Raw genomic sequence first — 62146 nt, 5'->3', positions numbered from 1 at the left:
TGACCTAGCAATTCTACTCCTGGGTATTAGAAAACAAAGAAAGAAAGAAAATACTAATTCAAAAAGATAAATGCACTGCAATGTTCATAGCAGCACTGTTTACAATAGCCAAGATATGGAAGCAGCCCAAGTGCCCATCACAGATGATTGGATTAAGAAGATGTTAGGTACATATACAACGGAATGTACATTACCATATATCACCATATCTGTAACCATAAAAAAGAATGAAATACTGCCATTTGTAGCAGCATGGATGGACCTGGAGAATATTAAACTTAGTGAAATAAGTCAAAGACAAATACTATGGTATCACTTATATCTGGAATCTAAAAAACAATACAAATGAATGTATATGCAAAACAAAAACACAGAGAAAAACTTGGGGTTACCAAAGGGGAGAGTTGAAGTGACAGGGGAATGGGATTAAAAGATACAAACTTACTATACACGAAACAGAAAAGCAACAAGGCTAGACTGTATAGCATAGGGATTATACCCATTATCTTGAAATAACCTATAACGGAGTATAAACTGCAAAAATGTTCAACCACCTGAAACTAACATAATACTGCAAATCAACTATGCTTCAATAAAAACAAAAGCAAAATAAAATGTAGCTTCTTAAAAGGATAATTTTAATACTTATTTTAAAATTCCAAATATACTAACTTTTAAAAAGTATCATTTATTAATAATTGTTTCTTTTCAAATATCTTGTTTAGTGGAAATAAGATTACCCATTTTTATAACTATATTTCTATTCTCTGGTTCTGACGTCACAAAATATTTAGTACCAATTTTATATAGTTACTGGATAATAAGATTCCATAATTCTGTTGAGAAAAGTGAATGATATACTAAAGGCACAGAAATTAATTGTATTAGTCAATTATTCACATACATTTTAGATCTTCAAAGGAGTATTTTTCAAAACTGTAAGTGATGACTTATATATGACATAGAAATCAGCAATAATAATAGAGTAATAAATAATCTGAAGAATCAGTGGTTTGAATTTTCTTGCTGCCTTTAAATGATTTACTATATTTTTCTACCTTTTATCTCCTGTAAGTTATGTATTTGACCTGATTAAATTTTTTAAAAAAAAAGAATATGGGGCATATTTGTGTATGTATCGTAGGTCTGTTGTGTTTTCATCAGGGTCCTCTTTTAAGCTATCAAAGTCCAAATAACTTGTGTTATGTTTAACAAATACTCTTTCATGGTTTAAAAAATGTTTAATTTTCTACGTGTGTCTAATGTTTAAGGTGGATGTTAACTCTGGGGACAGTGACATCTGTCTTATAAAGTAAGTTATTCGAGACAATTGCAGAACACATTTCACATTGCTTTTCTCCCACAGCGCAGCTGCTATTTGGGAACTCAGAAGTGAAAAGAAATAGATGCAAATGGATGTAATTTAGGTTAACAACTCTGGTTTCTCAGTTTAATTGAATCTACTTCAGTTAATTTCCCGTTTCTCATTGACCTTACAGGGAAATAATCAGGCTTCACACAATATAAACTTGTGTAAAATCCACAGCTTTGGTGAAACAGGTTGTGCAAAGTATTCGTACTGAAAACTGTGTGAAAAACATAGGCATAGATTACGTCAAGAGTTCTGGGGAGGAGTGCTGTTATTTCATGTCACAGACTTCTGTCACATACTAGGTATTTTTCCACCCGAACGCTTCCTGTCTTGTGTTTACTGCAGCTGAATCCACAAGCCTCTCTTTTCTTACGTCACATGAGTGCCGTGCTTCACATTTTCTTCTTTTTAATGGGAAAGACTCTGAGGATGTCTCTTCTTTCTGAGTAAAGATGGCTGTACGTAAAATACATACCTAATGTAGAGAAGGAAGTGGCAGAAGTAAGACTGGCGAACCATTCCTCTGGAAAGAACCATGGGTTTAAAATACAGAGTGCTGCCTGCAGTCCAGGGACAGGGAACTTGCAAGGGAGACTCGAAGAAGGATTATTTAAAGAGTGTCCAGATTTTCTGCAGAAGTGGAAGTAAAGCGAACTCCTCTACCTTACTGTTTTGTTTACTGCAAAGAAGGAACTTTCCCCTTTCTTTATGGTAGCTCTCTCCATTTCCCCTAAAGTTTTACATTGGTCTTCTGGTTTATGTGTTGTTCCTATATATCTGATACTTGTTACCTTCTAAAGGTAATAATTATCTTAGGGATTTGTGAAGCTTAGAGCTGGAGCAATTAAAACTTAACAACAGAAGTCTTTTTCCAAATTTCCTGGACAAATTAATTGAGCAAATTTTCTCAACTGTTAAGTTTTTGTTCCATATGTTTTTCTTGAGTCTTTAGCACTCCCAGTTGCCTGCTAGGAAATGCTAGCACATAAGGCCAACAAACAGGAAACAAAACAGATAGCAATGGGAAAACGAGAAATAGCCAAGCTTACTTAGTTTGACATCTATATTTTCTTCGTGTTCTTTGTGTTTACTTGTGTTTGTGGTGAAAACTTCTGTATTTCATACACAAAGCAGCTACATTTTCTGCTAGTAAAACTGTTCCTGTTCAGACAGTGCAAAGAGTGATATATCTGATCTCGTGATGTCCTGCAAAAAGCATTGTAATTTGTAAATGCTTTACTAACAAGATCTAGTTCATCGTGTCAGCCTTCCTCTTCAAATCTCCCATGTTTACAGCCCTTTCTATTAAGGTAGATGGCAGCACAACTCAGAAAGCACAGGAAGCATGCAAAAACAAAACAAAAAAGCACTTACCTATAAAAAGCATCATGAGATACATTTTCAGCACATATGGGAAATAGATGAGTAGGTCAAAGGGCAGCTTTGTGGAGTATGTGCCAAATGATTCAAAATAAGGCAGTGACTGATAGATGGCAAATGCTGTTTAAAGAAAATAGAATCATGAGGGTTCCCCTCCTACATGGACGTGTATATATGTCTGCACGGTTAAAGAATATCCTGAATTTAAAAATGACAATTTTGTGATAACTGCTGAATCCTTTTGCCAAAGCTACAGTTTGATATAGAAATCTGCTTAATGATCAGATTGGCAAGGTCATTATAGCAGTATGATTCGCTGAATTTTTGTCCATATTTTACTTTATTAGGCCTACATAGGTTACAGTGTTCCTTTTTTATTGAACTATAGTTGATATTATGTAAGTTCCAGGTGTACAACATAGTGATTTGCAATTTCTAAAGGTTATACTCCATTTAGAATTACTATAAAATACTGGCTATATTTACATTCCCTGTGCTGTACAATATATCCTTGAAGCTTATTTATTTTAAACATAGTCATTTGTACCTAAAATGTACCTCAAAATACCTGTCTCCTTAGCTACAAAATACCTGTCTCCTTAGCTACAAATAGTTGAATAATATGGAAAATGCTTCATGTATTTCCCTCTTGGAGCTTTATAACACACATTGGTAGAGATTTAGGAAAGTTCTGCAATAAAGAAACTAGTTTCACTCAATGTTTCCTCCTCCCTGTCCCCAGCAGTACTTAATAAAAAAAAAAAATAAAAATTCTGAGGAATGCTGTGAGAAATGCTGACCCAAATTATTCTGAGGGAGAAAGCTGGTGTCAGATAAAACAACGGATGTTTTATGAAACTGTACCCCATGTGTAGATTTTTGACAACATTTCATGGAATGAAATGTTAATGTAGTGTGGTTATGTAAGATGTTAATGTTAGGGTAAATTGGGTGAAGGGTACATGGAAATGATGCACTATTTTTTATAACTTCTTGTATCTAAAATTATTTTTTTTAGTTTCTTTTTTTAAGAAGACAGGAAAAGTCAGGTGCCCACAGCTGCTGGAGCCAGACAGTGGCAATGGCAGAGTCTGTAATTGACACCAAAGCATGCCATCTAAGATTTCCATGGGCAGCACCTAAGTCTCTGGCATTTTATCAGTACAGTTGATTTGATTATTAATATGAACTTGATTTTTCTCTTAAATTATTCAATGGGAAACTATAGTTATTAAAAGATTTTAGAATTATCAGAAGTTAAGTAGGTTTTCTTAACTACGTGTTTTTATACTTTGGGATACTTGAAATACATAGAAACATATAAAGATAAAATTACAGTCACCTATATTCTACCACTCAGAATTAATCATCATTGACATTTTGTTATATTTGCTGTCAAAATTTTCCTGCATTTGCTTTGTTTTTTAATTGCAAGTTTATGAATCTAATTTTAATAAAAGAATATGCATTTTATGACAACCATAGAGAAACACAGCTCTCCTAAAAAGGAGAAGGATTATAATTATGGAATAAAAAGAAAGGTTTCCTATATATTTATTCACCCTTTATTTTTAGGAAAATGTTAGTCCTATTTCTTCTTTATTCCTTTACATATTCTTTATAGTATTTTTCATAGTATATAACAAATTAATGTATTTAATAAATAAATCTTTCAGTGAGTGAGGGGTTTGGTTCTCAAAGAAATGGGTAATCCATTTTTTATGGTTTTCAAGATTATTCTCTAGATTCTTTTGGCATAGTCTGTTTCAAAATTTAATAATTCTTCCTTTTGAAAACAGATTTTAAAACTATACCTAATCTGATTTACTGTAATATAAGCTCCTTTTCTCTGGTAGATAGAAAACATATGGTTGTATCATATATACCTTCCAATTATTGCCAACATCACCATCACTTTACGTTAAGTTTGTTTCTGTATGTTTTCCCTTAGTTACCTTAACATGTGCTCTCTTAATTTATTTATGCCTTGGTTTTTCCAAAACTTTTATCATGTCTGTTTCAGAGTTCCCTACCAGTCTGCCAAATCCATTAGGGAAGGAAGCATATACTCCCCAAATATCCCCAAGCTCTTTGCAAATTTGATGGTTTTAATTATTTGAGTTTAAGCTTTAGGTTTACAGTTAGGCTAGTAATTAGCCTACTTCATGTTGTATTTAATAATTCATTCAGTACTTATTTAGCATATATACTGGGTGCAAAAGATAAAGAAAGGAAGAAACAAAGACAACCCCATAGACCCATAGTGCTTAGAGGCTAGACAGAGAAATAGACATTATCCAAGAATCACACGAATGTCTAATTATAAGTAAGACAGGTCTTACAAAAGAGATTCATGGTGCTATACTAGGGGGAATTGATACAGACAAGGAAACTGAGGAATGCTTTCCTGAGAAACTGACAATAGATATAAGGTAGAGTTAACTGTCACTGGCCGAGACTGGGTTAATTTCTATGGATTAAAATAATCACTGAATCACTAAATGTTAAACCCCTTTAGGATGAGTAAACAGACTTAGAAAGGTTAAATGATTTACCCAAAATTCATGCAGTGAGTTAATGAATTTAAGGGCCAGTACTCAGATGTCTTCATTCCTCATCCAATATTTTGTCTACTATGCCGAGCTGCTTCCCCTTCTAACTTTGTTTTTTAATGCCTTGCTTCTTTGCATCAAGTATGCCAGGAAAGATAACACTGAGTCAGCTGAAGAGTAGCAAAACTAGTAATTTAATCATCAAAAAGTTTCATGAACCACTATAACTAGATTGCTTTTGTCAGTAAGAAAAACAGCAAGTCAGTCTTTTCTTACCTTCAGCGAGAACACACAAAGGATAAATTGGCATCCACAGAGTTTGACTGAGCCATGTCAAGACAGCATAGGAAATTCCTATGACTGATAACATGCTGTAGGTGTACCTGAAAGGAGGTAAGTTTGCTCATAAACATCACTTGCTGCTGATGTCTGGGGAATAACAGAAGAAAATACCTTGCTGTGTACTTAAATACACAGATAAAACTGGAAAGTATGCAAATTCCTTACTTTATTTCCTATAATGTAAGCAGGAGGAGAGGTAAAAAATGGAGGAAGAGGAACCATGTCGGTTTAGCTTGTCTCACGGGGTGGATCACGGATAATCGTGGAGGTGCAGAAAAAAAATGTAACCCTTATTCCCCAGCAAATTACAGTTGCAAGTTTTCTAGATTAGTGACTTCAGTTTCACTCAGAAGTCAAGCCCATTATCTGTAACAGGTAAGTTTTTTAAGACAGACATACTTGTAAATATCTAGGAAGTGAATTTTAAAAATAAAACGTGCCATTTTGTGTGATTAATACAAGTATTGGCCTTAGGAACTTGTTTTGGGAACAGTAGGTCGTCTTAAATATGCCTTTGTGATGTAACAGCTGAGGTGGTCAACACCTTTTTATTTCCCTGACTAGGCGGTGGTTCTCAAGATTAGGTATACATCAGAACCACTCAGAGGGCTTGCTAAAGCACGAATTGCTACACCCTATCCCCAGAGTGTCAGATTCAGTGGACCTGAGAATTTGCATTACAAACAAGTTCCACGTGATGCTGCTGCCACTGGTCCAGAGGCCACACTTCGAACTACCAGAATAGGCAGTACATACATATGGCAAAACAAAATCCAAAGCCCTGAAAACACGAATGTAGAAAAGTAAGTCTTTCTCTCATTCCAGGACCCTAATTCCACTCCTCAGAGGCAATGGCCAATACAAATTTCTTATGTATTCTTTCTAAAATATTTTTGCATATGCTTTTGTCTGTGTGTATACACTATATATACTATACATCAACAGTGCAAGTACTCACCAAACGTGGCATGTTACCGAACTTTTTGTACTTTACTAATGTTAGTGAAAAATGGTATTTCACTACTTTACTTTGATTTTTTTTTCTTATTACAAGAGTAGGTAAGCATCTTTTCATATGTTTAAAAATCACTTTTGATGAAGTCCAATGTATCTTATTTTGTTGTTGCTTGTGCTTTAGGTATTAAATCTAAAAGTCTTATTGTCAAATCCAAGATCACAAAGATGTACCCCTATGTTTTCTTCTAAGAGTTATATAATTGTAGCTCTTAAATTTAGGTTTTTGATCTATTTTAAACTAATTTTTGTATATGATAAGGGTCCAACTTCATTCTTCTGTATGTGGATATCCAGTTGTCCCAGCACCATTCATTTAAAAGACTATTTTCCCCTACTGAATGGCCTTGGCATCCTGTCAAAAATCAGTTGACATAAATATGAGAGTTTATCTTTGAATTATCAATTCTATTCCATGATATATCATTATGTCCATATCACACGCTTGGTTTTTGTTGCTTTGTAGTAAGTTTTGAAATTGGGTAGTGTGACTCTTCCAACTATGCTCTTCTTCTTTAAGATTGTTTTGGCTACCCTGGGTTCCTTGAGTTCCCATTTGAGTTTCTGGGTCAGCTTCTCAAATTCTGCAAAGAAGTTAGCTAGGATTCTGATAGGGATACACTGAATCTGTAGATCGATTTGAGGAGTACTCCATCTTAATAACATTAAGTCTTCAACCCATAAACATGGGATATCTTTCCATTTAATTATATCTTCTTTAATTTCCCAGAAAATGTTTTACAGTTTTCAGTGTATAAGTTCTGCACATCTTTTGTTAAATTTATGTCTAAGTACTTTATTTTTGTGATGCTGTTGTACACAGAATTGTTTTCTTGATTTTATTTTAGGATAGGCCACTGTAAATGTGTGGAATACAAGCTGTATTGGTACAGCTGACCCTTGAACAACACGAGTTTGAAATGTGCAGGTCCACTTATATGCAGATTTTTTTCAATAGTAAATACTATAGTACTACACTATCTGGCGTTGGTTGAATACAGATGCAGAACAGTAGATACAGAGGAACTATGTGTATGAAGAGTATGAAGGACCAACTATAAGCTATATATAAATTTTCAACTGCATGGAAGGTCAGCGCCTCTAATGCCCATGCTGTTCAAGGGTCAACAGTTTATTACTTTTGTGTTCTACAATACAAACTGAACTAGCTTATTCTAATATTCTTTAGTGAATTCCTTAAGATTTTTTATACACAAGATCATGTCACCTACCAACAAAAGTAACTGTACCCCATCCTTTCCAATGTAGATGCCTTTTACATCATTTTCTTGCCTAACTTCCATGGCTAGAACATCCAGTACAATGTTGAATAGAAGTGGCAAGAGTGGACATTGTTGTTTTGTTCCTGCTCTTTGGAGGAAAGATCAGTCCTTCATCATTAACCATCACATTAACTGTGGAGTTTTCATAGATGCTTTTATCAGGTTGAGGAAGTTGCTTTTAAAAAAGTTATTCTAGGCTAAATTGGGAAGATAATTCTACCCTCATTTTACAGAGGAAAAAAATGAGTTTCAAAAAGGTTAAGTATTTAGGAATTTTACTCCTAAGCTAAGAGATATGAAAATCTATTTGCACACAAAAGCTTGTACATAGGAATCCATAGCACTGTTCTTCATGACCAAAAAGTAGAAACAACCCAAATGTCCACCAACTGATAAATGAATAAATTAAAATTGGTATATCAATATAACAGAATACTATTCAACCATAAAAAGGAATAAAATACTGATACTTGTTCCAGCATGGCTAAACCTTGAAAATATTATGCTAGGTTAAAAAAAAGTCAGTCATAAAAAGCCACATGGTGTATGATTCCATTTCTATGGAATGTCCAGAATAGGCAAATCCATTCAGACAGTATGTTAGTGGTTGCCAGGGGCGGGGAAGAGGAGAGAATGGGGAGTGATGGCTAATGCATGCGAGGCTTCTTTTGAGAGTAATAAAAAATGTTCTCAAATTAGACAGTAGTGATGGTTACACATGTCTTTGAATACACTAAGACCCACAAATTTTATACTTTAAAAGGGTAAATATTAAGGTACACAAATTACCACATTTTTTAAGGTTATGTTATTTGCCCAAGATCATATAGCAGGTAAGTAGTGGCAGTGAAGTTCAACCTGAGGTCTACTTCTATGTCCAAAAGTCTTTCCATGACATCATGATGCCATTCTCAGTGCCAAAGCCACTTTGCTAATAGGTCTGCTGAGCTTATCTGAGGCTGAATCGACACTGAAGGAGTCAGACATACCAGAGAATAAAACATTAGAAGGCCACAGTCCCAAATAAAGCTCCACATCTTGTAAACAGGAAGTCACAGGTTACGAAAGTCCCTGAAGTTTGCCCCAAGTCCACAAAACTTTCAGTTAAAAATGAGAAATAACTAAGTTACATGTACAAATCATTATAGTCATTTTAATTCAACAAAATATTTTATTCTAATTCACTCTAGGGCTCAACTCATTATTTAGAATATCTTAACTCAACTAAATTATTTACAGTACAGTAAATAAAGAATTTATATAACCTCAGCTAAAACGCTAGGGCTTTACCTATCCACATCCTGACCTTTCATGCAGGAGGGGCAGTTCTCATTTGTGAGAGCTGAAGCAAGTTTCAAAGTCTCCCCCAAGTGAGCCACTGAGCAAAGGGGGCTTTTACACCACTGCTGGTAGGGATAAAAAGAGATAAGCCTAGGCTCATCTGGTTGCAAAGTTTTAGAATTAGGAGGAAACATAAAACAATCTAGAGCAACAGTTCTTAACCTGAGGCCCAAAGATTCCCAGTGAGTCCGTGAGTCCCATGAAAGAACTCCAGTTATTTGAACCCACGAGAATTGTATACAAAAATGTTTATGGAGATGCGTTTTTTTCCCCAGAGAGATGAGGCCCTATATTTAAAATATTCTTGAATTCACAGAAACCAACTTTGTAAATTCTGACCATGATATAACAAAAGTCTTGCTTTGCTTATTAAAGTAACGTGTACCAAAGCAACTGCAAGGAATGCCTTTCATTAGCAAACAGCTGTGAGGTTTATTCCAAATTGGTGTTTTGCCAAGACTTCTGCTGGGAACCTGAATGCACTGATTTGCTCTTGTAATACCACAGTAGGTTTTCATTATCTTTGATATGCCCATTATGAAAAGCACTAAAAATACATTTTCATATCAAGATGAAATAATTTGAAAAAGGGGTTATGTTTTTCTCTCTCATTCAGAGTAACCAAATGTAAGCAGCTATTACTGGTTTCACTGTAGAAGCAATTCGGCTTTGTTTTAGGAGATTATTTTGCCTCCTTACCTTACCATATCCAATAGATTCCAAAAAATGAATAGAACGCACACCACATATTTCTCTTGGACTTCCTCTTGACTGGTGATCACCACAAAGAGGATGATTATTCTTTCAGTGAGCTAACAAAGAAATAGCAAAGTCAAGAATTAGGATCCTCTGTTAAGCATGGAGGTAATTTTCTAATTTTAAAAACCAGAGTTCCTCTCAAAAGTATGCTTTAATTATATATATACTAAACAGTCAACATGATCTCTGAGGGAGTAGGGTTACGGGTGAATTTCACTTCCTTTTTGTTTTTCTGTATTCTCCAAATTATACACAATGAATAAAAGGATAACATTTTATCTCAATCAGAACATGTCCCTTCTTGTGACATATGCACACGTTTTTACTCATTTTGACAAGCCTTTATGGAGTGTCCACTATGTATTAGACACTAAGATTATATATATAATGAAAGCATGGTCCTTGCTACAGAGGGTAGCAGTAGTAGGAAAATGTGAGGCAGTAACTCTAACACAGAGTGAATAATGCTGTCATTTAAAGGGTTATGTATGGAAGCACAGATGAGGGAGATACTTGTCTGGGGAAAAGATGCAGAGAGATTTATGGAGACAGGCAACATTTCAGATGGATCTTGAAAAATGGACAGAGGTTTGTCAGGAAGACTGGCTAGGTGAATGGGCATCCTAAGTCAAAGGAGCAGCCCGAGCAAAGAGGCAAAGGTGTGAAAATGCAGGGTGTGCTGGGGAGTCCCGAGAGCCCCTGGGGGCTTGAGTCAGGGTGCACAGAAGGAAATCACAGAAGATAAAAGTGATAATGTGTTGGGGGCTGGGCTGCTAAGTTTTAAATGACAGGGCAAGAAATTTCCATTTCATCCAACAGGAAAGCCATCATAGTTTTTTGGGGGGTTTGTGGGGAGGAGGATGGGGGAATAGGGGAGGAAGGGAAGACAAATAACATAATCCTAAACCCTCATAAGCTAGTGGAAAGAATCAACAGATTCATTTTTTTCCAAGTTAATAAGCATTTTCAAATCATTGAGAATGCACACACCTATGGCTTAGCTCCAATTATTGACCTCAAAATATACATTCCTCTTTAAAACCTAAATATAATGTGCTTTCTTACGTTGTATTGATATACTTAGTACATTCTGCATTTTTTCTTTAATAGAACATTTTACTTTCCTCACAAGAGTCAAAGGAAAATATATTTGAGATTGAGGGAGCATATTAGTGATAAAGGAAAGAGGAGGACTGCTTTATATTTTTTAAAGCGGAAGAAAAAGACTGGGATAATCTATGACTTAGAATCACAGGCTGCTAGTCCTAGAAAATCACCGAGTGCTGAGAAATCCAAGATTTGCCAATATTGGGCCACATGATCAGAAATCTGCACACGGAAGCTGTATCAGCGTGTCTATAACCACACTGGTTGGTGAGTCAAGAGGGTCCTTGCTTGGCTAAGGAAATTAGATATGATTCAAACCTTAGTTAGTCAATGGAAGCTACCTCCCTAGCTCTTTTTTCTTTTCTGAATCTTTGTTTACAATGCCCTAGTTTCTTGATTTAATTTAGTTATATTTATATAATGAATTAGACTCAACTGCAGTGATAATTACTGAATGATCCAAGTTTGCTGTCGTGACACCCGGGGGCCTTCAGATATAAGATCTTAGCAGCAAACAAGTACTTAGGCACAGCCTAATCTCACATTTAATCAGTGCCTGCTAATAAGGAAAATGATCTCATTTTTGACAAAAATCTCAAGAGATACACACATGAATGCATAAACACAACACATATTTCTGATTACATGGTTGACTACTGAAAGAGAAAACAAGCTACCTTTTGCTAGATGGATCTCTAGGGGCCCCCCTAGATACTTGCCCAACCCCACCTTTTTACAAATAAGGCAACTGGGAACCAGAGACATTGACTTGCCCAAACTAGTGGCAGACCTGGAAACATATATATCATAAGTCTCCTGGTTTCCAGAGCTGTAGACAATCCCTGATGTCAGACTGCCCCTTAACTGATGAGTCTGGAGGGCAGAATCTGCTAAAAGAGAGAGACTGGAGCTACACACTTAAACTGTAGAAAATCATCACTTGAGGGACTATGGCACGTTAGTGATGGAATCCCAATTGCATATGAGTCAGCAATCAGCATGACCCTCCAAGACACAACCATATACATACATGAGGGTATGTGAAGACCCTCACTTCCATACAATATCAGACTAATTAACAAATTATCTGATGGTTAATTCTAACTTGACCATTCAGTGGCAATACAAAGGGAGAATTTAGGTGGAGATATTCTTAAATTAGTAAAAAGCCAATATTTATTGGTTACTTTGTGCCAGGTTCCAAACATATGCCATCTCATTTAATCTCCATAACGACCCTAAAAAGTAAGTGCTATTGTTATTATCTGCTTTTTACAAAGGACATTGTATTTTACAAAGTTAGTGACTTGCCTACAGATATGGAACCAAAATACAGACAATGTGATTCTAAATCCTTTGTTCTGAAACACTAAGATATTTTTCACCTTTGCTGTTTTATGGGCTACACCTTCACCTAATAACCAGGTTACAGTTTATTCTCTAAAAAAAAAAAGCCTTTCCTCAAAAGTTAAACCTTAAAACAAGAGCCTCCTTGATTTTCTAAATTAACACGAAAACAATTCTGAAGAACAGACTTTTAAAATTTATTACTTCTCTTTACATATAATATTTTGACCAGTTATTTGGAGTTTTACACTTAGGAAAACTTGGCACTTTATCATTTTAAACAAATCCTATGAGAATGTGACAATTACTAATGAATGATCTTGTTTAGTGCAACTCAATGTTTAGTGCAACTCAAACAGGCAGATTTAAAGCATAGCAAAAAAAAACCCCTATAACTTAGGCCAAATTAAACATGGTGGTAATGTGGTCAACACAAAAATATGGTAACTATAAAAAATATTTTGCATTTTTATATTCTATTTGGGAATCCTGAACTCAAGATTAAGCAATGACTAAAACTAAGTTACTACTTTATAAATGGCAGCTAGCAAAATTAGTTTTAAATTACTGAAGGGGTAATATCATACTTCAACCATAGAGAGAATTTCTAGAGTCTTAAAAATAAATTAGTTTTAGCTCCAAAGACTATTATATTACCAAAAGGATATCCCAAACTATTTTAATCCTGTGAAATTTCATTGAGAACTTCAGAAACATACCCTATATGTTCAAAAATCACCAATTACTTTCTTCTGTAAGACAAAGTATTTAAATAATTCTGTATTTTCACTTATTTATTCATCAATCAATACCTATCTATTGAGTTCACTATTCTGAATCCTGGGGGGGATACAGCCCTGTGAACAAGACCAAGTCCCAGCCCTCATGGTATTTTTATCCTAGTTGGTGAGATAGACAGTAAACAAATGTAGCATAATAGTTGGGACTTCAGGACAAATAGCCCAAATCAAAATTTCTGTTCCATCATTTACAATTTACATGACCTTTAACTTTTATTTTAAGTAAATACGCTGGAGATAAAAATAAATTCGGTGTAGGGATTAATATATTTATAGAACTAGAGAGATTAGTACATTTATAGAAATATATTTTTCTACATAGATAATCAAGACTGCTAGTAAATAAAAAAGTTAATCTCAGCATCTTTAAAATTATACTGTGGATATAGCTCTGCAACTATCACACTGAAGAACTCCACTGATCAAATGCAAAAAAAAAGGCAGAAAAATCTAAAATCTTCACTACAGAGTGAATTGTGTATGTAATTCCTTCCCAGGAGGCATCAAAGTTTTGAGACTCTCACAGCACATCACTATCCCCAGTACAGTTTTATTTCTAACAATATAAACCTGTTCTCAACTTAAAACTGGAGAGAAAAAGCTGTATGATTTTATGGCAAAAGAAAGGTAATTTAAATGCAAAGAAGCACCTGCTTCACAGGTAAAAAGAAATTAGGGTGAAACTTGGCTGTTTTCCTAAAAGACTTTATTTTGAGACTCTCTCCTTGGGGATTTCCTTCATATCTGTTCACATAAGAATCTGTTACTGGGAAATCTTTAGAGTGATTTTTGGCAAACATACTCCTGCTTGTCCTTATCAGAAATAGGTGGTGATACTGGTAAAAATTTAAATGGTTCTTGCAATTTGGGCTCACAAATGGAATTTATGTAGGCATAATTGGGAAGTAATAATTCCCAGGGTTTTGATTTACAGATTTTAAAAACTGTAAAGTCAATACATGTGCAGCAGTGTTTACAGCAAAAGTAAGGATGCAGAATTTAGCCATTTTAATTCAGTTATATATAAAGTCTTTGCATTTCAAGCATTTCTCAAAAGGCAAAGGAGTAAACTGGGTAACTCTGAGAGTTTCTTAAAGGCACATCAGCCTAATGTCATGATACAAAGGCTAGTTTTGTAGGTATTTCCCTGCTCCTTGAGTTGAATCATCCTAAAGCCATATTGATAGAAACCTCTTTCCCAGGCTTCCACACAAGCGAAGTCAGAACAAAGCCCTTCAAAATCAGTATTTTAGGGTTGGTAGTATTTCTGCTCCATAAAAGCCAAGTTGTTTCGATTAAATATACTGAAATAAACTAGCTTCTATTTTTTAATCAAGCTAATAAAATATGCAAGCTCATTTGGGAGCAAGGGATTATAGATGCCCAGTTTTCACTTATATTATCACTTTTAATAATAGTTATATGCTGCTTTTGGACCTTTTTTACTTTCTCATTTTATAAATTAAAAATATCAAAAGTTTACTTTACTTATATAATTTTAATTAGCATGTAATTATTTCCCAAAATAGATATCTGTAAACAACTGTTATAGATTTGCCCTTTACCCCTAAAGTGCATTTAAAAAAAATACATAAACTATACATTGCTGTATTAAATTATTATAGTCTTACTGTAAATGGGTTCCCCCCTTTTCCCTTTAGCAATTGTGTGTAATTTTAGAAAATTATAATGGCTTTTCCATAGCTGTCAAAATAAAGATGTGTATAAAACATTTAAAAATGTACAGAAAAAAACAGAGAAAACAAATAAACCCCCTTTACCATATGCACCACGTGATACATGTAATTCTAATTGCTCAACTAGATAACCGTTCCTACTGCTTTTTGGAATTACTTTTTGGAATTACTTATTATTTTTGAAGACTAGTTCCCAAAAAGAGAATTCTGTTGTGACTTAGCAGTTTCACAAAGGTAATGTCAAAACAACATCACAAATGTACAGATATGTTTTTCAACCTACTTGAAAGCAGCTAGACACCATGCATTTTTCAAGATACTGTATACAGTCAGCTATGATTACTGTGTGAGTATTTTAGCCACATTCTCAACTATATCGTTTCTTCACTTAAAAAATGGGGAAACAGGAAAACCAAGAATGATTACACAACCTTAGAGTTTTGTTTGGTTATTTTAAAGCAGGGGCCTCAGAGTCATCTCATAATGAGGGAATTCTTCTAATTGTCTGCAGAACTCTAATAACGGAACAGGGGAGAAAATGAAACTTTAACCTTTGGAGCTGTTTTTGAAGTTTTCTCCAATACCATGTCCACTCTGAAAACCACAGAAAAGACAGTAAATGAACAAAAGAAAGAGAGGACAGATAAAAATCTCAAAGAAATAAAAAGAGAAAGCCAAACAATCACAACAAAAATTAATAATAATCAGCCCAGGATGAGAATGGTAACTGTCTTCCCTACTGTGATCCCTGACTTGTTACTCCTCCCAACAATAAAGCCTTAAAAATCAGATCTCCATCAACAGCAGACTTTGCAACCTCACCTTTGAATAAAAAGTGTCAGTGTATACTCACCATTATTTTTCAATTACCAAACCAGGACATAATTTATTACAGTGATCATGCTTCTGTAAGCCACTACAGTTTCAATTAATAATGATTAAAATCACACTTAAATATTCTGGAATTTCTGGAACTCCAAGAAATCAGATTTCTAAGTTGTATAACAATTTATATTATTGGGCAAACCTCATAATTTTGGAAGCATTAAAAAAATGTGTACATTTTCTAGGCATCTTCAAGGTGCTCTATTTTCTTACAGATTTACCTGTCCTGTTTCTCATTTGCATTCCCCACACTGGCAATAACTAAATTAATACCACTCTTAACTTTGAGACTTCTATTTTACCATGAAATCAGCATTAGCCTAAAAAAGTAAAAGTCCAAAAAATATATACTGAAAGAAAACACAAGCAATTCTCCAAGGAAGACATACAAATGATCAACATCACTAATTATCAGAGAAATGCAAATCCAAACTACAATGAGGTATCACCTCACACCAGTTAGAATGGCCATCATTCAAAAATCCACAAATGACAAATGCTGGGGAGGCTGTGGAGAAAAGGGAACCCTCCTACACTGCTGATGGGAATGCAGTTTGGTGCAGCCACTGTGGAAAACAGTGTGGAGATTCCTCAAAAGACTAGGAATAGACTTACCGTATGACCCAGGAATCCCGCTCCTGGGCATATACCCAGAAGGAACCCTACTCCAAAATGACACCTGCACCCCAACATTCATAGCAGCACTATTTACAATAGCCAAGACATGGAAACAGCCTAAATGTCCATCAACTGATGACTGGATAAAGAAGATATGGTCTATTTATACAATGGAATACTGTTCAGCCATAAAAACCAACAACATAAAGCCATTTGCAGCAACATGGATGCTCCTGGAGAATGTCATTCTAAGTGAAGTAAGCCAGAAAGAGAAAGAAAAATACCATATGAGATCGCTCATATGTGGAATCTAAACAAACAAACAAACAAACCATAAATACAAAACAGAAACAGACTCATAGACTAGAATACAAACTTGTGGTTGCCAAGGAGGTGGGGGTGGGAAGGGATAGACTGGGATTTCAAAATGTAGAATAGATAAACAAGATTATACTGTATAGCACAGGGAAATATATACCAGATCTTATGGTAGCTCACAGAGAAAACAATGTGACAATGAATGTATATGTTCATGTATAACTGAAAAATTGTGCTCTACATTGGAATTTGACACAACATTGTAAAATGATTATAAATCAATAAAAAATGTTTTAAAAAAAAGAAAGAAAGAAAACACAGCTTATATTTTAGATGAGTTTGATCATACACCAAGCAAAACAATTCCATATGATAGAATACAGATTTCATTTAATCTGGGTTGTTAATTCTGGTCTCTAAAATTAGCATAAGGCTATGCTTATGAATCTAAGTTAAGTAATAAACACCAATAAATCCTGTTCCTAAATAATACGCTCCTTCTCAGACAGATATGTACCCCCTTTTTATTTTATAAGGAAATATATTTAAGGCAATTCCATCTAGGTCTTGGCTAGCTAACCGACTATTCTGATATTAGTTTTTACTCTAAGTATCGCCCCAATTTTTATTTTACATTTGCTATGTCAACACTTAAAATACCTTCATCCAAACGAATACTATTTTCTCTATTTTTACTGAGTAAGTAAAATTTATAATCCCCCATAATCTCATAATGCTGAGTTCTTGATAGACTCCTTAGGTTTATACTCCTATTTCCATCTATTAAACCTTCATGGTATTTTAAGCAAACTTTAATAGAAGGATCTATGTCACTCCATTCAACAAAATTTAAGAGGTCTATTTATGTTCTAAGCACTTTGCTAGGTGCTGGCAATATAATCAGATTCTGATATATTATTATTTTTACAAAGCAAACTTGTCATATTTGGCCATTTATCCATTTTTCTAATTTATTTTGCAAATAGTTAAAATGATACTCATACAAATACCTTTTTCTGTAAGTTGTATAAACATATGTGCATATAGTCACCTAACCCTTGTCTCTCCTTATGGAAAATATCACTTTTTTATTTTTCTTGCCTTCATTCAGCAATGATTTCCTATACTGAATCTCTACCAGTGAATTTCCCATCTTCCTTCAAGCTACGTTTAAAAGGAACATGGTCACCTAGGGCTAGAGACATAGTAGAAGGAACAAATGATAGCTAAAACAACAGCAACAGCGACCAGGTATTGTGTTCTCAACTAAATGCTAGGAACATATCCCACCCATTTTCTCAGTTACTCCAGAAGATGCATGTTATTTTCACATCACATGAGAAAATCAAGTTTGGAACAATAACATGACTCGTTTAAATTCATACAAATATTAAGAGGTAGAACTGGAATTTGAATCTAGGTCTGTAGAATCCCCAGGTATATATGATTAGATGCTACACTAGATAAACATGATGATCTCTCCTTTCCGTTTGTATTTAGTAAAAGCAGCAGAATGAACAAGAAAGGGCTGGCGAGTATCCTAATCTCCGGATATGGGTTAAGGGGACTTTTTTTTGATCATCTACTCTCTGCCAGGCCATGTGTGTGTGGTGTCTTTTCCTCTATACAGCCTCTATCAAACCCAGGTGTGAAAGGCTCCAGTCCTATGCCTCTCTGTCCTATACTGCCCAGGGTACAGTGCGAGTGGGAAGTGGATGTGAAATCTCTTCTCAGGAGAGGATCACTGCAGCGATGCACAGCGCAACAAGCATCGTTGCCCAGAATGATTCTAACTGGCTATTCTAACCATGCAGTATTTTAGAATAAGGTAAGTTTTCCACTAAACTCTCTTTGTTAGTGACTTGGGTTGCAAGTTAGCAAAGGTTGGCTTTTGAACTGCCATAAAGTCAAGAGAGGCCATTAATAGAACAAAGTTAAGTATGCAACAGATTCTATAATACAAATAATGTGATTAAAACCTACCTGCAGAAACCTAGGAAGAAGATGGTTTGACTCGATGCCAACATATATGTGCAGCAACTCCAAGAGGGAAATGGACTGGCAAAGTCGCATCACAAGTCCAATTGCATAAAAAGTGTCAACCATTGAATCTGTGTCCAGTGAATTAAAAAAACAGATATAGTAAGTAAAACCTAGATCACAACCCAAATCTATGCAGCACTTTCAAATAAAATTCAGATTATTTACTTCCTTTTTCACTGTACATGGGAGAAATTTCCCAAATAGATTACTAAATTATTACAAACACTGTGCAACCAAAGAAAGCACTTCATATCATTGTACATTTTAATTGCTCCTCTTCCAAACAGAATGTAAAACTTGAAAAATAAGGCTCCATGGCCAAAGCTAAAGCATTTATTCCCCACTTATGAGATTATAAAGCAATTCCCACATCAAAGTAACCAGCTAGAATCTAGACTACACCAGTGAAAACAGGCTGGAGGTAAGTTTATTGTGTTCACACCTTGTCCATTGACAAGAAAATGACAGAGATGAGAAACTATGATTTCAGAGAAGCTTTATGGAAATGACAGTACTGATGCCATGATATCAAACATCTTACATATATCCAGCATTTGTGTCCCATATATACGTGGTTAGTGCTTTCTGGATTTTTTGTGGGTTTTAAACACAAGGACTTGGGCCCATTGCAGAGATTTCTATAAAAGAAATACTGCATTTGGAGACAGCTGAAATGGGAGGGAAACAAATGTTCCTCTAAATAGGATAAAAGTGTTGGTTTAAATTTTAAAGTGAAATCCTGCCATGTTAAGAAACGTCCAGGGAAGTCTTGGTTGTCTCCCCTCCCTAGTTTATTCTTCACAGGATAATAATTTACCAAACCCTAAGTGTTTCTCTTCTTAGCAGTTCTGTGAGGGAGACATTATCATTGTCCCTAACTCACAGACGATTCCCAAGGCACAGGCAGTCCGTGCTCTTACCCACGCCCCTGCACCTGCTACAAGAGCGTTATCCGTCTCACAGCTCTGGGAAGGAGCATGGGAGCAGGTGTCACTAGTTTAGGTGCTTGACTGCTGTTGAGCTACTTAATTCACACAATGATTCAGGAATTGTACTGAATCCCACATAGTTCTTTACAGTCCACCTTCCACACGAACGGGTTGTGCTTCTTTAATAATAAGCAGCTTCTATAATTATAATGGCAGGATAGCAATTAAGAAATAATATACTGCTGCCTAAGGCATTTTTTCCCCCACTGGAAAGGCCAGGCAGCATAAGAAAGAGTTTGTTGTTTGTTGTGAATGACCTATAATATGCCCACAAAGCTACAGATAACTCCCAAGGTATAGATAATGATTTTTTTTCCTAAAAATATGAGAAGTCTTCCCAACGCCTGTGTTTTCCTCTGCTTGAGGACTCCCAACACTCCTAGTTGAAATTCAAGCCTCAGGTTGTATCTTTGGAGGTTCTTAACAAAGGCAGGAATTTATCTGCAGATTTGCAGTAAGAAAAAACAACATAAAACAGTTTATGGTACCTCAGAAGTAGATTAATTCTTTTATAATACAGAAGTCTGAATTGATGAGCCCAGCATGACTTTTCCCAGATATATTCTTCGTAATTGTTTTTAGCTGAAACTAGCAGTTGCTCAAATTGTCAAGTCATGCAACAGCTGTCAACTGTGATGACACTTACCCATGTGGGGAAGGAAAATGAAAAGAATGTTCTTTTGACAGTCATTTAGTGATTCATTTTTTCAAAACTGAAATGCATTTAAAATCTTCACTTTTTAGGAAAGTGGAGGAAGCTTATGACTTAAACCATTAATGCTAACTCCCACAAAGGTGACGAGTCATCTAAAAAGTGTCATTTCCTTAGGGACACATTACCCCTTAAGGGGACCAAATAGAAGCCTGAGGAATATAAAGTTTGTCTTTCATTTGTTAGTAGTTCCCAGTTACCTCAAACCTGGGGAATAAAAAACAAGAGAAGAATTGGTTAATTCCTGGTATCTCTGCACAAACAGAATTCTATACTGGAATTTACAGATTTCCTCAAAATACACCAAATCTGCTAAGGTTTGGTGCAGAACCAAAAAGGAATAGTGAAATGGCACCACCCCAATGCCATGTCTGTGTTTTCAGGGCAAATGCCTACTAGCAGGAAGCCAGACCCCTTTCCCTCACCTTACCTCCCCACTTCTCCAAAAAGGTTTTGGTTTTTGCAGTACAAAAGAAGTACGGTTACTGGAAAATATGGCCCCTAAATTTTAGAGAAGTGAAGGATATTAGGTGAAGTTCATAGAAGTTAAATTGTTAAAACCAGGACTAGGTGAAAGCAAGGATTAAAAGTGAAAAATTCAAAACTGTTAGGGCTTTTTTTTTTTTTTTTTACCTTTTCCAAATGAAAAGAATCTGACCGTCATATTTGTAAATATCCATGAGTGGCCACAGAACTGGATTAAGTAGTAGATGAAAAGATAGGCATTCTTCCTATACCTATAATAAATACAGGAAAATACTTCTTTTAAACACATGAAATACTTTATAACCACCCTTTCAGCAATATACACATCTTTTAACTAACTTACAGGCCAACCAAGAGACCAGCAAGAGACAACTATTCTGTATCAGGTTCTTTTATTTGGTTACCCGTCTGAAAGCACTATCTGCTCAAGCGAGCATCCAGAGTTTGTGTGAAGCCAAATATTCTGTATTTCACAATCCACTTTCATCTTTGATAGAGCTCTAACCTTGCTGCTCCCCAAAGGACTAAAGAAAGCATTGCAAAGTTGGTTTTGAATGTTTTTGAAAAGAAAAGATGGATAGAGAGGGGCTGATGTGGTCACTATGTTCATGTATATTCCTGCTAAATGCAGAACTTGAACAATAACTAGTTTTATAGTTACAAGAGGGGAGAAGTGAGGGTGGCATTCCCAAGTGGTGAGTAATTCAGTCATTGGACACACCTGATTTGTGAATGCATTGTGTGACTGGGGTATCTCACCACTGTCACTGCCTCCTGTTATATTTTCCAGGGGCAGATAGTGTCCTTCACCAGACACGTGTAGAAAGCAGTTAGTTTAGTCTCTCAGGTCGAAAAAGGGAAGTCACGCAGGGTTTTAAAATGGGTGCTGGGGAGATGACTAAGAGAAGACTGACAGATACACGTTTGAGTCAGAGAAGGCATCCTTTGAAGTGTTGCCTCTGGGCTCAGAAAAGTGGTGAGAGAGATCCTGCCAGTGTAGACAAGGTTTTCTCCTAGTGGGAGATGTGAAACCTCAGAGAAATTAGGCAAGTAAGTTGAGAAGCAGATATAGTGTAGCTTGATTATTCTCGGGCACCCCTACAGGTGACTGAAGTAAGACTAAAGGAGTAGGGAAGGGGAATTCCTCCCCTAAACCCGCATCAGAATCATCTGGCCGGTGGGTTAAACATGCACATCCCAAGGTCTACCCCTATTCCACCGAGCCGATTCTTCTGGAATTGGGCTCCGAAATCTACACACGTGATTGGTATTTATGCAGCAGGTATATAACAACATCTCCCTGCAACACTGGGTTTGAGAAAGGGAAGGGAAGGGAAAGGAAGGGGTAGGGGTGGGGGGAGAGGAGGAGAGGAGAACGACTGGCAGAGAGCGCACAATAGAAGGGTAGCCATTTGCCATTTCCTCATCTGTAAAATGGGGGAAGTAACAGTTATTCTTAAAGTTTCCGAGAGAAATGAATTGGCTAATACCTGTCCAGAACTCCAGGGAGTGCCAGGGGCAAGGCTGCGCGGCGCTGGCGGGTGCCCGACTAGGTGCTGAGTCGGGGGGAGCCCCTCCCGGCAGCCCCTCCTCCCGCACCCCCTCGCCCCCGGCCTCGGCCGGGCGCCCTACCTGGGCTGCAGCCAGGCGGGCAGCGACACGGGTCCCATGGGCTGCTGTCGCCAGGCCCTCCAGCGCCGTCCGGGAAGGAACACCCGCCGGGGAGAGCGGGACGGGTGGCCCGGCGGCCGGGCGCGGAAGGGCGGGGCCTCTCCACACTCAGCAATTTAAGAAAGAAAGAAAGAAAGAAAAAAAAAAAAAAGCCTCAGGTCGTGCAGTGGGCACCAAATGAAAATCAAGTTCCTGAAGTTCCTTAGGCGGCGCGAGCGCGGCAGCACGCGTGGCACTCCCGGGCGCGGCAAGTGCACGGGGCTGGGTCGGCCAGGCGCCGACCCCACCACCACTACCTCCCCGCAGGGTCTCCAAGCTCCGCATCCGACTTTCTAATCTCTGGGCTGAGACTGCGTGGCAGCCTCGGGCAAATTAATGGCCCCTTCCTCCTGACCCCTGACCCCCAGAAGCGTGCAGACGCTCCATCCCAAAGCCTCCTGGGATGCGTGGGCCCCCCCCCGGGGGGGGTGCACTTCTCTTATTACCCTCACCTGTGAGAGCTGTTTAGCGAGCGAGCTCGTGAGCAACCTTCCCTAACACCTTTTCAGCGAAGGGACGTGATTCCTGCAGTATGGCATCCTTGCCCTCTCATCGCCCCTGGGTCCTCACTGATGCTCGCATATCCTTTTATTCACGTTGTGTTCAGCTCCCTATCCTTTGCCCAACACTCAGAAAACCTTCTGCTGATCTCTCAGGCCTGTGGCATCGCTGTCTTCTTCATGCTCTGGTGACCCACTTCCTACTGTGCTGATAAGAAAGAGGACATCCTTTATAATTACATTTACATAAAATTCTAGAAAATGGAAGCTAATTTATGAAGACAGAAAGCAGAAAGTTGTGGCTGTTGTTTTTTCTTTCAGTGCTTTAAAAATACCCTTCCACAGCCTTCTGGCTTACGTTGTTTTTGATGATTCTTATCATTGCCCCAAATATATTATGCATCTTTTTTCTATGATTGCTTTTAAGACTTGATCTTCTTATTTTAAGGTCTAAAGTAGTCATTACCGGAGGGGTAGGATGGCCCTTCTAAGGCATGACATTTCTTGGGTCTCAACTAAATAACCGGAGTATTTAGTCTCTCTGTTCTGGTTGTTAGGCACTCCAACATCTTTGTTGGAAAAGCTCTGAATTTGCTTGGCTTACATCTCTCAGTAGCTGTGGTCAGCCAAGCACTGCAGACCTCGGCCTGGCGAAGGACACGAGGGGATGCCTACACAAACATCTGGAGCTCAGTCACTGCGTAGTTCTCTCCTTTCCAATTTCTTACCGCACAGTTCCAACCACTTCAGCAGCCCTGAACTCTGATCTTGGGTTTCCCTGCTCAGCAGGGCTCCTGTTGTTTGGGATTTACTCCCCTGCGCCACACGTTAGGACACGCCCCAAGAGAAAGCTGGTGTGAGTGCCGAGCGCTCCCTACTACATGTTCTCCTCTCCCAAGATCACAGCCGCACATTCTCTCTTGTCCAGTGCCTGAAAATGGTTGACGTGGGGGAGGGTGTAGCTCAAGTGGCAGAGCACATGCTTAGCACGCACGAGGTTCTGGGTTCAATCCCTGGCATCTCCTCCGAAAATAAATAAGTAAACTTAATTACCTTCTGCTGCCAAAAAAAAATTTTTTTTAATTTAAAAAAAAGTTGATTTATATATTTTACCTAGTTTATAATTGTTTGTGGTGTGATACCAATTATTCCACCACGGCGAGAATCAGAATCAGTTGTCCAGGTTAGTTTTCTACGTAACTGACACTTAATCTTCCAACACAGGCATCTACAAAAACAGTAAAGATTTTTGATAGAAATTGTTGTAAAATATAATATGTATTTTTCCTGACTTTTAAAATCAAACTTTAAATACAATTTAACTCTTTACCAAGAAATTAGTCACAGTTACAAATAAAATTTGTCATATCATGCTGTGCACACTGATGCTGTTAAGAGCTCTTGAAGAGACCTTGACACTTACAAATAAATGAATGCACTGCTACTAAAGTTTGTTTAGCACCTCCCTCCACGTGAGTGTCGTTCCCTGTCCATCTTCATTCCCTATTCATTTTCTTTTTCTTCCAGTTGACCTTTGGAAACCTAAGTTATCTCTCTTACTTTAGTTTATACACAGCATGAAATATAAATCTACTCCCCAAATTGCAATTATTTGGCGCACTCCAATGCTTAATACAACTGATTTTTGTTTTTATCTCTTATTTGGAATTGTCTCCTCCATCGTTACAGATTATGAATCTGTTGCATGCAGCCCTTTTGCTTCATCTGTAAAATAAAGTAAATAAACTGACATGGTTATGAGAAATATGACCAAAATAAAACCAAATAATGATATTCATAATTATTATAATCACAAATACAGCTAAATATATCGAGGGCCAACTATTGCTAGTCTCTATTCTAAACATCTTATGTGATTTAAACTCACTGGCTCCTCCAGCAAAGCTATGATGAGTGTCATATTAGTATCTCCATTCTACAGCTGAGGAAACTAGCATACAGATAATTTAAGTAAATTACCTAGGATTAATGCTACCAGCAAGCAGTGAAGTTAAGAGTCGAACACAGGCAGACTCAGGTGATTGAAAACTGCCTTTACATACGTAACTGTTTTTTAAATACTGAATTTAAAACTTTGCTTCTGAATCCTAAGAGGCAGTATTGACTAAACAAACAGAACGTTTGGCTGATCTTCACACTAATTTAAAATCCAGCCTGGGTTCCAGAGATGTTTTCCCCTTCAATTTAACTTGATTACATCTGAAGCTATTGAGACATCCACCCATCCCCATCACACTGATCATGGCAGCTGTCACATTAAAGCAATCGAATCTATCACCCTCAAGTCATGGCGACGAATAAGCCCTCCCTCTCCTTTGACTGTGCCTTTCACTCCAGAGGTTGCCTTATCTCTCTCCTTCCATTCACAGCCAAGCTGGCGTGCTTTTCAGACCCTGTCTTCCTGGGTTTTCTCCTTCACTTGCCACTGTTAACCACTTCCTGCTTCTTTAAACCCTCTGTGGCCCACTGTGGTCCTCTGCCTCTGTCCTCGCTCATTCTCCCTCTTTGGATCTTCTTTCTCATTTTATGCTTTACATTTACTATAATCTATATGACTGTTCAATATGTCTGCCTCTTGATCACAATTTTGAGCTTTCTGAACACAAGCATCAGTGCATCTGCTCCCCCTACTCCTCCACCCCCACCTCAACCTGGCAGGATACCAGGTGAGGGGAAGCTACTCACGAATGGTGTTTAATGTTACTTGAAACAGCTGCCATTAAGAACGTTGGCAGGTAATCCCGTAACGACTCCTTGGGGATGGTAAAGATTCCTATTCCAGGAAAATCATGGATATTACTATCAAGGGGAGTTCTTCTCCACATTTGGGAGATTGTGCATGTTTAAACACCCGGGGGGAAGAAAGCTATGGAGAATAAGTGATTAAACTTATTTAAGAAATGGAGAGAGGAAACTCTCTGGATTGTGGGAAGATCTCTAGGGAACACGGAGGAGAGGGAAGTGACCTCACATTCTCAGCACTGCTCTTCCTGAACTAAGGTTCCCTCTCTCTCAGAGAACAAATACCTTCAAAAATTTCCTTGAATGTCAGAAATATTCTAATAGGAAAATTGTTACTCTTGGAAAAACATACTGTGTTGAAGATCTTTGGTGAATAGGCTCTAACACTTTTGGCTTTGGTGATTTAAGGGCTACTCAAAATGTGATTCTTTTACCTTCCAGATGTGTGTGATCTCACTAAGGCACAAACCTGCCCTGGACCCACCTGCTCGGAGGCTTTCCTTCCTCTAGTTCCATCTTTGTTCCAATCAAGGACGATTGTCTCTGGGTGAAATGCTTGTTTAGATATTTTGTATAGTTTTCAAGGCTTTGTTCTAGCTAATTGTGCTTTATCACAAACTTGCATTTCAAAGTCCTTCTAAAGTGATTATGTACATTGAGATTTTTGTTTTGTGTTGTTTTATTTCTGGCAAAATCAGAATTATGGTACGTGTGAAATTTGTCTTTGTTCTCCTGTCTCCCCATTTAGTTGTGCTCATGTCATTTCTGCTCAGGGAGTTCCTCTTTTCCTCCCCAAGTAGTAAAGCAGAGTGATGGAGCGTGCCAATGCTGAAGCCAGGCCGCCTTGGTTTGGATCAGATTTACCCCCAACAAGCTTAAGCAGATAATTAACTCTCTGGGCCTCATTTCTTTGTTTATTCACCTAAAGCACTTAGGACAAGGCCTGGCACGCTGGCGATATTCAATGAATGTTAGCTGCCCTTGTGATCATCAAGCAGCATCATAACGGCCTGCTTTCCTCTGGCTGCCGTGATCCCTCATGTGTTGTGAACTAATAAGGACTCATGATGCTAACAGTCCCCACTCTTCCTTCTAATGTGAATGAGGACTGACCATGTGTAGGGCACTGTGGTAAGTACTAGGGATATAGAAACAACAAAGAAAAGGAGCTAAGACCCCTGCCTTCAAGATGCTCACACCTAGACATTGCAGAAAGACCAGGAAGGGCAAAAAGACCTCTAGTAGTGTGATCATAGTAATAAAATGTAATACAGTGTGTTGAATTATAAAAACGTCTTCAGAAAATTCTAGAAGGATTGAGTCATTCGTCTGGGAAGGTAGTGAAGAGCCAGGGACCTCCTTAGAGAGTAGCTGGTTTTGTGGAAGACGAGTTGGAGAATGCTGTCCAGGCAGAGAGAACACGCTTGGCAAAGGCATGGCCTTATCCACGTTGGAAAGGCAGGGAGAGATCCACAGGATAAAGTGTGGGTGAACCCTGCTCAGTGCCTGGAGATATGACCAGAAATAATTGCTTGAAGGCAGGAAACCTCTCTGCTGAATGAGTAGTGAAACCAAGATATTGTTTTTAAATTCTCCTTTGAGATACTGCGCTTTGCAATTTATTTAACTAGGACAGATTATAGTGTGAAAACACTGAACACCAACAACTGATGAATGAATAACATTACTAGGAGTGAATCACGGACCGGTGGGTGCGGGTGGAGGAGGCTAATATTTATGGAGAACAACTTATGTGCAGGCGCTATGCTTGATGAGGCACTGCCGTGTGTAAGGCAGGCCAGAACTTTTTGAAGGAGAAAGCCAACTATGATGGGAACAATTAAAATGAATAGAATAAAACAAACCATTTTATAGTGCTAAAGGTGATAACAGTCACTCTATATGTTTGTGTAGTGTTTTCATATACATTATCTTATTACAAACTCAATGTGGGGTAATTACACGATCCTCACTTTACAGGTGAGAAAAGCAAATCTCAGAAAGATTAACTGTACCAAGGATCACACAACTAGTGGAGGCAATGTTCTTGGGTGTGAAGGAGCTACAAGATTAGGGGGACTGTTGCTCTCAACTGGAGATGACAGAGAAATGTCATGCCAAATGAATTGGTATTCGTCTTCTGGAGTTAGAAGGATCTTGAAGCTTCATTTGGGCTGAGTGGTTAGAACACTGTAATCAGCTAGCAATGTCTGCCCCGAGATGGGAGGAAGGTGAGTTGTGTAAATATTATGATACCTTAGGTATGTATCTTATTTGCTCGAGCATGAATGAAGCAGGATTTAAGTCTGGTGTGGATGAAGGGAGAGTAAACAGAAAAGATTTACCACAAATTATAAAGGAGGCTGGAAGAATGTTACAGTGCTTTCTCTAAGTTAATACTGTTTTTATAACCTGGTATTGTAAATATATTTTTGAAACAAAAACACCACTTTTTTTTCTTCTTTCTTCCTTATTTCTCATCCTTCTTTCTTTCTTTTCTTCCTTCCTTTCTCTCTCCCTCTTCTTTCTTTCTGTCTGTCTGTCTGTCTGTCTGTCTTTCTTGGCATAAACAGAATAATTTGTAAGACTGAAAATTCAGGGATAGCAAGTTGCAATCAAATGTCTAACTGTGTTCTTGGGGAAGTCACACAACCAAGTTTCATCTTGATGGAAGAGGAGCCTGAGTGAGTGAGACGGTGCTATCTTTCAGAGTGGTTGTGAGAGGCCACAAATGTAAACAGAAAACCTTGACTTCAAATATAAAATGACATCAGATTCCTAAACTAAGCAGTCCTAACAGCAGGGCAAGTCAGCACCTGCTTCACCATGAATGAAAGAGGAACTTCCATCTCTCTGTATTTTTACTGCCTGCCCTCCACATTAATGTGGTACATGTGCCTGTCTTTGCTCAGCTTTCAGTGGAAAACCACTTCCCCTCTCCGTGGCCTTTAAAATGACAACCACATGTTGTTCCAGTCTTTTCTCTCAGTTTTATTTTCCAGGTCTTAACTCAGAATTGCCCTCTGGGTTTCTGTGATGGTAAGAGAATGTTTTCAATTGAAGCAAGAGTTCCTGCCAAAACGAAAGAACATGAAAACATGATTCTTCATCACATATTTGGTAAATCCCCGGCTCTCCATTTGAAAATCAGAATTTGGGGGTTAAATTACAAGAGCACTTTCAAGTGCTGCTTTAAAAAAAAAAAACCCATCTATCTAAAATCACAGGCAATCTCTGTATGAGCCCGAGTATTAAAACTGTTTAAATACAACTTACTGAGGAAGACTTTTGAATGGAACAATTTCTTTATCCATTAAAGAAGTTACTGAAATAAACACCGTAATAAATCATCGTTTAACTACTATTAGGAAATGATCTGATTACATTAGAGCTTTCTAAGTTGTGGTTGCTGTTACATTATTTCAAAACAAATTCTTTTTACTAGTGATAAGAAAAGATGACTCTCAAGTTCTTACGTGTTAAGAATGCCTTTGAAGGTACCCAGGAAATTCTAATTGTAGAATTGTTTCTTCTTTTTACCATCAATTCCTTCACTCCTGCTTATAATCAGCATGAAAGTCAGCTTGTATTTAACATGATGTAGATGTGTGCTAATGAAAACTTTAGCTTTCTTCTTCGACTCAGTCTTATGTATTTTCTTGTTACCGGGGCTTAATCTGTGTCTGAATAGAGGTGAATATCTGATGTAACCAATGGCAACAATAGCTAACATTTGTCTGGCAATACCTATGTATCAGGAATTGTGCCAGGGACTTAAATATAATATCTCACGCCTTAAATCTTAAGCAATAGATCATTTCACTAGCCCATTTTTAAAGTGAATGAAGCTGAATCTCAGAGAGATTAAAAAATTTGGGCAGGTTCTCTTACATTGACCACTTAAGAGTCGCGCTGTAAGAAGCAGCAACCTCTCCTCCTCCTCTCCACCATCTGCTCGGCAGCCGCAAAACAGCAACCATGCATGAGTGCATCTCCATCCATGTTGGCCAGGCTGGTGTCCAGATTGGCAATGCCAGCTGGGAGCTCTACTGCCTGGAACATGGCATCTAGCCCAATGGCCAGATGCCAAGTGACAAGACCACTGGGGGAGGAGACGACTCCTTCAACACCTTCTTCAGTGAGACAGGCGCTGGCAAGCATGTGCCGAGGGCAGTGTTGGTAGACCTGGAACCCATAGTCATTGATGAAGTTTGCACCGGCACCTACTACCAGCTCTTCCACCCTGAGCAGCTCATCACAGGCAAAGAAGATGCTGCCAATAACTATGCCTGCAGTCACTACACCATTGGCAAGGAGATCATTGACCTCGTCTTGGACTGAATTCGGAAACTGGCTGACCAATGCACAGGTCTTCAGGGCTTCTTGGTTTTCCACAGCTTCAGTGGGGGAACTGGTTCTGTGTTCACCTCCCTACTGATGGAGCGTCTCTCTGTCGATTATGGCAAGAAGTCCAAGCTGCAGTTCTCCATTTACCCCGCCCCCCAGGTTTCCACAGCTGTAGCTGAGCCCTACAACTCCATCCTCACCACCCACACCACCCTGGAGCACTCTGACTATGCCTTCATGGTAGACAATGGGGCCATCTATGACATCTGTCATAGAAACCTCGACATTGAGTGCCCAACCTACACAAACCTGAATAGGTTGATAGGTCAAATTGTATCCTCCATCACTGCTTCCCTGAGGTTTGATGGAGCCCTGAATGTCGATCTGACAGAATTCCAAATCAACCTGGTGCCCTATCCTCACATCCACTTCCCTCTGGCCACATATGCCCCTGTCATCTCTGCTGAGAAAGCCTACCATGAACAGATTTGTGTAGCAGAGATCACCAATGCTTGCTTTGAACCAACCAACCAGATGGTGAAATGTGACCATCACCATGGTAAATACATGGCTTGCTGCCTGCTGTACCATGGTGACGTGGTCCCCAAAGATGTCAGTGCTGCCATTGCCACCATCAAGACCAAGCATACCATCCAGTTTGTGGACTGGTGCCCCACTGGCTTCAAAGTTCATGTTAATTACCAGCCTCCCACCGTAGTACCTGGTGGAGACCTGGCCAAAGTACAGGAGGCTGTGTGCATGCTGAACAACACCACAGCCATTGCTGAGGCCTGGGCTCGCCTGGACCACAAGTTTGACCTGATGTGTCCCAAGCGTGCCTTGGTTCACTGGTATGTGGGTGAGGGCATGGAGGAAGGAGAGTTTTCTGAGGCCCGTGAGGACTTGGCTGCCCTTGAGAAGGATTATGAGGAGGTTAGTGTAGATGCTGTTGAAGGAGAGGAAGAAGGAGAGGAATACTCAAGTTAAAATGTCACAAAGGTGCTGCTTTTACAGGGAAGCTTGTTCTGTTTTAAACATTGAAAAGTTGTAGTCTGATCAGTTAATTTTTATGTAGCAGTGTATACTCTCATAGACAATTACTGACCTATGCTTTAAAACACAACACTTTGTTACAGGCCCAAGCTATCCACTTCTCTGATGGATTTGAATAAAGTATTCTGTCTTAAAAAAAAAAAAAAAAAGAAATTTGTCCAAAGTCACACAATTTACAAGTGTTGACTTCTAAATATAAGGATTCAAATATAGATACATTTTAATCCAAACCTTTTCCTTTAAATCTATTTTTAAGATAGCAGAAAATGTCCTTTACATTTAATTATAATCTTCAAGAGAGGTGGAAACCAGTTAAAATAGAAAATCATCGAGTGATAGAACTGAAATTCATAGGCTCACGCCGCTTCTGTTTGCTTCAGCAGATAGGGAACCTAGTCATGGGCGTGAAGGAGTCACCTCCGTTCCTGCCCGTCAGCAACCCTCTCCTGCCTCTGTGACTACGGTTAGCATCTTGCCTCCTGTCTTCTCCAGTGAGACTGAGCTCCCAGAAGGCAGGCAACATGTCTTGAATCTCTGGCATATGACAAGCTATCCAATTCACACGGGTAGAATGAATAGTGAATTAACGTGCAGGCAGTTAAGGCTTCTCGGTTGTCCCTCATGCAAATGTGTGATAATAAATGTTAATAAATGAAGAACTACTGAATAGTATCATTGAGTCAATTAAAGTTTTGCGTATCTTTGAATCTTGCCGCTGATGTTTATTAACCACTTGACTTAGAGTAAATCACTCAGGTTTTCAGCGCTCGGATCTCTAATCTGCTCTTTGGCAAGCTTATTTTGGGGAATTTAAATGCTATATTGAGAAAGATGCGATCCATGGAGAGGGTATTGGGACTAGATGGTGCGTTCCTAGGTTAGTTATTGTGGCCCAGAGGGAAATCATTGCTTTGGAACACCTGCACACCTTATTACTGCATGATCAGACGTGGGGGAAAGTCTACGAAAATATATTTTCTCCTATTTTGGTCAGTTAACAGTGGGCAATATCACTGGTAGGCCATCCTCTGCTGGAAGCAAAATGTGATTCACACACAACCAGGTAGGTGACCTCTTAGTATCACAGCCAAGTACAGCTGGACAATGCGTTCCACAGGGGCTCTTGTCCAAGGTGATCAATGACAGGAGTTTATTAAGATCAACAAACCAGAACTGTAAATTGTTCTCCCACTCTTTCCCTCTGCTAGTGTTTTCTCTGGGTTATTACCATTTACCACTTTCAGCAAATCAAAAGACAAAAAAGAAGAAATAAATCAGGGGAGTTGTTAGAATTGTTGGTGAAAACGTGTTATTGATGAGTGAGATGAAGTGTCCTTGGGAGTTACCACGGTTTGCTAGTCCATCGTCTTGTTCAGAAGCTTCAAAGGGGTTTTTGGTCCTGTCTCCGTGCCTCTCAAACACTCAGCCTGTGGATTGCCTGTGTTTTTCTATTCTAGTGATGATCAACGAGGGAAGCAAGATAGAAGAGGGGACAGAGAGGCTCATTAGGAACTGGTAACAGCTGCCTGTGACAAGACATCTAAAAGTAGAATGCTGGGTTCCTGTCATCTTTTTCATTGTGGTGTTTATTTGGCTGGGCTACCAGGGTATGGCGAGTGAGGGTCAGCTTAGAAGTCCATTGTGGGACACCAAACCTAAAGAGATTTCCAGTGAGAGGCTGGCTGGGTTCAGGCGACAATGTCTGTGAAACTATATGATGGAAAACAGAAACTATTGCACGTGGAGTCAGCATAAGACAAGAGAAGGGTCCAGCCCATTTTTTGTCTCTCTAAAAATATATTCGAGATAGCCATGTCTTCATGCTAAGTTCTGTCTTCTTAGCTAGTCAACTGTGCTGTTATTTTTACTGACATAGAACAGAATATTTGAGCTACCTGGGATTTTGTGCAAATTTTAAGGAATTCTACTTTGGCATAAAAATGGTGGTGCTTTGTAATAAAGGCTCCCATATTTCAGCAAGAGAAAAATAGATGGCAATTGTCTGTAAAGAGAAAAAACCAGATTCCATTTTTGAGCTCTTACTGTAGGCCAGGCCTTGTGCTCAACAAGTCCAGTACAGGCAGTGGATACAGAATGGAACTGTCCACCACATTCCTTCACACATGTTTCCCCAGGACAACTGACCTTTGGGTGAAATCAAGGGTTTAGGATGAAGCAATTTACAAATGGAACCTTCCTGGTTGATCATCATGGAAAGTATTATAATGTAGCCCAGAGAACTGAGCACTCTTGGCCTAATAAATCCAACGTTATTAGGCCCTAAGAAATAAGAACAAAGTTAAGTAAATAGAAAGAAAATGAATCTCCCTTGCAGACCGCATTTATCATTTCAGGGTTGGGGGTACAGTAGCAAATGAATCCATGGGCTTCAACTGTGTTGGATTTTAGGAGGGTTCAAGTTGCAGCCTGGGGGAAGCAGCTGACATTGAATGTTGTCTCCCTCCCTAATAGATGCTAAGGTCCACAGAGAGGCCAACCGTTCTGAGGCCCATTCACCAAATATATTCTTGTCTTTTAAACTATTTGTAAAGTTTACAGCAAATACAATGGAAGAGATGATTTTAACAGCCTTTGAAGATTGTTATGGGATTTTAGTTGACTGGTTTTCATCTTGGCTTCATAGCAGCATTTCAAGGAAATTTGACGTTGCCTGTGCCCCTGTCTACTGCAGCTGGGGGATGCTGAGGTGGGAAGGAGGGACCCTCTTTCAAGGCAAAAACCTGACAGAAAAGTTGATAAACTTCCTCCCACCCCACACAAAGTAGTACCTAGGGGAGACGACAAAGAGGGGTTTCATCTTTTCTGGGTTCTGTATTGAACTGGGTGCCCACCTAATTTAAATGTTGAAGTCTTAACCCCTCAATACCTGGGAGTGTGAACCTATTTGGAAATAAAGTTGTTGCAGATGTAATTAGTTAAGTTAGAATGAAGTCACTTACGGAATGGGGTGGGCACCCCAATCCGATATGACTGGCATCCTTATTAAAAATAAAAATTCAGATACAGACGTGCTAGTGGGCTGCCGCCCGCAGGCCTACAAGTCTTCTGCTTGCTCAGCTTCTAGACTGAAGAAAGAGCTGGGAGTCTGGGACAGAGATGTCAATATTTTAATGAAGGAGGAGGGTCTTATGTGTTTGAAGGAAAGTTCTGGAGCGACACTCCGCCGTGTGCGGCAGAGGGTGGGCAGGACATGGCAGCAGGGAGGGCAGTTAAAGGGGGAACTGATGTCAGGTGGGCTCACCAGTGACCAGGGAAACTAGCCCAAAGAACGTGCCCCTCGTTGCCCTTTGGATAAGCTATTATGGTGGAGATGTTTTGCTCCAAAGTTAGAACCATCATTAGCTGGGGCCTGGGGCAAGTATGTAGGAAGGTCAGTCAGGTGAGTAGGGTGTCGGGGAAGCAGGCACTGGTCAAGCAGAGGATGTGCAGAGAGCAAGAGAACGGCCATCTTGGTTGGTCTGACCACACACATGTGCACCAGGAGAAGGCCTATAGGGATGAAGGCAGAGATCAGGGTGATGCAGCAGAAGCCAAGGAACACCAAAGATTCCTACAGACCACCAAAGATTTCTACACACTGCCAGAAGTTAGGAAAGAGGCACAGAACAGATTCTCCTTCACAGCCCTCGGAAGGAGCCAACCCTGCCAACACCTTGATTTCAAACTTCTAGTGGCAGAGGATGATGGGCAGGACATGGTGGGGGGGGGGGCGGGGAAGGGAATTTATCAGTTAAAGGAGGAATTGATGTCAGGTGAGCTCATTGGTGACCAGGGAAACTAGCAGAAAGGCATAACCTTCCAGACTGTGAAACAGTACATTTCTGTTTTTCTAAGCTACCCAATTCGTGATACTTCGTTACAGCATCTTCAGCAAAAGACAACCTGCCACCAAAGTCTGAATTTCACCAGAGTTAAAAGACAGTCATCTGCAGGTAAGAGAGGGGACATTGAGTAGAACTGTCATAGCCTTGCTGCATGAGCCAGAGAGCAGGGTGCATGCCCTACCCCACCAGGTAAAAGTTTGGCAATACCCACCCTTGATGGGAAGCACTTCTCAGTGGTCCTAGGAAAAGCAGGTGAAATGCAGTCAGATAGAAACAATATTCCATCGTGTATAGAGATAGATTTATACCTTGCAATTTCGTGCCCAGGTAGTTGTACATGGTCCCTGCTTTTAGAGACCCCTCAGTAGCCTTATTGTGAGCTAAGGAGAGGTTCTAGGGTTTTAGGGCTGTGTTATTAATAACACCAACTTTTGCTTGTCAGTCTGAGAATTATAATTTCAGTTATTTCAAAAATTCATCTCTGTGATGATGGCGACATTGGAGTGAAATTGTGAATATGAAGATAAAAGTGTACTAAGGCTGAGAGGTTTATACAGAACTGAATTCCCATCACATGTGTCTATAAACTGACCCCTTCTCAGTCCTAGTTCAGGCCACCATCCCCTCATGCTCAGACCCTCAGTAGCCTCTCGACCTTCATCCTCAACCCATACCAATCCATCCCTTCCAGCTGTGACCAGAGTCGCCTGTCTTAAAGAGATCTGACCAGTCCACTCCTCTCCTTAAAACCACATCTCCAGCCCTCGGCATCTATCCCAACTCAGACTCCAGCTTCATTTCCTTCTCACTCCTTCTCTCTCCACAGCACTCTGTGCTGTCCTTCGTGGCAGTCCCTGGACAGGCCATGTGTTTGCATAACTCTTTTCTTTGGTTCTGGTTGCTCTTTTCTAAAATGCTCCCTCTCCCATTCTTTTCATTTTTAAATTTTAAATTCTCTTCAAATCCAAGTTTAAACACTTTCCCTGTGAAGGCTGCTCAAACCCTATGAGACAGAACAATTCTGGGCTTCTATAGGAAACTGTTCATGATTTTGAAATGACGTTCAGCATCGTGCTACAGTTGTTAGTCATATGCTTATCTGTTTCTTTCCTTGAAAATGAGCTTCCTGAGGGTAATGTCTGTACCTTGCTTGTCGATGTAAGTCCAAGGCCTAGCACAGCGTCTGATGTGGTGAGGTCATAGGAGGCTTCGAAAATCATTGACTTTGATTAGTGCATAAACAGCAGCTCACACCGGAAGAACAAGGAAGAGGCCAGTCAGGCAAGGACCTCTCCAAACTTCTAAGGATGGGCAGACTCCATCTGCAGACCTTCACGGAAGTCAGGGTGAAGGGACATATAGATGGAGTGCTTCCAAAGGCAGGAGAGTTCGATGAGGGAGTGGATGGCTTTCTAGTTTATTTTCCAGTCCCCTACAACCCTATTTCAAGGCTCAGATAACATTTTAGAAGTTCACCTAGCTGCAGGCATGGCTGAAACAATATATTCAAGGCTGTGTCTTCATCTGTCCTTCCCTTCTGCTGTCCTGTCAGTTGGCTTTATTCCTGAACATTTCTTCCAATGTGGGACATGTCAGGTTCACAAGAGAAAGGCCCCATCTAAAGGTGTGCAGGACACAGGCTGTGCAGCCTGATGCGGCAGCCCTGGTTCCAGGCTTGCACTGAGCCAGACATCTTTTACTGCAGACAGAGATTCCCATTTCCTCAGCATTTCAGCAGGAGTTCTGCTTGTCACTCTCGTGGCTTCTGCTTGAGTCACTTAGCTCCTCCTGATCAATCACTATGGCCATGCCGATACCAGTGCTCTCAGTGGCCCAGCCTGAGTCAGAGACCCATTCCCAGAGTCGGACACGGCCCCAGTCCCCTATCTAGGCTGTGGGCCCCGAGGCCAGACAGGCCACCACAGGTATCCAGTGTAATATGCAGACAGCTGAGCCCAGTTCAGGCCCATCACAGGAAATCAACAAAGACTGGCTTTTCTTCCTATTCACCCTTTTCCACAGTCTGTTTTAACCATCGTTTTTCTTGACATTTCAAAGATTTGTGAAACAATTGTTTTGCTTCTTAAATAACTTTCCAGAGGCCATTTACAGAAATATTGAAATTGGAATTTTAGAAATGCCTGATTTATACTTTGTAATCATAGATGCTAAATATCCTTTCCAATGTCTGTAAATATGACTGATAAAAATAACATTTATTTATATCTCATTATAAGACCAATACTGCTATTAAGTATCTAGTCACTAAGGACTTGCCTCTTGTATGAGATTTGGGGAAGGGTTCTCCTTAGCTCACTTAATTTTGTGTGAGAAATTTCTACAATTTTTACTCAGTTTTAATTAGGTTAAACACTGAGCATCTTCCATAGGTGAGGCCATGTGCTAAACCAAGTCATATATCTTGGACAATCAATCCCCAAGAGTGTGAGGCATAATTATCTCCAATTTACATAACTTGTTCAAGATCATACAGCTAGAAAGTGTCAGAAACCACATGAGCTCTCAGATTTATAAAACTCCACTTCACTGCAGTAAACGTCTTTCTAATGTTTTGACTTTCAAATTCGCAGATTTCCACTTCATGTATTTCTGAATTAGTAAGTCATTTTCTGCTTTGAAAACTATTTGTTTTATCTCTGGGTTTTCATAAAAAAGAAAAGGAGCCAAGAAATTAAAAAGTGAAGGGAAAGAGAAATTTGTGGCATATTTTCCATCGAACAACACAGGCCTTAAACTTTCCTATGAGGTAAGGAAAGCAGCTGGTGTGAGACTTGAAAAGGAAACGGCCAGGAGAGCCTTCTTGCTGGCACAGGGATAAAAACATCGTGGTGGTGGAGACAAGGAAATGCAGCCTTGCTGGGGAAAACTATGACTCATGGTTCAGACAGTTGCCTCCAAAAACCTGAAGAGAAAATAGCCTCTGTAGAGTCTGACAAGGGAGCAGATGGGAATTTCCTGCCACTCTCCTTAGAGAAAGAAAGAAAAGTGCTTTCCTGAATGGGCGAACATGGAAGGGAGACAGACTTCTTGAGGGAAGGGAGCAGCCCCTCTGCGTGTGGAAGGTCCTCATGAGCACTTGCAGCAAAGCCAGGAGCTAGAACCCCTGGGCCAGAGAACTCGCGGTGCCCTCTCTTCATCACAAGATCAGCGCTGTGTTGTTGGGTAAAATGAACGTTTTGGGAGTAGATGATTACAGATAGTTAAGAGTATGTTCTCTGGTTCCAAATATGTCTTTGTTCTTTACCAACTGTGAACTTGGGCAAGTTATGTAACCTTACTGAGCCTTGGTTTTCTATGTGTAGAAAGGAGATAGTAATACTTTCCTCTTAGGAGAGAGAAATAATTTCCTCTCAGGAGGGAGAAATACTTTCCTCTCAGGAAGGTTAAACAAGATGGCAAATATTTACAACACACTTAAGCAGAGTCCCTTGCAGGACGAAATGTCCTTAGGAAATGTAGCTGTTACTGTTGTGTTCGCATTATGCTATTATTGCAAATATATGCATTATAAAGACAACCATAGTTGCCTTGATGGTTCCTCAAGAAATTAGAGTTACCATATGATTCAGCAATTCCACTTCTGGGTTAAACTTGTGTATTTATTTATTTTTTATTTTTATTTTTATTGAGGTATAACCAGTTTACAATGTTGTGTCAATTTCTGGTGTACAGCACAATTCTTCAGTCATGAATATACATATATTCATTTCACATTCCTTTTCACTGTAAGCTACTACTAGATATTGAATATGTTTCCCTGTGCTATACAGTATAAACTTGTTTATCTATTTTATATATACCAGTCAGTATCTGCTTATCTCGAGCTCCCAGTTTGTCCCTTCCCACCCACTTCCCGTGTATTTATTTAAATTACCCCCATTCACTTAGATCTTGAGGTCTAAAACATAACTAATGCAATAAATTCAGCTTACCATAGTCAATTAAAGGTTTAGAAAAAAATTCAAATACCTGAGATTCAAACATATGTTTGTACACCCATGTTCATAGCAGCATTAATCACAATAACCAAAAGGTGGAAGCAACTCAAATGTCCATCAGTGGGTGAATGGCTAAACAAAATGTGATATATACATACAATGGATTATTATTCATCCATAAAAAGAGAAGAAATTCTAATGTATGCTACAACATGGATGAAACTTGGAGACATTATATTAAGTGAAAATAAGTCAGTCACAGATGGATGAATACTATGTGAGTCCACTTATACGAGGTACCTAGAGTAGTCAAATTTACAGAGACAGAAAATAGAACGGTGATTGCCAGGTAGGGTAGGGCTGGAATGGAGAACTAGCATTTAATATGTACAGAGTTTCAGCTGGAGAAGACAAAAAAGCTCTGGAGTGGAATGACGGTGATGGTTGCACAACTATCTGAATGTACTTAGTGCTACAAAACTGTACAGTTAGAAATAATTAAAATGGTAAATTTTATATTATGTATTTTTACCACAGTAAAAGAAAAAAAAATAGTTTCTTTGTCCACTGAACTTCGTATTCCACAACGGGAAATGCAGCCGGTGCAGGGATGCAATGTGGAAAGTGCTCTGGGCTTTTTCAGAGTTTGAGCACATAAGGATATTGATGAACTTCTTGGACAACCTTTTAAAATATGAAAGACTATTGCAAATGTGACCAAAAAAACTCTCAAAATCTAACTTCTGACAATGTTGAACTTAAACTGTAAGATAATTTTTCCTTTCTAGGGGCCTATTGACTTAATCTTATCTTGGAATCTTATTAAGAGATCTTTGGAAGTCAAAGTACATGGATTCTGACAAAGGGATACAAGATGCTTTGGCTCCATTTTACTTATTTATTTTCATATATACTTTTAAGAGCTTTAGTGAAGTATAATAGAAATCTAATTAACTGTACATATTTAAAATGAACACTTTGACTGTTTGTGACATACATGTATACTCCTGAAACCATGACACAACACAGAAAACACATTCATGTTCTCTCAAAAGTTTCCTCATGTCCCTTTGTAGTTTCTCCTTCCATCTCGTTCCTCACTACCACTGCCCCCATCTGCAGGTAACCACTGATCTGCTTTCTGTCATTACAAACTAATTTTCCTTTCTAGCATTTTGTATAAATGGGACAATACAAGATGTACTGTATTTTTTGCCTGTCTTCTTATATTCAGCATAATTAATTCGAGATTTATCCATGCTGTTGTGTGTATCAGGGTTCACTCTTTTTTTTATTGTTGAATAGTATTCCATTATATCAATACACTACAATTTCTTTAATCATTCATTTAGGATGGGCATTTGAGTTGTTTCCAATTTGGGGTTATTACAAGTAAAGCGCCTTTAAACATTCATATATGACTCTGTGCATAAAACATGCTTTCCTTTCTCTTCAGTAAATAACTGAGTGGAATGGGTAGGTCGTATGGTAGGCGTATATTTACCTTTTTTAGAAACTGCAAAATGGCTTCCCAAAGTGATTGTACTGTATTTAATTCCACCAGCAGTGTCTGAGAGTTTCAGTTGCTCTACATCTTTGCCAATGCTTGATATGGTCAGTCTTTAATGTTAGCCGTTCTGATAAGCATGCAGTGGTGTCTCATTGTGGCTTTAATTTTGCATTTCCTTAATGACTAATGATGTTGATCATCTTTTCCTGTCGTATTAGCCATCTGTGTATCTTCTTTGGTGAAGTATATTCAAATCTTTTGTCTATATTCTGTTGGGTTGTTTCACTATTATTGAGTTTTAAGAATTCTTTCTGTATCAGTGTAAATCCTTCATCATATTTGTGACTTACAACTATATTCTCCCAGTCTGTGGGAGAAGGTCTTTTCATTTTCTTAAGAGGCTCTTTTGAAGGGGGGGGGTCTATTTTTTTCTTTCCTAGGCTAATTGTTGGGGGAGGGTGTTATTTAAATAACTCATGTTGGCTTTCCCCAAAATGCCCTACACAGGGAATTAGAAGGCAAAGCAGGAATTTTGAAACAGGATGCCAATTGAAGCCAGATTTACTGATTTGATGGTAATTGTTTGATGGGAACAAGATTCTGGAGTACTATCCATCAAGTCAATTAACAAGTTAATCAACTTTGTCCTGCTAAATTAAAGAGTATATTTCTCTGCTGGAAATTCTAATCTCAGAGTTTGATTGTTTTAAACTATTCTAAGAGATTTTAGACAGTTAAACTGATGTTTGTAAAGCAACAATTAATGTTGAGAAAAAAAGGATAAGTTCATAAAACAGTTTCCTTTTCATGCTCACTAAGCATTGGTCTAATAGATTTAGAGAAAATGCTTGCAACTGGCAAGGTCTGGTTCTGGGAGCCCTTCACATTCCGACTCCACTACCGGCTACTGGCTCTTTGTGTTAAGTCTCACAGCCAGACTAGTCAAAACAGAATTTTGTATTAATGAGGGCCCTGCCTTCTGTGCTGGGCAGACGTCAAGTGTGTCACATACAGAACTTGACCAGGATGGCTGGTAGACGTTCATCAGAAAGGGTGGCTATTGTAGGTCCTCATGTAACCAAATGGGCTCCTGTGTAATCAAAAACCATTTCCATTATCTGATCTAAACCACAAAAAAATCCATGAAGAAGGCTTTAGAGTTTCCGTGTACTTATTTGCTATTCATATTTCTTTGGTATAGTATTAATTCAAATTTATCACCCATATTTTTGTTGGGTTGACTATTTTTATCGTTGAGTTTTGAGAATATTTTTAATATATTCTGTGCACAAGTCCTTCATCAAATATGTGAATTTTGATGAAAATATTTGTAAATATTTTCTCCCAGACTGTAGCATGTTCTTTTCATTTTCCTAAGAGTATTTTATGAACAAATCTCTGCATCAGATATATCTGAGTACCTAAAAGTGCCTAATGACACACAAAGTGCCTAAATATCAGCTTTGTTAACTGCAAAAAAAAAAAAAAGCAAACCATGCAAATGTAGACTGATATTACCCTATATCCACATGTCCATATGGTGAGGCAATATTTATGTATTTATGTTAATCAAAATGTTCACCAGGGCCTTCTAACTGCTTAAGAGCTAGATAAAACTGCTCAACCCCCTAATTCGAGCCTGTGGAAGCAGAGTGTCCTCTTCACGGTTTCTTTGGATTCCCAAGGTTAGAGGTTGCAGAGGGCAGGGAGTGGCTCTTTCGTCATAGCTCTGCCTTCTGTCCCCATAATTTGGTTCATGTCTGGCTGTCGAGCCCCCTCTGCTTATTTTCCCATACTATTTCAATCCTGGACATCCTATGATGTCTACACATGTGGAGACTTCGTGTGGGCAGCCATCTCTACTGAAGATTTGTGGGAGAGGGAGGAGACAGTTTCACCACATCAAGCTGCATGTGAGACATAGTTGTTCTTAAAAGTCCTTTATTTGCCCCCACTAGAAATTTTTCACTGCTGCCTTACTCCAGGGCGCATCACAGCTCCAAGACTACCCGGTGTGTTTCTCTCGCTTTCCTCCTCAAAAACAGACACACAAAAACGTGCTATTGGTGCTGTACTGTCTTTTGTGTTGCCACACCCACAACCTCAAATCTCACCTTGTATCTCAAGAGGCCCATTCGATATTTTTCTAAACCACAAGTGGTTTTTTGTGAGGTATTCAGATGCCAGCTGTAATAATTACTTTACTCCTCATATGTAGCCATCTGTGTAGATATGCCACCTCGTATGAAGCATAGCTGTTTAGCATGTGCAAATACTCACACATGGCGTTCGAGGTTGGCCTCCCTGATTCTTATTGGAATTAATATTATCATTTATCTTCTACAATGGACCAATTTTTGATATTCTGGATGAGCCAACATGCTCAGCTGTGGCACAGTTATTTATTATTCTGGAGAAGAAGTCATTCCTCTGTCCTTCTGGCCACTACCCCCCACCCCGGCCACCTCCAACACATACACAGAGCAGGACTTTCCAGGGCTGCCCCAGCCTCTGGGCTTCTGGACCAGTTTCACTCTGTGGCCCAGAGAAGGCAGTGGGCAGTCGGAGCTCATTGCTGAGAGAGACTTCTTAAGCATTGTCGGCAGCCTTAAGTAAGTAGGCCGTGGGGCCCAGGCCAAAGTTCACAATAGCTTACACCTGGTAAGAGGTAAATGTATGCATGCACTAGTAGAATGAGTAAGCATTATGCACACTACGCATGCGCCACTAGCATTCTAAAAGGTCAAGTGCGTACACTTGAGGCGCATGCGCACCACCCACTTGTACTGCAATAAACTACTGCTTTGCTCTATGTCCGCTCCTCGCGCATTATGTCGGCTCTTCGAGCCTTCTTCCAGTTGGGCAGCTCACCTCCTCGAATCTCTCTTCAGCCTCCCTCAGCTAACAAGCATCCTCTCGGCTACTCTAGGTGAGCCTATTACTCTGCATTTCTATGTGCTGATCTTGTTTTTGACTCGTAGGCAAAAGGAAGCACGGCTGTGGAGGGGCTTTTGGCAGAGTTGGGGTGTGGAGCCACAGACTCTTGGGAAGAGAGGGGAAATTGTCCTATGGGGACGTTGACTGGTTTGGGAGGACAACACCTGCAGACCCACCAGGATGGCACTTCTTTGTCCCACAGCTGGTGCATTTCCCAACTTGAGTCAGAAGGGGGAGCCCCCGAGTTCACTGACTGCACAACAGTGTCTTTTCTGAAACTCTTGGCTTAACATTTCACCTCAAAACTGAATCTCTTAAAGGGAATGCAGACTCCTGCACTGCCCTAGAGGAAAACTCCTAAACACAAAAATGTTTTATATGATTCTTCCCCTTGTGCTTCTTTTTAAACCTCCACCTACTAGCTCTGTGACCTGGGCATAGTTACTAAACCTCTCTGAGACTTGAAGTTTCTGACCTGTGAAAAGCGATAATGAAATTGCACCTACCTGAGGGCTGCTTGTGAAGAGGACTAAATCGGACTGGGTGGCAACTGCTAATGACAGGGACAGTCGTAATAATTCAAGTTCCCAAAGGGTTCAGTACAAAGACAGAACCCCAGCCATGCTGGCCAGGTGCCCAAGGAGCTCCTAGGGAAACTTTATTTTCCCAGGGTAAGCCCTGGAATAATTTAGTGCCTTCTCTCTCCCACATGACTTTCTCTTTCTCTCGTGCTTCCCTGTTTTCCACTTGGCCTGAAACGACTTAATCTGCTGCACCTATCTTGGGTTTGGCTTTAGAGAGTCTGTAGCTTCAGAGATGAAGAGCAGATAGGATCGCCCTGGAATTCAGTATGAACAGGGAACGGGCAACCCTGAGCAGACACACTTTTCTGAAAAACAACAGGGGGAGAAAACCTAGCCTGATGGCAGGGGTGTCTAGCAGAATTCTTTCTCCCCCTTAGTGTCTGTGTCCCAGAAGGAGACAGAATCCGCCCCCCCCCCCAGCTCTCCTAAGACCATCCCTTAGATCTTGGCCATCCCATGAAGCGTACCACAAAGGGATTGCCACTTAGCAGAAGTGCCTGGGACTCCTCACCCTTAGGCTTGCTAGGGGTGGGAGTAGGGGGGGTGGATTGTTGGGGGAGGCAGACAGTGGTACAGAAATATTTTTAAATCCTGTCGGGGGTGGCGGAGGGAAGCAGAGCATCTTTCAGATAATAGGGGTGAGTTTAGGGCAAGCACAAGAGCTGAAATATTCTTCTGGTTACCCTGACAGCCAGTCAGATTTTAACGTTAGGGCCAAAGGGCCTGGGGCACAGAGTAGAAGCAGTGGTCACCCCTTGTTCTAGCTCCAAAGCCACCTACCTGCCTCTCCCATTTTAATTCTGAAGAGGCTCAGGCCACATCTATTTTCCTAAAACCTGGCCCCCTTGTCATCTTTTACCTTGTATATTCCACATGGCTTCCTTGTAATTTTAAATTCCTTGAAGGCAGAGGGCAGAAATCATACTAATTTGCAGGCTCATTTTCCAAAGAACATCTAATAGGTGCTGTGCAATTTTTAATATGGATGGTTACATAAATCAAGTTGAAATGAAGACCTCCATGTTGATGTTTCCTTTGTAAATAATTTATTTCCCAAGGTAAAAGTTTAAATAAATAAATAATGCATAAATTAATAATAATAAAAAAGCTTGAAGTCTTTAACTGTCCTTTCAAGTCCAATGCATTGACTGTCAGTCACTTAAAGAGCCACCGCTGGTTGAAGAACCTGACATCATTGTCAGCATTGTCCGTTCCCAGAGCCACAGGTGGGAGATCTTCAGTCCTGAAGGCATTCTGTAAGACTGTTAAGGAAGGAAAAATTCCTGAGGATTTCCGCTTGGACTACTGTCCAGGCACAGCCGCTGTATTCCTTGGACTTCAAGTACTGCACGATCTTTAAGTAATACATCCTTAGGTGAAGGATGGTCATGTCTCCCCTGGTGAAGTTTTTCTCCTTCATTATTTCCGCCAGGATTGTCTCCACATGGTCTATCCGCACATCGATTTCTACAAGGAGATCCTCAATGATGGCCTTATTCCAGCCAGTGCTTGAGAAATCTCTTCTGAAAATACCAAAGATCTGCTGGAGCATCTCATAGATGACCAATACGGCATCTTCCTTCTGGAACTGCTGGGGTTGCTTAATCTCCTCAGGGACGTCAAAGTCCATCCTGTCCTTGAGGCAATACTGAGGGATTCCAGGCATCTGCCGCAGGAGATTCTTACATGCCAAGTTGCTGCTCCTTTGTTGGTACCGAAGCAAGTTGTAGTTCACGGAAAGAGCTGTGGTGGAGAAACACAATAGGAGAGCGATTTGGAGGATGCACCTGTCGATCATGATGAAAACAGCAATAGTGATCTGTTCTACCACCTGAACAAAGATGCTGAAGCAAAGGCTTCAAGAGTTTGCAGAGCGAATGTCCTTTCTTCATGAGCATGGGCTATTTATACAGGATGTAAAGGCCCTCTACTCTTTGTATTTCATAGGAATTTCCCAGTTTCAGTTCTCCCTTTCAGTTTTCCTATGTCATTTGAATAAATCAGAGGTCTCTAATACTCTTTTTCTTTAAGCTCCTTACTATTTTATTTTGTAGATGTTAGAGGGAAAAAAAGATATACAAACTGTGAGAATTTCTGATGTTTTGTAAAGTCTCAATGAATTGCTAAATGCTAAAGAAAAAATAAGCCAAACTATTTGAACTTGCTTATTAGAGGGGTTTTTGGTTTGGCAAAGATTTTCTTTTTCTTTTTTCATAGTATGAGATTTTTTGGTAGGGGGAGAGGTCTTTGTAAGAGAGTTTTCTTTTTCATAAGAATTAGATTTAATTCCCAATTACACCATTATAAAACAATAAATATATGCTGTTTGTGATTTTTAGAAAGACACCTACTTTTTTCTATCTAAAATAGAATACTTTTTTATTAAATAAAATAAAATAATGTTAAACTAAGTTGATCTGAATTTTTTTGTAGGGCCTTAACCGTAAGCAGCAAGATATTACATAACTTTATCAGCCATAATTTATTGCTTTATTTGGCTATCTCAACTATCCAGAATATGACTGAAAACTAGAGATTATGTAATATCTCTAATAAGGCAAAATGAATGTTACAAGGACCATGTATAAAAGTTGATGTTTGTAGGTGGACTTTGTGACCATTATTGAGGGCCAATGTAGTTTTATTTTGTACATACTAACAATCTAAATGTGTAATTTTTCCACTCATAGGCAAATACATACCACATATTAGAAGGAGATCTAAAAGGAAAATGAAAAAAAAAATCAAGCAGTCACGGAATGTTACTGTTGAGATAAATGGTCCTATCTCACTATTTCTAAGACCATTTTCGTTTTAGAGTGTAGTAACTGATTTTGATCAGAGAGGAGTCAGTAAAAAAAAATCAAATTATGACTTTTATGTCCTGCTTACAGAGACAGGGAGACGTAGAGTACATTTTTACAGATTTCAATACAAAAATAAGTTCTAATAATTATGATATTTAAAGTAATTATTTTCAGTTTTCAGAAAACCTTGCATTATCTTTTGACCTGAATTTACTAAATTCCACTGTGTGCAACTGTAGCATGAGCTGCTGCAGATTGTAATCCTCACTCTCATGGATCATACAGTTAAGTAGGGGAGAAAAACATTAAAGAAATACACAAAAGTAAAAATACAATGGCAACAAGATTACAGAGGAAAGGTTGGTGGTATTGTCGGTTCCTATGATATGAGCACATAATGTAGTAAAAAAGGTCAATAAAGACTGCCCTGAGGTAGTAACACTGGAGCTGAAATCAGAAGGAAGGTCAGATAGGACTGCATGTGCAAAGCCCCTGTGGTGGAAGAATGCATTGTAAGGGCAAAGGATTGGACTGAAGGTCATCTGACCTTCAAGTCAGAGGTGGTCAGAGAATGACTTGAGATGACGCCAGAAGGTAGGTGGGAGCCAGATAGCACAGGGATTATGGGATCACATTAAGGGTGTTTTCTATCCTAAGAGTAGTAGAAGCCATGGAAGGGTTTTAGGGAGGGGAAAGTAGCTTGATTAGATTTGAGGGGGAAAAAATTATTCTATCTACAGTAAGCAATAAATAAAAGATGGAGGGCAGAATGAAGGCAGGCAGAACAGTTAGAGGATTTACCAATATTGTAGACTAAGGGGTTAGTGGGGGAGAAGAATGGATTTGTTTATGTGAAATCTCTCATTTCCTGACAACACAAGATGCTTGAAGAAATTCTCCATCATCTTACAGATAGCTGCATCAGTTCTACTGGTTATTATGATTTCAATATATGCTTAATGTACAGGAACATTACTTCTGTTGTACCAAATTGAAGTAGAGGCTGGAAGTATCTGGGTAAATGTGGATTTATAAACCTGGAGTAACCCTGAGTTCTGGCTTTCCCATCATCAATAAACCTTCTATCTTCAGATCTTTACAATATGCTGAACGTATCTACAGTATATCCCTCCATTCCTATTGCTCCTTATTATTTGGCTGTATGTAATCAGCTCTCCTCAGAAGGGACCTTCTATTAATGTTGTCTGAGGTATTCCTAACAAACTGCTTGTACTTGAACTGTGCTAATACAATGCCTCCTAAATGGGATGAATGGGAAGCAATTTATCCTTCCTTCTAAACTGATGGAGTGGGAAAAATACCAGTGTCATTCATTCAAATGACACTCACTCAAATAGAAACCAAAACCCTATTTAACATAAGACTAGTGGACATGAGCCACAAAAATGCAAGCAGATGAGGACAAATCACCAATTGTCACAAGACCTGCTTGTGGTAGAACCATCCATGTGGAAGAAAACAGAGGAAAGCAGTGGACCTGAGAACGCCAACATAGCCAAGAGGTGTGTACTGGAAAGCTGTCCAGTTCAGTCTGAGAACAGCAGCTGAAACTGGAAGGGATTTTGCTCAGTGCTATAGCTGGTGAGTTGTGAGGGGCCTCAGTAAGTTCTGAAAGGTGCTGGAATAGTCCAGGATACCAGTATTTTTAAATCAACCAGTCACAGCTCCCTTTGGAGAAAGGACCCCACACTGAGAAGAAACTGCTAGAAGTGAAATCAAATTTTAGCAGGATAGAAACAGCAGAGACAAGGAAAGAGAAGACCAGACCAGTGTGCGGGTGGACAACTCAGCCAGCAACGCAAATGATTTTGAACACTTCATAAAAGCAACAGGAGAGGGAGCTCTGTGAAGCTAGAAAAACCACCCTGACCCACCTCTAGAAGCTGAGGAAAAATAAGCTCCTATAAAATCAAGCAACAAAACAGTATTAAGATTGAGTCTCTTACAAAGTTATTTTTTTTTAAAGGAGAATAAGGAGCAGACTAATAGCTCTGCAGACAATGAAACACATGCACACAAAACAGATCACATTTTAACATAATGTTACCGAAGGAGTTATAAAATATTTTAAAACAATGTAAAACAACATAAATCAGAATTAGACAAACTCAGAAATGAAGTAATATATATAGGAAATCATTAGAACTAAAAGAAAAAACTTTAAGACACAGTCACAAAAAATGAGAGGTTTTGGGGAAATCTCTCACTAGAGAAAATCTTCAATATGGGAGAAAATATTAGCAACTAGAATCCATCAGTACATTAAAAATAGTATATATTGAGCAAGAAGAATTATTTTCAGGAAACTGAGGATGGTTCACTATTCTGTGGTTCACATAACATTATTTGAGCAGATGACAAGGTAAAATGACCAAAATCTAGAATGAAACTTGGGTATTTTAAAAATTGGAGTAAGGAAGACATTTCTCAGCAAAATATAAAACCCAAGAACTAAAATAGAAAATTTAACCTGCAATGTCACTGCTGGGAATTTACCTATGGATAGGATATTCCCGCAGAAGTATGTTTATATAAAACTATGTATGTGTGTATGTATTACACATTATGTATTATATGAATATGTATGAATGTTCATTGCAGTACTGTCATAGTAAAAAAGACAAAGTAAACATTCATCTCTAGGGAATTGGCTAAGTGATACTATGATACAGACAGGTGGAATACTATATAGCCATTAAAAGGAATATTATCAGCTGATATGAACCTATATTCAAGATATATTTAAAGAAAAGAGCAATATATTTAATAATGGATATGGTATTATTCTCTTTTTTAAGTTAATAGAAAGATACACATATGTATGCTAGTATGCATATAATCTTTTTTTCTGAGCACGTTTACTCATCTATTAATAGTAGTTACCCTAGGGAAGAATGCTGATGAGTGTAAGGATACACAAATTCTTTCCCTTTTCACTTTGTACCTTTTGAACTGTTTGCACATGGGTTTTTCCCTATGATAAGAAAATATCTGGGAGATAAGGTTATTAGGCATTTTCATAATTTAGTGCACTTTGAAAAAATTTAATAAATGTTACTAAATTTTTAGACTTGTATTCACATTTAAAACTTTTCTATAATGAATATATGTTACTTGTGTCATTAAAAAATAAAAAGTGCCCAATTACATTCAAAAGCAGGGCATAAAATTGTGCATACAATGCAACTATATACAAGTATGTAGACAAAAGAATTAATAAAAGGAAATATACCGAAATTTTAATATTATGTTTGATCTGTGAAACTAAAAAGTGATTTTTTTTCTTTCTTCTTTGCATAGTTTCCAATTTTCCAACAGTGAATGTATTCTTTCATTATAGGTAAACCTATAGTAAAGAAATAAGAAGCCCAGCATGTCTAGTTACTCTATGGGTTTCATTCTTTCTGGCCTTTTGACCCTTGCATGCCAGCTCTGAACAGACATCAACCATCTCATGAGTTCTGCACAGTGGATTTTGGAAAAAGGAAAGTCATTTCTCAGTTGTTCAACTTTCAAATGCCCAGTTATGTCAGTCATTGACTACTTCCTCAGGGGTTCTTCGTTTTGAAAAGGATCCTTGGATTAGCCTGGAATCATTCATGGCTCACAACACAAAGGCCAATGCGAGGAGTCATGGAGATCAGTCAGCCTAGAGGTGGTCCACTGCACTCAGGGGAGGCAGGTTGTTCAAGGAGTCTGATCACTGGGACCTGCCCATCCAGGGTGACTTGCAAACTCGTGTAGAGCTGACTTCCCCAGATGTGACAGAGGGCCTGCTCATCCTGCCCACATCCAATGGCCTCTGATCCTCCATGCTGAGAGAGTTCATACTCTAATGGAATAAAAATACTACTGGTGGCATTTGTAGCAGTAGTATTGTTTACCATATATTGAGCACTTATGTGACATTCTTTGAATAATCCTCACAGTAAACATTTGAGATGGGTTATTGTCATCCCCATTTTATAGAGGGCAAGACTGAGGCTCAGAGAGGTTGGGTAACATGCCCAAAATACACACAGCTAATAAAATGGGTGAATTACATTCAAATCTGCGCTCTTTCCCATATACTACTATTAGAATACGATGTAGACCATGGCCAGTGCCTTCAGACAGGTACATGGTGCCAACGGTGGTGGCAATGGTGACTCTCAAAGAAAAAAGGAATTGTAGTTGATGGGGAAGATAAAGAGGCAAGCAGTGTACCTAAATAAATGGTGGCCATGGTGAAGGTGACATGGTGGAGGGCAGTCTAAATCAGCGCTGTCCAGTATAAATATAATGCGAGACATATATGCAATTTAAAATATTCTAGTAACCACATTAAAATAAACAAGTGAAGTTAACTTTAACAGTATATTTTATTTAACATAATATATCCAACCATTATCATTTCAACATATGTCAGTGTAAAATTATTAATGAGGTAGTTACATTCTTTTTTCATACTGTATTCACAATATACTTTCATAGTCATATAGTCATACAGCTCAGTTTGGACTAGTCAAGTGCTCAGCTGGCCACATATAGTTAGGCTACCATGATGGCCAGCACAGGTCTAGATGGAGGGGCCAGCATGAATAGAGCCAGGAAAATGGACAAGTTTGCAAGGAGCAAATAGAAGGAGCTTCAGATTGTAGACAAGCTATGTGTTAAGATTCAAGGGGACTGACGGTGGAAAAATCAGCTCAAGATGTATTGTGGAGGTTCCTGAACACCAGAGTGTGGTGTTTGTGCTTAATTCAAGAAGTCTTTGGGCAGAGAGAAGGCTAAGTTTTGCCTTGGGCAGAAGGGTAGGCAGAAATGTTGGAGGTGAACTGAAGCAGGGAAAGGCAGGGAGATGTCCCGCCCAGAGGCTCTCATGGCTGTAGAGGTTGAAAATAAAGAAGGTAGTAGGGAAATAGAAAAAAGGCTTAGATGCAGAATCATAAAAAAAGAACTTTTTTTCTGGTTTCTTCCCTTTGTCCTCTTCCCAATTTCTGCTATTGTGTTCGCAAGATGCTTTCTAATACTTCTCTTCCTTTGAAGTTTCTCCTTTACTCCTTCTCTTAAGGATTGGGTGATAATCACTGTGGATATCCACTTACGAGTGGGTTAAAATCTGTTTGTTTGTAAGACACCATCTTTTTTTCTGGGGGGGGGGGATTCATTTCCTCTAATTTATTTCAGTTTTCTCACAATAACCAGGAAAATTCATATAGCCTTGTTTCTGCCAAGGATAGCTATTTTTCAGACTGGCCTGATGTATAGCTGCATTGCAAGAATTAATGCCCTGGCCCTTTTCTTTCATCTTTTCCTCTGTTATTTGAAGCCATTTTCACTTTATCCCTCTGGGGATTGTTTCTGCATGTATCCTCTACTGCCAACTCTCTGCGGTACAGAGAACTACTTCCGATCCCTGTATCAGTTTCTTCTGGTTAATGAGGTTTTTCAGAGAGGCAGAGTGACATTTAGAAAGTAAAACTTGAATGACTTTTCTAGCCATTCGAAATCTTTCGAATTTGGAACTGCTTTGCTAATAACCTCATAGACCAAAAGAGCTTCCTTCTCCTTTTTTTGGATACAATTATGTATGCAGGATAATTACGTATCTAGAAACAGAAATTACGTATCTAGAAATCATCTCTCCTCTTCATCACTTCAAATTTTTTTTTCAAATAGGGCCCTACAAAAAATGGTACATTAGACAAGAAGTTCATGGGCAGTGGCAAAACAGAAATTAAGCCAAAAAAAAAAATCTTTCAGGCATTTTGGAATGGGCAAGGCAGTCTGTATTAGGAGTATTTTGATACATAAAAGGGAGAATTCCCCATTCCTCCTTGTTAAAAAAAATTTATATAATATACATAGAAAATCATGCACAAATCTTAAGTATACAATACAGCTCAACAAATTATTTTAAAATATAAACTTCTGCACATTTTTGTAACCACAAACTAAATGAAAATGTAAATACTATCAACAGAACAGAAGCCCAACTCTTGTCCCCTCCCAATCTTGACAGTGTCCCTCTTCTCCCCCAGCACCACTACTACCTTTTTACAGCCTAGATTCTGCCTGGTTTTGATCTTTGTAGAAATGGCTTTTTTCACTCAGTCGTACATCTGCAAGATTCACCTATGTTGTTGTATGCAGTTATAGTTCATTAATTTGTGGGAATGTGTCATATCCATCTGGAAATATCACAGTGTTTTCTATTTCCACTAATAATTAACATGTGGGGTTTTTTCCTCCTGATTTTTTGTCACTATAATTGATTTTGCTATGAAAACCCTTGTATGTATTTTTTGGTGCACACTTGTACATTCTTCTGTTGGGTGTATGCCTAGGATGAAGTCACAAGTCATACAATATGCATATGTTCTGATTTCGTAGCTAACATCAAAGATATTTTCTAAATGTTTGCACCAATTTATATTCTCACTGTCAGTGTATGGAAGGGCAATTGTATCACACTCTTGCCAACACTTAGTATTGCCAGTCTTCTTAATTTTAGCCATTTTAGTGATACACAGTGATATCTCATTGTAGTTTTAATTTGTATTCCCTGATTATTATTAATGAGGTTTAGTACATTTTCAGATGCTTATTAACCATTTGGGTATTTTCTTCATGAGAAGCCTGTGTAAATCTCTTGCTGATTATCTCAGGGTTTTTCCATTATCTACAGATGATGTAATTGTGTACATGCAAAAATACAAAAGAATCTATAGATAAATGATAAGGATTTTAAACTAAATTTAACAAGGTCACTGAATGCAAGAGCAATATTAAAAATCAGTCACCTCTTTTATATTAGCAACAAAAAAAATCAGAAAATGATTTTTAAAAAATAAATTGACAATAACATAAAAAATCTACCACTGAGAAATTGTCACAGCCAAGAGGAGCCAAAGGAGACATGGCAATTAGAGGTAATGTGGCATTCTGAATGACATCCCAGAACAGAAAAAGAACATTAGGAAAAAACTAAGGAGATCGCAATAAAGTGTGGACTTTAATTTTCTTTAAAAAGTAGCAATGACAGAGCAACTTATCTTCACCTTTGGTCTCTAAGTACAGCTCTATAATTATATTTTTGATTCAAAGAAGATGACCAGAAACCAGTGAAAAGTACAACACAGTTTTTTCTCTGATATTGAGATTGATTTTTTTTCACCTTGATCATCAATGAGGATTAAGCAACTTCTCCCACTTTTTTTTTTTTTTTTTTTGTAAGCGAGCAAGGGGCGTGTAAGCATGTGATGGGGTGGTAAGCATCCGTGAGAAGGGAAATCAGACTCTGCAATAAGAGACTGCCAGGGCCAGCTTCCCCCTGAAAAACACACGTTCATTTGGTGAATAAATATTTATTTAGCAAATATTTATTAAGTATTTCATAAAGAAAAATGTGAATATTGTCATTTTAATTGTCTTTCAATTAAGTTTTACTATTGCCTTGATTGTATGTCTTGCATATTCTTTTTGAGGTTTATTCCAACATATTTTATGCTTTATTATTGTTGTTACAGTCATGAGTAAAATGATTTTTTTTTAAGTTTTCTAATTTGGTGGAGGACTAATTTTTCCTTACCTTTTCATACAAATATGTATATATGAAAATTGCTAATTTTAGTTTTTTATCTGGACAACTTTGCAAATACTGTCTCAAAGTTTTTGGATGATTTTTCAAAATTTTAGATACATTGCCTGCAATTAAAAAATAAAAATTAAAGGACTGAAAATGTCAAGTGTGATGACCATTTGGAGCACCTAGGACTGCTGTTCACTGTGTAGATTTGTACAACTACTTTAAAAAACATTGTCTAGCAAAGCTAAAAATAAGCATGGCTTATTACCCAGTATGTCTACTCTTAGCAGTTGCTCTGGAGAAAATCATGTAAATGTGCATCAGGAGATAAGTAAAGAATATTCATAGCAGCACTATTCATAATAGTCCCAAACTAGAAACAGCTTGAATATCCCTTAAAATTGTACAGATAAATATGATGTAACCTATGCTTATAGCAGCATCCTAAATAACAGTAAAAAGTAAGAATCACAACTATACACACAAACAGGGATAAATCTCACAAACATAATAGTGAGTAAAATAAACTCAAGTCAAAAGAATACATATTCCATTCATATAAAGAATTAAAACAGGCTAAACTATGCTATATGATTTCGGGGTAAAATGATAAAGAAAAGCAAGGAAGGGATACTATAAAATTCAGGGTAGTGGTTACCTTTAGTGAGAAGGGGTGAAATTATGTTCAAGATAGGATGCACAGGATGGTAACTGGTGGTGAGGTTTCCGGAGTGTTGCAAAATCTGATTGTTTTTATTGGTTGGTAGCTACATAAGTATTTGCTTTAATTATTCATTAAAGTTTATACTAATGTTTTATGCACTTCTGTGTATGATTGTTGTATTTAACAATTTAAAGTTTAGTAAGTAAGAATTGAAGCTGTGCATGTGTATTTACTCTTATCTAAATCATTTAGCTGAAAATCTTGAACAATATCGACCACAGGAGTATAATGTTTCCCCCACTCCTTGGTTGTCTAAATTATAATGAGAATCAGTAGAATTGGAAAGCAGGCAGAAGATGAAAAGTAATTCAAACTCGCTGTGAGTGCTAAGTATCCCTTCAATCTGGTATGATGATGATGTGTATGAGCCGTTCTCAAAGCGTGATCTGAGGATCCCTGGGGTTCCCAGATACTCTTTCACGGGTCTTCAAGATCACCCATTTTCCAACTACATATCTGTGTGGGAATGGATTTCCTTCAAAGACTTGAAACAAAGCAATATATCACAATAGATTGAATGTAGAACAGATATGTGAACCCAGTTGTCTTCTATTCCACCAGGCATTACTAAAACATTTGCAAAACTAAAACATTTTCATTCATTTTTTTTTATTTTGGAAAATGTAGTTATTTTTCATAAAAATGTGTTTTATGTTAAGATGTAATAGGTTTATTTTTGTTACTTTTTAAAGAATAAATATTTAAAGTATTCTCAGTTTTCATTTCTAACATGGTAAATATCAATTAATATAACCCACATGAACGCAAACTCTTTGAGGGGGAGTCTCAATAATTTTAAGAGCATCAGTGGGTCCTGAGACCAAATCTGTGAACATCTGATGTTGATAGTATTTACAAGTACCCATTTGGGTGGTTAATTAAATATGAGTATTATTTGTTTATAATAACCATCTTTTGTTATTGGTTGTTGCATTCAAATCACAGAATAACAAATGTGACCTTTTTTTCTGACCTTGGGTAGCGACTATGACACGAGATTACACTTGAGTTAAGTCCATTGAAAAAGGATGAGGATGGGAAATATTGAGGACACAGGAAAGGAGGTAGAGCTTGGTTCAAAAACAATACTCTCCACACTCATCAGCGGTAATCTCACCGAGAGTCCTAATGTCACTGAAGAAACTTGTCTCGCCAACCTAGAGAGTTTGTGTGAAACTTAGGGACCGCAAAGGAAGAGCCCATACCCAGGGTGAGGGAAGAATCTGTCTTCCCAGTCTTCCACCTGCCTCACTCCCACCCTCCCTCAGTGCCTGAGGCTGATTCTGCCCAGGCTGGGGTTTCCCTGTACCCACAACCAACAGCTGGTGGGGTAGAGACTCCACTTTCCGGCCTCCAATCTGGTGTGAAGACATAGAGTACGCAGCTAAGATCTAAGAACCACTGGTTTCAGACACTTCTATCTCCCATTTCCCCCTCTCACATTCTGGATGTCTTGTCACAGGCCTTTGACAAGACTCATTCCTCAGTTTCCCTCCTGGTCGCCTCAGGATTCAGCTGGGACTAGGCCACTTTTCTGGGGGCCCTGCCTTGCTCTCACTAACTCTCCAGAGCACACACAGCTGGAGGGTCCTATACTCTGTGCCCCCCATCAACCCAGAATGCTCCCATCCAATGGTCGATGGCCCAGGAACACAGAGTTTCCTACCTGTCCCTCAGTGTTTGCTGCCAGGACCTGGCTCCTGGCGACTGGCCCTCTAGACACACATGCCTGTCTGCATCAAGCCTGGATTGGCTTTTCCCTTCAGATACCAGGCAGTTTTCTGAGTTTATTTAATTTTCACCCTCACTCTTAGGGTGGATTAAAGCAGGCCAATCTAGGGTTGAGAAGATAATTAATTAATGCATTTCCAGCAGTTGCTGAATAAGCATTGTTCCCTTCCCTCTGCTAACACATGGGCACGTCTTACTGTCTGTGTGTGAGTTTCCTGTCCCTGAGGCAGTTTCTGAATCTTTAAAGTGAAACAGCCCAAAGTAAAACTCTCCACGTAGTTAAAACTTACAAGTAAATTTAGTTTTATTTCATCATCAAGGATTATATCATGAACTGAGGAATGTAAAAATAGCAATGATGCAACAAGTTGAAAAGGAAACTAAATGCAAGTTGCCAAACTGCATTTGAAGAATGAGACTGGGATTCCCCTCCGGCCTGGCATCTTGGCTGAGTCAAATGCACTGAGTGTTTACAGAGCACAGGATTCTTCTGACTGCCTGCAAGATGCCTTTGTCATTCTGGTGGAAATTTTTAGTTCCTGAACTCAAGGGAGAACCAAAGAACCAGTGGGGGAAGGTGTGTCCTTGTAAACAGCTTGCATGTGTGCCAAGTACTACTATTCTGAGCTGGCACTAAGATGTCTCCTGGAAAGCTCTCTTGTAACTGCGTCATCTTCCTGACCACAGACCCAGAACATCAGGGAATAATCTAACCAGATTCCAATAGAAGATCTAATAACCATTCTGAGCACATTAAATAAATTAAAGTAATTAATTCTCACCACAGGTTAATGAAGTGGTATTATAATTATCTTAGTTTTACAGATAAGGACATTGGGCACAATTTTCCCTTCCTTTGTAAGAAATTTCACAATAACATACAACTCTCCAAATTTTAGCAGAAACATTCAAGGTCTGGTATAACTTTCCCACCTCTCACTTCTAGACCCCTTCTAGGGAGAGAAACTTGATCTTGTTCCAAGCTCTTCTTTCTTACTCATTTCTTCTTTTCATAAAATGTCCAATTTTGCCAAACCTTTGATTTAGTTCTTGGCCTGTATGTCATCCCCAGCCTTTATCCCATTGGCCAATTCTTTACCTGTCCTTCTATATCCATCTATCAGTCCTAAAGTACCAATTATTTGGTAATGCCTGTCCAGTTTACAACCTGTCTCCATGCCTTGGCTCCTTGCAAATACAGCGCTTCCATTAGAAATCTTTCTGTTCTGAAATGGATGGCTAATTTTTTCCATCTCCTCCAGAAAACTAGACTTTATAAGACTGAACTTCGTATTCCCAGTCATTAGCACAGTGTCCAGCCACCCATGGTAGGAACCTACCTAAGTATTGTTAACTGAATAAATACTATGCTAGGAATATATGCTTTGATGAGCTTCTGACTATCAAATTGCAAGGAGTTGTCTCAGCACTATACATATTCATGATATACTCATGAGCACATTGCTAGGCAACGTGAACAAAGGAAGAAGAATACAATTCAAAATAGAATACAATTTGTCTTGATAAAACTTATTGTTTTAGACAAGTTTAGCCCCAGTACATGAGGGTCTTTTTGCTGCTTCTTAGAAGCAGCATGGTGTTGAATCTAAACGAAATAGAAATTCACCTTCCAAAGTTTTTAAACAGCAATATAGGTCTTCCCTATAGCATCTTAAACATAAAGTTGGAAATTATATCATAAAATTCTTCAGGAAAACATACTTAGTTCCTGTGACAGATGGATTGCGCTATTTTTCAAATGACAGGATTTTCCCACTGGTTTGAAATGTCACTTTTATTATATGCAAAGTTTCACTAAACGTAATTGTCTTATCCTCGATCTCTGTTCTGTTTTCCTGATTAAGTTGTCTATTCTTACAATACTAACACTTGGTTTTGATTAGAGGATCATTTGATATTTGTTAAACTAAGTTTATCTGCATATTTCTCCCTTTCTCAGATTTTCTTGTTAATTATTTCATCTTTATAGGTTTTATCGTCAACTTGTCAAGTTCTATCTAAAAATCTTGCTGAGGTATAGCTTAGGAATGCATTGAATTTATATATTAATACACAATGTACCAGTTTAAAAGTATGCAATCTATTTTTATATGCTAATAGAGAAAAATCTCTAGATCTATTAGTAAATAAAAATAAATTAGAAATTTATATATAGAGAATAATATTTATGTAATAGATGCTAAATATTTCTGTGTATTTAAATTTACTAAACACATGGGGAAATGTCTAGAAGGATACACATTAAATTATTAACAGTGTGGGGCTGGGGTGGATCCTGGTCAAGGGTAGACTTTTATTTGTATGAATTGCTTGAAAATTTAACAATGACAATATATTCACATGTATTTTGTAAATATAAATAAGCTTAAGAAATCCTCTTTAGTTCTTCAGAGTCGCACTTATCATGGCAGTTACTTGTTCTCACATCTCCCTTGCCATCTGAATTTCTCTATATAATTACCACAACATGCACAGAGATGAATAATTATTTACTGAGTGATTACTATGTACACAGGTAATAAATAACCACAACAGTAACAGATATTTTACATCTAAGTTATTCCTATATACCAGGTATTTTGTACTCATTACTTATTTAATCTTATAAGTGTCTGAAGTAGATATTATTATTAACCCCATAATAAGGCTGTGAAAATTGAGCTATAGAAAATTTAGGCAACTTGTACAGCAGCAAACTGGGAAAGTCTAAGAAGGGTTCCTGTTTTCAAGAAACCTATGACCAAAGAAGAAGACAAGACTAGCATGCTGGAGAAAATCAGAAAGAACTCAGTATTCATAAAAACACTAATTGTTATGTCAACACAACTACTATTTAAATGGATTTACTTTTTCACTTTTATTAACACTGTAGGACCTCCCTGCATTGCCTTGCAAATGAGATAAGATATTAGGAGAGGGGAAGTCATGATCACCAGTCTAAAGGATCCATTAATCAGCATCACTTAAATATTCTTCTGCTCAAAGTTCTGGACTAGGTGACTTGAGTTAAGATTATGTCATCGGTCATATAGGGTTTTATTTCTTCCTTACCAAATTAGATGTCTGTGTCTTTCACTTTTATGGGGTAGTCATCTTCAGTCAACTAAATTAGGTATTCCAACCCCTATTCTTGGATTCTTTGGTATTCCCTCACACTCTGCTGAATGGTAGTTTGTTTCCTGATGTCTTCTATCTAATCAAAAATTAATTGCAAAATTATGCCATACACTAATAAGAATCCATTTTCAGATTGAATACCCATGATTCTGAATCTGAGAGATTCTGATATTTCTTCATTATCTTTATTTCTCCGAGATATACCACCTGCTAACCTCACCTTTCTTCTCCTTAGGCCAACTGTCTAGAAGACTATGAATAACTTGAATGCAGAAGTAAAATCTTATTCAACTTTGTGCTTTAGCACCTAGCATCACACCTACTATATAGTGCAATGTAGGAGTGCAAACAATATTTGTTAAGTGAATAAGAAGAATAATGACAAAAATATTACAACTTATTGTCATAGGGGAGTTTTGAGAGTCAAAATAATGAATATGAAACCATTTTGGAAAATAAGAGGGTGTTATAAAGTAAATTATGATTAAATTAATCTCAATTCTAGGGATACTTTCTTCAATTTTGTGTTTGAAATATTTTGTTTTTTTTTTTTAAAAAGCAAAGCTAGGTTTATTTACAGATATATTCTATTATCATTTTTTAAACATTTTTATTGATTTATAATCATTTTACAATGTTGTGTCAAATTCCAGTGTTCAGCACAATTTTTCAGTCATTCATGGACATATACACACTCATTGTCACATTTTTTTCTCTGTGAGTTATCATAACATTTTGTGTATATTTCCCTGTGCTATACAGTATAATCTTGTTTATCTATTCCACAATTTTGAAATCCCAGTCTATCCCTTCCCACCCTCCACCCCACTGGTAACCACAAGTCTGTATTCTCTGTCTGTGAGTCTATTTCTGTCCTTTATTTACACTTTGTTTTTGTTTGTTTGTTTGTTTTTGTTTTTGTTTTTTAGATTCCACATATGAGCGAACTCATATGGTATTTTTCTTTCTCTTTCTGGCTTACTTCACTTAGAATGACATTCTCCAGGAGCATCCATGTTGCTGCAAATGGCATTATGTTGTTGGTTTTTATGGCTGAGTAGTATTCCATTGTATAAATATACCACATCTTCTTTATCCAGTCACCTGTTGATGGACATTTAGGCTGTTTCCATGTTTTGGCTATTGTAAATAGTGCTGCTATGAACATTGGGGAAACCAGAAGTAAAACAAGAAGACAATCTATGGAATGGGAGAAAATTTTTGCAAATGAAACAGACAAAGGCTTGATCTCCAGAATATATAAGCAGCTCATACGACTCAATAAGAAAAAAATAAACAACCCAATCCAAAAATGGGCAGACGACCTAAACAAGCAATTCTCCAAGGAAGACATACAAATGATCAAAAAGCACATGAAAAAATGCTCAATATCACTAATTATCAGAGAAATGCAAATCAAAACTACAATGAGGTATCACCTCACACCAGTTAGAATAGCCGTCATTCAAAAATTCACAAATGACAAATGCTGCAGAGGCTGTGGAGAAAAGGGAACCCTCCTACACTGCTGGTGGGAATGCAGTTTGGTGCAGCCACTATGGAAAACAGTGCGGAGATTCCTCAAAAGACTAGGAATAGACTTACCATATGACCCAGGAATCCCACTCCTGGGCTTGTATCCAGAAGGAAACCTACTTCAGGATGACACCTAAAATATTTTGAATACAAGAATAAGAAATGAGATATTGGGAGTGCTCAAGTGTAGAAAACTTACCCTCCCTTCCTCAGTCTTCTCCGAGAGTCTCCCATGACTTACGTGCTTCTCCACTAACCCTTGAAGTATCTCCAGTTCTTATAAACACCAAGCAGGCAATTGTGTCCATGCCCTGGGCTTTACTCCACGGATCTCCCTTTCACCTCTAAGCAATGTCTTGGGGAATC

At 38.5% G+C, this 62146-nt stretch overlaps 2 protein-coding genes and 1 pseudogene across 4 annotated transcripts; 1 reads left to right on the top strand and 2 right to left on the bottom strand.

Annotated features, from left to right (window-relative positions):
- Positions 1-1422: 1422 nt before the first annotated feature.
- On the bottom strand, positions 1423-23374 carry HACD4 (3-hydroxyacyl-CoA dehydratase 4). Of its 3 annotated transcripts, XM_064490169.1 has the most exons (8): positions 23208-23374; positions 22678-22823; positions 21193-21296; positions 18799-18926; positions 9984-10096; positions 5581-5687; positions 2747-2872; positions 1423-1847 (listed from the first exon to the last, which is right to left on the bottom strand). In XM_064490169.1, exons 2-8 carry the CDS (start codon positions 22713-22715, stop codon positions 1765-1767), a joined length of 699 nt encoding a protein of 232 aa, XP_064346239.1. In that variant the 5' UTR covers positions 22716-22823; positions 23208-23374; the 3' UTR covers positions 1423-1764. The 3 variants fall into 3 exon arrangements, with proteins under 3 accessions (XP_064346239.1, XP_031305487.1, XP_031305488.1); XM_031449627.2 differs by lacking the exon at positions 23208-23374 and having other exon boundaries at positions 22678-23092; XM_031449628.2 differs by lacking the exons at positions 22678-22823; positions 23208-23374 and adding an exon at positions 22536-22643.
- A 6622-nt stretch (positions 23375-29996) lies between these two features.
- Positions 29997-31475, top strand: LOC105095967 (tubulin alpha-1C chain-like; annotated as a pseudogene).
- Positions 31476-45287: 13812 nt separating this feature from the next.
- Positions 45288-46126, bottom strand: IFNB1 (interferon beta 1). Its single transcript, XM_010988144.2, has one exon. It carries the CDS (start codon positions 46049-46051, stop codon positions 45491-45493), a length of 561 nt encoding a protein of 186 aa, XP_010986446.1. The 5' UTR covers positions 46052-46126; the 3' UTR covers positions 45288-45490.
- Between the last annotated feature and the right edge of the window lie 16020 nt (positions 46127-62146).

Source organism: Camelus dromedarius, chromosome 10 (genome assembly GCF_036321535.1).
Source record: "Camelus dromedarius isolate mCamDro1 chromosome 10, mCamDro1.pat, whole genome shotgun sequence".
NCBI lineage: Eukaryota > Metazoa > Chordata > Mammalia > Artiodactyla > Camelidae > Camelus > Camelus dromedarius.
This window is presented reverse-complemented; position numbering and strand designations above follow the sequence as displayed.

Coding starts and splice junctions, on each gene's coding strand:
- HACD4 (XM_064490169.1), bottom strand. CDS start 22,715: ATGGGACCCGTGTCGCTGCCCGCCTGGCTGCAGCCCAG. Junction 18,927..21,192: donor ATTCTTTTCATTTGGAAAAG/GTAAAAAAAAAA, acceptor CACTGGACACAG/ATTCAATGGTTGACACTTTT. Junction 5,688..9,983: donor AATCTATTGGATATGGTAAG/GTAAGGAGGCAA, acceptor ACCTCCTTTCAG/GTACACCTACAGCATGTTAT.
- IFNB1 (XM_010988144.2), bottom strand. CDS start 46,051: ATGATCGACAGGTGCATCCTCCAAATCGCTCTCCTATTGTGTTTCTCC.